Genomic DNA, 72,089 nt, shown 5'->3' with positions numbered 1-72,089 from the left:
ATTTGCTGAATGTTCAGCTGGTGTGTGCCTACCACAAACGCATCCTGCAGGTCTGCACACAGTTTCCAGGGAGTGTGCACGACTCCTACATCCTCAGTCAATCACAGATCCTTAACACCTTCCAGGGTACATGGCTGCAGGGATGTTTCCTCGGGGAGAAGGGCTACCCGCAGAGAATGCGGCCGATAACACCCGTGCAGCGGCCTCAGACTGCAGCAGAGTGAAGGTATAATGAGGCTCATGGTGCAACTTGCAACTTGGTGGAGCAAACCATCGTGATGCTGAAAATGACATTCCGGTGCCTGGACCAGTCTGGTGGAGCTTGCAATATAGTTCAGAGAATGTCGTGCATCATCGTCGTCTGCTGTGCCCTTTACAACCTGGTGCTGCAACAGGGAGAGGAGCTGGCTGTGAAGAAGATGGAAGAGCTGGATGTCTCCTCCAATGAAGAGGACATCAATGGGGATGAGGGTGAGGAAGTCCTCAGAGCAATGATGACAGCAATGAGGCCATATCACTGGCCAGATGAGGCAGGCATGCTTGGAAGGCCCTCATAGTTGCTAGATTTGTGGAAGATGATGACGACATGCAGTGGGGAGACACCATAGATCCTCACATTTCACCTGTGAACGTTTGGCTCCAGTCTGATTTACGGCAGCGCACATGCCCTCTGTGATAAGACTCCTGTCATGGAGACATAGCGGAAGCCCTAATACTCACTCAATGCCAGGAGGATGATGATGTCCTGCAGAGAGGACACTCCATAGATCTTCACACAGCCTCTGTTAATGTCTGACTCCTGTCTGGCCGAGGGCAGCTCGCTTGCGCTCTGTGATCAGAGTCATATCATAGAGATGCAGCCATGACATTCCAAATGCACTTGATCGTTTGTCAGCCTTCAGCACCTGACCCCTTCAGGAGCACAGCATCACTGGTCACAGATGCTGACAGGATAGGGGCCGGCCCTACCCTAAATTGCTGAGAATACACAGAGAGAATGATGGAACTATGTGACGCCTGCCCATGACATTCTGGCAGCAATGACAAGCACCATTGTGGTGCAGGCATCAGTAATGTGTCTAGAGAGTGTGAGGCTGGACGACCACTTTGGTCTGAAGGCTGCACAAAGCACAGGGAAGACACCCAGGACTGAGGCACCTGCCTTTATCTTTTATAGGAGCCAAGATTTCACATCTGAGCGACATGAACACTGCTCATCAGAGCAAAGAGCCATAGGCAAGGAGACATTTTGGAGAGTTTATTGACAATCATGAACATTATGTACAAGTGATTAATACCCTTGCCCAGGCTGCGTAACTACATCTTCTTAACCTTCCTAACCCTGCTGCTACATCTTGGTGCTCCCTGGACATCCATGGCAGAGGTAGAGGCAGCCTGCTGACTGCTCTGCCCTACCTGTGATGACCTTGACAGGCATCCTCTGGAGGGCCAAAACCTGGAGGGCCCCAGCCTGCTTTCGGGGTCCTGCTGTGGGACAGTGGCACCCTCCACAGCCTGTGGAGTTGGAGGTGCTGGGTTCACAGGGATTCGGATGGGCCAGACACTCCTGGGGTCACCTGGGTGGATGGCCCCGGGGTGTGGACCTGCTGATCCTCCTCCCTATGGGTGCCTGAGGGCCCCTGGCTGACTGTTTGAGGAGAAGGGGTAGCTGCAGTGAGATCGAGTTGACCCGCAACCCTGTCATGCACACGCTGTTAGAGCCTAACTATGACGTCAGCGATGGATTTCAGACCACGTAGCAGTGCAGTACCAATGTCCTGGATCAAGGTCTCTTTGGCGGCCGCCATCCTCCCAGTGTTGACCCCGGTGTGTTGGTATGCCAGCACTATCACCTCAACCTGAAGGCAGGCAGACTCCTCCATCTTGCCTTACAATCTGAGGAATGAAGTGGACATCCCTTCCTAATCTTCTCGAGCTTGCCTTTGCAGCTCCAGGAATTAAGGTATGATCGAGTCCAGAAGCTCATCATCTGCCTCGGACTCAGTAGATTTCTGTCCTCAAGCAGTTCTCTGAGTGCCGGAGACCTGGGAAGTCTCTGCCTCCGCCTGCTGTGGATCAGGCAGTGCGATGTGTTCGCCAGATTGTGATCCCAAGGATAAAGCTAGATCCCACCAAGGTGTGTGTCTCTGCGCTGGTGGAGGGTGTGGGTGAGTGCTGTGACAGGGCTTCAATGAAGCTCCAGCTTCACAGGCTGAGGAGGGTGCCATTGCCACCCAGCAGGACCCCGAAAGCAGGTCTTCAAAATGAAGGTGTTTTTAGATTCCTCTTCAGAGGTTTCTTCGGGATTTGATTGGAGGCCCTGGGTCATGGACTCTGTTGGCTGTTTCCCAGATGTGTCTGTGAAAGCAGGGGGAAATAATTAGTGCATGGCAGTGGCCTGTGAAACAAAACAGTCACTCAAAGCATGGTTGTCTGATAGATGTTGCACTGCTGGATTCTCACTTGGTAGAGCACCGCCGACCTCACCGTCAGCACAGGAATTATCCAGATCCTTGCCAGCCAGCTGGATGGCTCTTTATTCAAAGTCCGTGAGGACCTTGATTTCAGGCATTCCTCCACCAGCCTGTGAACTCTCCCTCTTGTGTGCCAGCTTGTACTGCATAAATAGAGATGGAGAGAGTGTGAGCAGAATGCCTGCCAGCCAAATGATAGGTATACCTGGAATGTCTGGATGGTGAGTGGTCCCATGGACGGGGTGAGGACAATGAAGGTTGCGTGTGAGAGAGTGAATGGTGATGTCCCTTCAACTGGCAGCGAGTGAGATCCCTGTGGATGTGTGATGGGTTTGTTAGTGTGTGAGTTGAGAGTGATGAGAAGAGTGACTTACCCTGGCGGAATGGAGATCATTCATCCTTTTTCAGCACTGTGTGTCTGTCCTGTTTTGCAGGGCATTGGACTCTGACCACAGCTGACCAACGCTGCCAACGCCTCCCATGCTGGATTGGTGATGTTGCTTCACCTCGGGAGTTCAGCTCTTTTGTCCATGTTTGAACCAAGGCTGTAATGAGGTCAGGAGCTGAGTGGTCCCGGCAGAATCCAAACTGGGTGTCAATGAGCAAGTTATTGCTAAGCAAGTGCCACTTGATAGCACTGCTGATGACCCCTTCCATTACTTTACTGATGATGGAGAGTGGACTGATGGGGTGATAATTGACTGGGTTGGATTTGTGCTGCTTTGTGTGTACAGGACACACCCTGGGCAATTTTCCACATAGCCAGGTAGATGCTGCACTGGAGCAGTTTGGTTAGGGGCGCGGCAAGTTACGGAACACAAGTCTTCAATGACTATTGCCGAAATATTGCCAGGGCCCATACCCTTTGCAGTCTTTAGCGCCTTCAGCCGTTTCTTGATATCACGTAGAGTGAATCGAATTGGCTGAAGTCTGGCATCTGTAATGCTGGGAACCTTCGGTGGAGGCCGAGATAGATCATCCACTTGGCACTTCTAGCTGAAGTTTGTAGCAAATGCTTCAGCCTTATCTTTTGCACTGATGTGCTGGGCTCCTCCATCATTGAGGACGGGGATATTTCTGGAGCTTCCTCCTCCAGTGAGTTGTTTAATTGTTCACCACTATTCACGACTGGATGTGGCAGGACTGCAGAACTTAGATCTGATCCGTTGGTAATGGGATCGCTTAGCTCTGTCTACCACTTGCTGCTTATGCTGTTTGGCACGCAAGTAGTCCTATGTTGTAGCTTCACACCTCATTTTTAGGTATGCCTGGTGCTACACTCTTCATTGCTCCTCTGGCTTGATGGGTAATGGTAGAGTCAGAGATATACCAGGCCAGGAGGATACAGCTTGTGTTTGAGTACAATTCTGCTGCTGCCTCACATGCCCAGTATTGAGTTGCTAGGTCTGTTCAAAATCGATCCTAATTAGCACAGTGGCAACATCCATCACAGAACATGATGGAGGGTATCCTCAGTGTGAAGGTGGGACTTCAACTGCATCTGCAACAGACAGGTGAGAATAAGGTCACATATGTTTTCCCCTCCTGACTGTATACCACTGTACCACCACCTCTGCTGGGCCTGTCCTGCCAATGGGGCACCTGGTGATGGTGGCATCTTGGACATTCCATGAGGATGACTACATCAGGCAGGCTGTTGCTTGACTAGTCTGTGAGGTAGCTCTCTCAATTTTGGCAGAGGGGGTCACTCAGTTTCATTCCTTTTTTGTGACTTTGTAACAACTGAGTGGCTTGCTAGGCCATTTCAGAGTCAACCTTGGTGTGGTTCTGGAGTCATGTGTCAGTCAGACCAGATGAGGACATTAGTAAGCCAGATGGGTTTTTACAACAATTGACAATGGTTTCATGGTCATCATCAGACTTTTAATTCCAGATTTTTATTGAATTCACATTTCATCATCTTGCCATGGCAGGAATTTGAACCCACATCCCCAGAGTATTACCCTGGGTCTCTGGATTACTAGTCCAACAACAGTACCACTACGCCACCACCTCCCCTTACACTCACTATTTTTGTGGGTGAAGATCCTAGCTACAAAAACACAAGGTGCAAATCACATAAGGTCAAAGTGATATGGGTGACTCTTCTTTGATGAAATTGTTAAGCTCTGTGGCATTTACTGTAATACAGAGCCATTTTATTACAATGTTATTATTTACATGATTCGTTTAGAGACCCAAACCTAGAAATTACCGTCAGAACACAAGACACAAGAATTAAGAGCAGGTGAAAATGCATCTACTCATATAAAAATTCTGTGTGTGTGTGTGTGTGTGTGTGTGTATGCATTTGTTAGTGTGTCTGTATGTGAATGTGTGTGTGTATGTTTGTGAGTGAGTGAGTTCAAGTGAATGTGTGCTTGTGTGTTGGGAGGACAGAGGAGGAGAAGAGACAGAGATGACCCTCTACAAAAAATGATCTTATACATGGTGTACAGTATAGCCACTTCCAACGTTGCCATGACACCACTGGACCTGCCTGCTCATCTTTATAATAGAAGGTACAACCAACCAACTTGTTCACGTTTGCTATCAACTAAAGCAACCAATTATTTTATCAATTTCTCAGAGCTGTCAAACTGAATTTATGTGCAGCAAGGTTCTAATTTGTTCAAATTTTAATTGTACAAAACTATTGAACCTCATGCAGTCTTGAATTTCTTGTCTCTTATGTTTTTGGAATAAGCTGAAATCAGCTGTCATATCTGCTTGCTTGATGGCCATTTCATTTTTTTCTGACTTTGTGAGAACATCAAAGCAGTCATCTGAACAGTACCAGAGTCCTGCAGCTGTAACTTCACTGCATTTGAGGCTCTGTTCTATAGCAAATATTAATGCCAAAGCATTTGAAGTTGATTCAGTCCTGGAGCTATTTTTACTTATAACTTCTGTTGAAGCTGGACAAGATCATTTAACTGTGTCATAGATACTGACAATGTTGGTAGATTTTCTGGCACATCTCCTTCATTATTTTGAAGGAAAACAGCTGAATGACCAGCATTTTTGAAGGTGTGAACAATGTCTGGCATATTTCTTAACTCCAGCAAGAATACCAAGTGAAGAGAAACATCCCAATATTGTACAAAATCCTATTATTCTCACAACTGGAAACCTTTTGTCTAAAACAGTTCAGTGGAGACATACAGGAAAAAAGTTGTAATTTTCTCTTTCCCTACAAAGTGACCAGAAAATTGTGTTAATTTTTCAGTATACTGTGCGTGTGTGTATGTGTTTGTGTGCATGCGTACAAGAATACTTGTCTATATGTTTGGGTTGGGGGTTGAGGGGAATGATGGTGATGAAGTGGTGGGGTGGTGGGGTGGGTATCCCTGTCACTTGAAACCCAGTCAGAAGGTTACCAGAGTTACTGGAGACCGGAAGTTTCCCTGCTGAATTTTAACATAATATGCTTCAGTATGTCTTTCAGTGGTTTAATTAACAGTTCCCAAAAGGTAGATTTTTCAGACTCCAGCCCCAGGCAAACATTCAGTTCCGAGGCACAAAGTTCCTGGCACTCTCCTTGTATAATTGGGATTTTCCTAGAGAGACGCACCAGCAGGGGATATGCGGTGAAAAATGGTGACATGGCTGTACCCAGATCCCCACCTACTGGAGAATCTATGGGGGTTCCCATGGCTGGGCAAAGACAGGAAAGTAGGTTTCATCTTTTAAATGTTTCCCACCCCAAAGACATTTCAAGGCAATTAGAACAATCTCCACCAGCACCCTGAAGGCCCTGATTTTGGAAACCTGAGTATTCTGCTCCCATCCAGTACTAGAGTCCAGGAAAATCTGTCCTCTCACTCTGTTATATCTGAGCCTAATTTGAGCAGCTTGGTATATCAATTAAAGACAGTAATTTTAAATATAAGAAAATATTTAATTATTTACTTAACCCCCTAAGTATAAACACCAATGCATTGTTTGGTGTTCATTGAGCAAGATGTTAGACATTTATCACCCTTATTTATAGTAATGTGCAATTTGATTTACCCTCCTATCAATACTGAAATATTATTTCAAATAATTGTATCTGTATATCTGCTCTCTGGTATTTGATTGCTCTCCATTGACTGACAATATATTTCCAGGAGCCAATAACCTGCTAACTCTTGGTCCAATTCTATATCCAGTCTCACACTTCCAGCCCAACTCTGCAGCCACTGCCATCCCACCGCTGGCCAGCTTTGTTGTTTATGGCCTGACTCTGAAACCACTCTTTCCCCTTCTTGGCTCAATCTTGAAGCCATTCCGACTTCTTCCTCCACTCTGGGTTGACTTTGGAACTGGTTTCTCTGCTCTCTGCCTAACACAGCATCCAGCATTGCCATAATGTAATAATAACAGCTGTAAATCTTTTGCTATTTCTTGTATTTGTTTCAACAACATAAAAATTATCTATAAAAATTTAACAATGTTTCTATTTTTGACATCATAACCTGCTGTCAGCCATGACTCAGCTAATAGCCTGGCCATAACTGATTCAGAAAGTCATCGGGCTAAATTGGATGGCTGCAGCAGGGGCACCGTACCAACCAGAGTTGGTGGCAACCCCACCATGGCCATTTCAGGGAGTCCCGATGGGATTGAACCCTACATGGGCACTTGCCTGCCAGCTGTTGGGTTTCCCTGCCTTTAAAGACAAAGATACCACCTCCAAGACCTGCTAGCCAATCACAGGGCCAGAAGCTCTTTAGATCCAGCAGTGCCACGGGGAGCATTGGCCACTGCTGGGATTGTAGTATGCTCAGGATGAGGAACAGTGATAAAGGCCCCGGAGGTGAGGTGAGTGGGGCGGCCTCATGGGAGCCTGTCAGTTAGGCCCTTGCAAGGCGGGGGAGGGGTTTCAGTGTGGAATGCGGATGGGTCTTCCTGTGGGTGCATCCCTTGCTGCTGGCAGGGCCCTTGGTGGGTGACCAATTAGGGCCTCCCCTCCAGCCTACAGACAGGCTGTAGGGTGTATCTGCCAGCCCATCCACGGGGCATGGCCCCCTCGGCACTGGTATCAGTAGCATTATGTTGAGGCTCTTAACTGGTCCTTGATGGGCCATGTAAGGGCCTTAACTGACCTAGGAGCAGGAAGGCCGATCTCGACCTTCCCCATTCTTAACTTAATCAGAAAGGGAGACAGGAAGGTGATGATTCTTCACTTCAAGCCTTCCCATTCAATCAACTGGGTTTCACCGGCTCTCAGTCTGTTTCCGGGGGGAGCATTATATTCTGCACATGATTTTGAACCTCACTTCAGGGATTTGAACAGAAAGCCCATGCTGACACTCTACTGTACTACTGAAGAAGTGCTGCACTGTTGGAAGTGCCATAGGCACCAAGTCTTCAACTGCCTTCTGGGTGTAAAAGACCCCAGACATTGAAGAAGAGCAGGGGAGTTTTCTTGGTGTCCTGGTTAACATCTATCCTTCAAACAACATTACGAAGAGAAATTATCCGATCATTATCACATTACTGTTTGTGGGAGCTTGCTGTGTACAAATTGGCTTTGCATTTCCTACAAAACAACAGTAACTACATTTCAAAAGCGCTTATTTGGCTGTAAAGTGCTTTGGGATATCCTGATGTTGTGAAAGGTCCAATATAAATGCGAGTTCTTTCATTAAAATATTTTAACAATGTATTATGTAACAAGTTCTTCAGTGGCATACTAAACCAAATTTTCACTTTTTTCTCAGGTATGATTTATTTAACTTCAATTTTTCAAAATGAAGAATTAACTGTCTTTATTGTGTAGCATTTTTGATTACTAATTGTCGTCATCGTGTTGGGTAGAAGCGTGTACAAATCAATTACAGCGAAGTTCTTGATTAATTTGTTTGCTTTTCAGTCATGAACCTTGGTAAGAGTCAATTAGCCATTTGTTTTAGACATATTTAATTACTTATCTAACTACTACTAATTAAAAATCTTCATCTATTCCAATGCGCTTTTTGTCTTTTCTGATACACAAGCAACATTGTATACCACGGCAATCTGGGGAAAACACTTCAATAAGTAAATATAAGGTTTCTTATTTGTCTGTGACATTAATAACAATGCAATATGAGTCTTGAAGTAACATTTCAGAATGATTAAATTGTGCAATATTAACTGTGAAAGGATTGACTGCTAAACCTGGGTAGTGATTTCTATAAATGCATAATCATTTTTGCAGTAATCTAAGGTGCAATACACCTTTACGAGAATGTGAGCAGATTTACCATGTGACTGTACGACCCAATAGCTGTGTAGAGTGGGCTACAATGTTACTGTTAGTCTAGAGTAGGGACTGGTTGGAGAACCACATATCATGTTAGTGCTCTGTTGTCTGTGAAATAAATAGCATGTGCTTCACCACATATTGGTCTCTGCCTCTGCAGTATATTGTTATCAACTGACAGATAAGCGTGCAACCAGTACGCAAGCAAAGCAACTCCACAGTAGAACATAACAACTGGCGACGTGGTAAAACACAACCGGTCGGTGACACCAAGGAAAGCCACCGAAAACTCAGCAGTAATGAATCAGCCGCGCCTTGCAGGCTGATTGTAAGTACAGCCCTCACCATAGTCATCAAAGTTATCTCCATCCAGAATGCCACAATTTGGCACCGAACCGTTTGATCAGACCACCAATGACTGGTCACATGACCTTGAACGCCTCGCGTTTTTCTTTTTGGCCAACGACATATCGGGAGAGGAAAAGAGACATGTGGAAGTAAAACATTCGGCCTGATTCATAGTCTATCAGCACCCAACGCCCCAAATTCCAAGGGCTTTGATGAGTTAGTGAATCTTGTGAAAAGCCACGCACAGCCGAAACCCTCGGTAACAACACAGCTTTTAAAATTCAATTCAAGGTGTCGCGCCGCTGGAGAGACAGTTGCTCGCTGTGTAGCAGCCTTAAAACAACTGACAAAGCACTGTGAGTTCAGGACGTCGATCAATGACATGTTAAGAGACCATTTAGTATGTGGGATTAACAAAGGTGCCATTCAAAAAAGGTTGTTGTCAGAAAAAAACTTACACTTCAGCAAGGCGCTGGAATTGGTGCTCGCAATGGAAAATGCAGTCAGGGATTCAGAAGTAATCAAGGGAGCACAAAATGGCGCCATCCTTCACGTCAGGAGGGAAACACCGGTTAGAAATGGCGTGGGAAACACAGGGCTCCGCGGAAAGGTGGGAAACAGCCACCATTAACAGACCAGCAAAAAGCAATGGTTTAACGGACAAAACCCTCATTAATAATGGCAGAAATAGAGCCAGACAGCCTGCAAACGAACGACAATTTAAAAGAGCTGAGTGTTTCTACTGCCGTTGCAATGGGCATATTATGTGATATTGCAAGGACAGATTGAGACAAAATTTCAAACAAAAAGGCAGAAATCATGAAATTCATATAATGGAGATCCAGAAGTAATAGAGTCAGATATTATTCGTTACTCAAATTAAAACTGGGTAAAACAGAGCCAAACTACATGACAGTAGAAGCCAATGGAAAACCCATCCAAATGGAGGTGGATACAGGGGCATCCATGACAGCAATAGGGGAATACATGTTTAAATACCTACATGGAGGAGGTCACTCACTAACGCTGGAGAATTCATATGCTAAATTAAAGACATATACTGGCGAGTAAGAGGTATATGCAAGGTTCCAGTATAATATAGAGGTCAGTCAGCTAATCTACCCCTGATAGTGGTAGCAGGTAAGGGTCCAACTCTACTTGGTCAGAACTGGCTTAAGGAAATAATGCAGGAGTGGACTAAGACTTTTCAATTCAGAATGAAAGATCTATAAGAATTATTACAGAAATATGCTTCAGTTTTCAGGGACGAGCTCGGGAAGATTCAGGGCTGCAAGCTAAAATCCACGTGGATCCTGGGGCAACCCCCAGATACTTGAAGGCGAGGCCAGCCCCCTATGCATTACGAGAGAAAGTTGATGTTGAATTAGACAGGCTGGAAAGGTTGGGATCTTACAGCCTGCACAATTTTCTGAATGGGCAGCACCCATAGTTCCAGTACTAAAGCCTGACCAGAGTGTGCAAATATGCGGGGACTACAAGTTGACTGTTAACATAGTGACCAGACTTGATAAGCACCTATACCGAAAACTGATGAATTGTACTCCAAGCTGGCAGGGGGAGCCGCATATACGAAACTCTACATGAGCCACGTTTACCAGCAAGTCGAGTTAGAAAAGGCCCCTCGGGATTTTGTGACCATCAACACACGTAGGGGGTTATACCAGTATACCAGGTGACCCTTTGAAGTCTCATCATCTTGTGCCATTTTCCAACGGACTATGGAAAATTTACTTCAAGGCCTGCTCCATGTGATGGTTTATCTCGATGATGTCCTAGTAACAGGACTAACTGATGAAGCACACATGACTAACTTGGAAGAGGTGTTGAAGCGTTTCTCACAAGCCAGAGTACGCATAAAAAGGAAAAAATGTATCTTCCAAGCAAAATAAGTGATTTACCTTGGTCATAGGGTTGACTTGCAGGGCCTTCATCCAGTAGAAGACAAATGAGAGCTATTCGTGAGGCACCAGCCCCGAAAAATGCCACAGAACTCCTTCTTGGAAATGGCTGACTGCTATGGTCATTTTCTGCCAAATTTGTCAACAGTACTGGCTCCATTATACGGGTTACTCAAGAAAAACCACAGGTGGACTTGGCAAGCTCCACAACAACAGGCTTTTACGACAGTAAAGCAGTTGCTACATTCATCGGCCCTGTTGGTACTTTTGCCCCAGAGAAAGAATTGATTTTAACCTGCGATGCATCCCCCTACAGAGTAGGGGCAGAACTCTCCCACCGGATGGCTGATGGCTATGAACGGCCCATTGGCTACGTCTCAAGAACACTCAGTGTGGCAGAATGAAGATACTAACAAATGGAGAAAGAAGGTTTATCCGTTGTATTTGACGTTAAGGAATTCCACCCAAACATCCATGGTCTGCCACTTCACCATCGTATCTAATCACAAGCCTCTACAAAGCGTGTTTGCGGAAGATAAGGCAATACCCCCAATTGCCTCGGCACGTATCCAAAGCTGGGCACTAATTCTAGCTGCTTACAAATATACTTTTATCCACTGGCCGGGAATCCAGATTGCCAATGCTGATGCGCTGAGCCGATTGCCTCTAAAGGACAGCAATGTGAATGTCCCCATCCCTCAAGAACCATAGAATCATAGAACCATAGAACACTACAGCACAGAAAACAGGCCATTCAGCCCTTCTAGTCTATGCCGAAATATTATTCCGCTAATCCCATTGACCTGCACCCAGTCCATAACCCTCCAGACCTCTTCCATCCATGTATCTATCCAATTTATTCTTAAAACTTAAGAGTGAGCCTGCATTTACCACGTCAGATGGCAGCTCGTTCCACACTCTCACCACTCTCTGAGTGAAGAAGTTCCCCCTAATGTTCCCCCTAAACCTTTCCTCTTTCACCCTAAAGCCATGTCCTCTCGTGTTTATCTCTCCTAATCTAAGTGGAAAGAGCCCACTCGCATTTACTCTGTCTATACCCCTCATAATTTTGTAAACTTCTATCAAATCTCCCCTCATCCTTCTACGCTCCAAGGAATAAAGTCCTAACCTGTTTAATCTTTCCCTGTAGCTCAACTCCTTAAGACCCGGCAACATCCTAGTAAATCTTCTCTGCAGTCTTTCAATCTTACTGATATCCTTCCTGTAGTTAGGTGACCAGAACTGCACACAATACTCCAAAGTTGGCCTCACCAATGTCTTATACAACCCTACCATAACATCCCAACTCCTATACTCAATACTTTGATTTATGAAGGCCAGTATGCCTAAAGCTTTCTTTACAACCCTGTCTACCTGTGACGCCACTTTCAGGGAATTATGTATCTGAACTCCCAGATCCCTTTGTTCGTCCGCACTCCTCAGTGCCCTACCATTTACTTTGTATGTCCTACCTTGGTTTGTCCTTCCAAAATGCAACACCTCATACTTTTCTGCATTAAATTCCATCTGCCATTTTCTGGCTCATTTTTCCAGTTGGTCCAGATCCCTCTGCAAGCGTTGAAAGCCTTCCTCACTGTCCACAATGCCTCCAATCTTAGTGTCATCGGCAAACTTGCTGATCCAATTTACCACATTATCATCCAAATCATTGATATAAACAACAATGGTCCCAGCACAGATCCCTGAGGCACACCACTAGTCACAGACCTCCAGTCTGAGAAGCAATCATCCACTACCACTCTCTGTCTTCTCCCACACAGCCAATTTCGAATCCAGTTTACAACCTCTCCATGGATACCAAGCATCTGAACCTTCTGAACTAACCTCCCATGTGGGACCTTGTCAAAGGCCTAACTAAAGTCCATGTAGACAACATCCACAGCCTTTCCTTCATCTACTTTCTTGGTAACCTCCTCGAAAAACTCTACAAGGTTCGTTAAACACGACCTACCATGCACAAAGCCATGCTGACTATCCTTAATCAGCCCTTGGCTGTCCAACTAATTGTTTATCCGATCTCTCAGAACACCTTCCAATAATTTACCTACTACTGACGTCAGGCTCACTGGCCTGTAATTACCTGGTTTATTTTTGGAGCCTTTTTTAAACAACGGAACAACATGAGCTACCCTCCAATCCTCCGGCACCTCACCCGTGGCTAAGGACATTTTAAATATTTCCGCGAGGGCCCCTGCAATTTCTACACTACTCTCCCTCAAGGTCCGAGGGAATATCATGTCAGGCCCGGAGGATTTATCTACCTTTATTCGCTGTAAGGCAGCAAGCACCTCCACCTCTTTAATCTCCATATGTTCCATGACACTACTGCTTGTTTCCCTTCCTTCCTTATACACTATGCCAGTTTCCTGAGTAAATACTGATGCAAAAAAACTGTTTAAGATCTCCCCCATCTCGTGAGGTTCCACACATAGACGACCACTCTGATCTTCAAGGGGACCAATTGTGTCCCTTACTATCCTTTTACTTTTAATATACTTGTAGAAACCCTTTGGGTTTACCTTCACATTATCTGCCAAAGCAACCTCATGTCTTCTTTTTGCCTTCTTGATTTCCTTCTTTAGTATTTTCTTACATTTTCTATACTCTACAAGTACCTCATTTGCTCCATGTTGCCTATACCTGCTATACACCTCTCTCTCCTTCTTAACCAGATTGCCAATATCCCTTGAAAACCAACGTTCCCTATGCCTGTTAACTTTGCCTTTAATCCTTACAGGAACATGCAAACTCTGCACTCTCGAAATTTTGCCTTTGAATGCCTTCCACTTACTGAACACATCCTTGCCAGAAAACAACTTATCCCAATCCACTCTTCCTCGATCCTTTCTCATTTCCACAAAATTGGCCTTTCTCCAATTTAGAATCTCAACTCGAGAACCAGACCTATCCTTATCCATAATTAACTTAAAACTAATGACATTGTGGTCACTGGACCCAAAATGTTTGCCTACACATACTTCTGTCACCTGACCTGTCTGGTTCCCTAATAGGAGATCAAGTATTGCATCCTCTCTCGTTGGTACCTCTATATATTGATTTGGAAAACTTTCCTGAACATATTTGACAAACTCCAAGCCATCCAGCCCTTTTACAGTATGGGAGTCCCAGTCAATATGTGGAAAGTTAAAATCTCCTACTATTACAACTTTCTGTTTCTTACATCGGTCTGCTATCTCTCTACAGATTTGCTCCTCCAATTCTCTCTGACTATCGGGCGGTCTATAATACAACCCTATTAGTGTGGTCACACCTTTCCCGTTCCTCAGCTCCACCCATATGGCCTCTGTAGACGAGCCCTCCGGGCTGTCCTGCTTACGCACAGCTGTGATATTTTCCCTGACTAGTAATGCCACTCCTCCACCTTTCATCCCTCCCCCTCTATCACGTCTGAAACAACAGAACCCCGGAACATTGAGCTGCCAGTCCTGCCCCTCCTGCAACCAAGTCTCACTAATAGCAATAATGTCGTAATCCCACGTGCCAATCCACGCCTTAAGCTCATCTGCCTTTCCGACAATACTCCTTGCATTGAAATAGATGCACCTGAGAACATTTCTATCCCGTACAAACCTTTGATTTCTGTCTATACATGCATTCCACGCTTGACCTTTATCCTCCTCCACCTCACTAACTGCTCTAACACTCTGGTTCCCCTCCCCCTACATATCTAGTTTAAACCCCCCGGAGCAGCACTAGCAAACCTACCCGCAAGGATGTTAGTCCCCCTCCAGTTCAGGTGCAAACCATCCCGTCGGAACAGGTCCCACCTTCCCTGGAACAGAACCCAATTGTCCAGAAGCATGAAGCCCTCCCTCCTGCACCATCTTCTTAGCCACGTATTTAGCTGCATTATCCTCCTATTTCTAGCCTCACTAGCACGTGGCACGGGTATCACTCCTGAGATCGCAACCCTGGAGGTCCTGTCCTTCAACTTTGCACCTAACTCCCTAAACTCTCTTTGCAGGACCTCCTCCTCCTTCCTATCCACGTCATTGGTCCCTACATGGACCACGACATCTGGCTGCTCACCCTGCCTCCTGAGAATACTGAGAACTCGATCCGAGATATCGCAGACCCTGGCACCAGGGAGGCAACAGACCATCCGGGATTCTCGATCTCTCCCACAGAACCTCTTAACTGTCCCCCTAACTATCGAATCCCCTATCACTACCACTCTCCTCTTTTCCCTCCCTCCTTTCTGAGCTGAGGGTCCAGCCTCGGTGCCAGAGACGCGACCACTACAACTTGTCCCTGGTAGGTCGTCCCCACCAACAGTATCCAAAACGATATACCTATTGTTGATGGGAACTGCCACAGGGGTGCTCTGCTCTTTCTGTCTATTCCCCTTCCCTCTCCTGACAGTCACCCAGCTACCTGCCTCCTGACTTTTAGGGGTGACTGTCTCCCTGAAACTCCTGTCTATTACTGCCTCTGTCTCCCGAATGATCCGAAGTTCATCCAGCCCCAGCTCCAGTTCCCTAACTCGGTTTGTCAGGAGCTGCAGCTGGATGCATCTTTTGCAGTGTAGTCACCAGGGACAATTGTGCTGTCCCTGACTTCCCACATGCTGCATTCGGAGCACTCGACTGCCCTAACTACTGCCTCCATTACCTACTCCTAATTTAATCAAAGGAACTTACCCAGCCTTACCCCACTGGGAGCAAGCTCGTCCTCAGCCTCTGCTCGCCGAAGCCTCTCGAGCCAAAGCCTCAAAGCTCCACTCCTTCACTGGGCCACTCACACACTGGCCGCTCCTCTTCAGCTTCCCCTCCTTTTATTTTCAATCTCCGCGCTCTTTTTAAAATGAACTCCCCTCGCTCACCGCGCTCTTTTTAAAATGAACTCCTCTCGCTCACCGCACTCTTTTTAAAATGAACTCCCCTCGCTCACCGCGCTCTTTTTAAAATGAACTCCTCTCGCTCACCGCGCTCTTTTTAAAAAACTTGTCTTGTTATTAAACTTTTTGGATTCATCACCAGTGAATGCCAAACAGATCAGAGAATGGACAGACCATGATCCACGTCTCACGTCAGGGAACAAATCTTGCAGGGATGGTCTAATGAGCCAAAGTCGGAAGAAATTAAGTTCTATTTTAACAGGAGGTATGAGCTCACCTGCCAGGATGGCATCTTACTGTGGGGAGCGAGAGTCATTGTGCCTCCAGAGGAAGACAACCATTATTGACCGATTTACATAACGCTCACCCCGGCATCTCTAGAATGAAAATGTTGGCGCACAGCTACTTATGGTGGCCAGGGATGGACACTGAAGTCGAAAATATGGTCAAGAGCTGCATGCAGTGCCAACATGTGCAGAAATTGCCCCCTTCTGTTCCACTGCATCCCTGGGAATGGCCAGGAAGGCCATGGGTTCGCCTCCACATTAACTATGTGGGGCCTTTTTTGGGCACAATGTTCCTCTTTCTTATAGACGCCCATTCCAAATGGATGGAATTATACAAGATGTGATCACCCACACCTACCGCCACCATAGACAGATTGTGTCAGAGTTTTGTGATACACGGTTTACTAGAGATAATGGTGTCTGATAATGGAACGGCATTCACCAGCGGGGAATTCCAAAGATTTATAAGTCTCAATGGTGTAACACATGTCAAGACCTCGCCATACCACTATGCATCCAATGGGTTGGCTGAGAGGACAGATCAGACCTTCAAGGCCGGAAAGAAAAAACTAGATGGAGACTCTATAGCAACCCAGTCATCACGTTTCCTGCTCAGCTATCGGACTACGCCACACACGACCACTGGTATCGTCCCCGCAGAGTTATTCATGAAGAGACGTCTCAGGACACAGTTGAGTCTCATAAGGCTGAATTTAGGGGGGAGGGCAGAGAGAATTCAGGAGGCCCAGGAAAATGAACACGATTACCACAGTCCATGAAAGAAAGTTCACTGTGGGAAAAGCAGCTTTTGCAAAGAACTTTGGAGATGGGCCCAAATGGCTTTCAGGTGAAGTCAGTGCAGTGACAGGACCCCTGTCCTACCACATATCAGTTGAAGGTTGGATAATCAGGAGACATTAGATCACCTCAGGAAAAGAGAAACAGATCCACAAGAATAGATGCACCAAGCATTTCCATTGGAGTCTATACCACCGGCAGAAGCAACTCCTCTTGTTTTGGAAGTACCTGTAGGATCTGTTGAGCCTGAGGAAGTCAAAGAGGCAAACTTGCAGGTTCCTACTGGGGAGCCTAGTGGACAGATAACTCCTGAGAGGGAGGCCTCAGATAAACCATCCGAAATCGTAGAACTACGGCGGTCGACACATTTGAAAAAGCCTCTAGAGAGACTGAATTTGTAAATAGTTTATTTATGTAAATAGTTAATATATTGTAAAATGTACTTTCAAGTAAAGGGGGAGGGATGTGGCAATCTGAGGTGCAATGCATCTTTAAGAGAATGTGAGCAGATTGATCACGTGACTGTATGACCCAATAGCTGTACAGCGTGGGCTACAATATTAATGTTAGTATAGAGTAAGGTCTTGTTGGAGAAGCACACATCATGTTAGCGCTCTATTGTCTGTGTAAATAAATAGCATGTACTTCACCATATATTGGTCTTTGCATCTGCAGTATATTGTTATCAACTCACCCGCCGACAGATAGGTGTGCAACTGATTCGCAAGCAAAGCGACCCCACAGTAGGACATAATAATTTTAATAAAATAGTTTGTAAGGAATAACACGAGGCAGTGATATATGTTGAGATTCAAATACCATGGAGAATGCACTGCAGGTTATTAGGAAGGCAAATGGAATGTTGTTGGTAATTGCAAAGGGAAAGGAATATAAAAGTAGGGATATTTTGCTACAGTTCTACAGGGTGTTGGTGAGACTACATCTAGAGTACTGGTTCTGGATCCCTTTTTTAAGAATGGATATAAATGCATTGGAAGCAGTTCAGAGAAGGTTCACTCGACTGGTACCTGGGATGGGGGCGTTATCTTACAAGGAAAGCTTAGACAGTTGGGGCCTAAATCCATTGGAGTTTAAAAGGTTAAGAAGTGATCTGATTGAAACATATAGGATCCTGAGTGGACTTGCAAGTTGGATGGGAAGTGGGGTTGTGAGTCAGGTGATTGGTGGTGATGGAGGTGCCCAGCATATGAAAGATTAATAAGGGTGAGAGTGATGGGGCGGTGAGTTTGAGGGGGGCTGAGGGTGATGAAGGGGTGCAATGAGAAGTGGAACAAAGCCCTGGTGGAAAGTTGTGGAAAGTTGTGGTCATGATACAGAGTTACCTTGTGTGTGCAGGAGGCCCTTTTATAGCCCGCCTGTACCTGCTGCATTGTCAGCTGATGGCAGGATCCACCATTGAGTACCTGCCCTCACCACATAATCACACGTGTCTTATGCCTGCCACCAGCCCTTTAAATTTTAATTTGAATTGCGAGTGTAGCGACACCCATTTCCATTTTCGCCGTTGGGACCCGCATGCATCTTATTAAATTCTGCCCCATGCTACTGATTGGACACCATAGTATAACATTAACAAGCAATAAAATCATTTTTTGCTTCATATAAATATTATCATCTGCCTGTGATCAATAATTTCTATATGATAATGATTTCACACTACATGCATTAATAAAACACTAGAAATAATCCTGCAGCTTGTGTTTCAAACTTGGAGTAAATGAATAGAAGCAGCTTTGAAAAGCAAGATATACTTTTCCTCCCCAGGTTGTCTGTTAGAAAACGCAATTCAGAAAGCAAGTGGTAACTATGGTTTTTAATTGACATATTGACTGTGAAGGTAAAATCTGCACGTAATCAGGAAAAGTGTACAAGGTTACTTGGTGCGATTCGGATCTATCAGTTCGCTGGTACAATGTAACACAAACTGGAGCATAGTACAAATGTTAAGGGTTCAAATTGTCTTGTAACCCGCAAGAAATGCCAGCATTTATTGCCCATCCCTAACTGTCCTTGAGAAGGTGGAGGTGAGCTGCCTTCTTGAAACTCTGCAGTCCATGTGGTGTAGGTGTACCCACAGTGCTGTTAGGAAGGGAGTCCCAGGATTTTGATCCAGCGACAGTGAAGGAAAAATGATATATTTCCAAGTCAGGATGGTGAGTGACTTGGAGCGGAACTTCCAGGTGGTGGTGTTCTCATGTATCCGCTGCCCTTGTCCTTCTAGGTGGTAGTGGTCATGCTGTCTAAGGAGCCTTGATGAATTCCTGCAGTGCATCTTGTAGATGGTACACACAGCTGCTACTGTGCGTTGGTGGTGCAGGGAGTGAATGTTTGTGGATGTGGTGCCAGTCAAGTGGGCTGCTTTGTTCTGGACGGTATCCAGTTTCTTCAGTGTTGTAGGAGCTGTACTCATCCAGGCAAGCGGGGAGTATTCCATCACACTCTTGACTTGTGCCTTGTAGATGGTGGACAAGCTTTGGGGAGTCAGGAGGTGAGTTACTTGTTGCAGGATTCCTAGCCTCTGACCTGCTCTTGTAGCCACAGTATTTATATGGTTAGTCCAGTTCAGTTTCTGGTCAATGGTAACCCCCAAAATGTTGATAGTGGGGGATTCAGTGTTGGTAATGCCATTGAACATCAAGGGGCAATGGTTGGATTCTCTCTTGTTGGAGATGGTCATTGCCTGACACTTCTGTGGCGCGAATGTTACTTGTCACTTGTCAGCGCAAGCTCAAGTCCAGGTCTTGCTGTATTTGGACATGGACTGCTTCAGTATCTGGGGAGTCGCGAATGGTGCTGAACATTGCGCAATCATCAGCGAACATCCCCACTTCTGACATTATGATGGAAGGAAGGTCATTGATGAAACAGCTGAAGATGGTTGGGCCTAAGACACTACCCTGAGGAACTCATCCAGTGATGCCCTGGAGCTAAGATGACTGATCTCCAACAACCACAACCATCTTCCTTTGTGTTAGGTATGACTCCAACCAGTGGAGAGTTTTCCCTCAATTCCCATTGACTCCAGTTTTGCCAGGGCTACTTGATGTCACATTCGTCAAATGTGGACATGACGTCAAGGGCAGTCACTCTCACCTCACTTCGGGAGTTCAGCTCTTTTGTTCATGTTTGAACCAAGGCTGTAATGAGGTCAGGAGCTGAGTGACCCTGGCGGAACCCAAACTGGGCATCAGTGAGCAGGTTATTGATAAGCAAGTGCCGCTTGATAGCACTGTTGATGATCCCTTCCATTACTTTACTGATGATCGAGAGTAGACTGATGGGGTGGTAATTGGCAGGGTTGAATTTGTCCTGCTTTTTGTGTACAGGACATACCTGGGCAATTTTCCACATTGCCAGGTAGATGCCAGTGTTGTAGCTGTACTGGAACAGCTTGGCTAGGCAAGTTGTGGAGCACAAGTCTTCAGTACTATTGCCAGAATATTGTCAGGTCCCATAGCCTTTGCAGTATCCAGTGCCTTCTACCATTTTTTGATATCATGTGGAGTGAATCGAATTGGCTGAAGGCTGGTATCTCTGATGCTGGGGATCTCTGGAGGAGGCCGAGATGGATCATCCACTCGGCAATTCTGGCTGAAGATTGTTGCAAATGCTTCAGCCTTATCTTTTGCACTGCTGTGCTAGGCTCCTCCATCATTGAGGATGGGGATATTTGTGGAGCCACCTCCTCCAGTTAGTTGTCCACCACCATTCACGACTGGATGTGGCAGGACTGCAGAGCTTAGATCTGACCCATTGGTTATGGGATCGCTTAGCTCTGTCTATCACTTGCTGTTTGGCATGCAAGTAGTCCTGTGTTATAGCTTCACCAGGTTGACACCTCATTTTTAGGTATGCCTGGTGCTGCTCCTCCTGCACTCTTCATTGAACCAGGGTTGATCCCCTGGCTTGACAATAATGGTAGAGTGGGAGATATGCCAGGCCATGAGGTTACAGATTGTGTTCATGTACAATTCTGCTGTTGCTGATGGCCCACAACACCTCATGGAGGCCCAGTCTTGATTTGCTAGATCTGTTCTAAATCTATCCCATTTAGCACGGTGGTAGTGCCACACAACACGATGGAGGGTATCCTCAATGTGAAGGAGGGACTTCATCTCCACAATGACTGTGCAGTGGTCACTCCCTCCAATACTGTCATGGACAGATGCATCTGTCGTAACTGGATTTGAACCCGGGTCCCCAGAGCATTACCTTGGGTCTCTGGATTACTAGTCCAGCGACAATACCACTACACCATCGCCTCCCCCTAAATATTACAAGTTGGCCAGTTTCTGGAAATTTCCAGTGTGGATTACAATTAAGGCATGCCAAGGAAACTTCCAATGGAATTTCACACCTACTGATGTCAATAATTATTTCAAAGATGTACTGAAACTGTACTGGCCCCCACCATTTGCATTTCTATAAACCTATCTTTCAGGCAGAGACAGAGGCCGGGATTTTCCGCGCCTGATCAGGATGGGCGTGTTCGGTGGCAAGACCGGAAAATCTTGCGAGACAGCTGTCGGCACGTTTCCTGTCAATGTAAATCCAGGAGGCATTTGTCCCCTCCCCTCATCAATTGCAGGCTGTGTTTCCTGCCATTGGACGTCGGGAACTTAATTTGAAAACATTTGCATATCATTATTTTGGCCTCAAACCAGGATCACGTCCCATGTCAAATTTAAATCCCATCTCGGCATGATTTTAGTACAGCGTGATTTACAACTGCCTTTAAAAGGCATGCACCTGGTGACCTGAAACTCAGAGGTGAGTGCACACAACTTAGTGCAGCACTCGCGAGGATCCCAATGCAAGGAAGGGGCTCCGTGGATTCGACGGGGGGTCACAGGCAAGTCTCCACAGTGACTTCTTCGTGGCTCACTTGTGGTGCCAGGGCTAGGGCAACAAGTACCAGGGAGAATGGAACCTCTGGGCTAGGGCAACAGTGCAAGTGGGGTTATGGCAGCACTGAATGAAGGTTGCACACTAACACATGCTGGTGGGGGGGAAGCAGTCAGGCAAATGTAAAAGCATTTCAAAGATGAGCACTCTTCTGCAGCTGAGATTGTCTAACTTGAGCTCAGTTGACATGCTTGGAGTCAGCCTAGTCAAACAATTGTGCCCATTCAAGCAGCTCTAATTCCTGAACGTGCCAAAGGTTGCTCCTCTACCATTAACCCCTCGTACGCAGACTTCAAAATTGAATGAGTGCTGTGATGCTGCAGAACTAGTGGGCGACTGGGCAAGCTTGAGCATCCTCTTGGGAAAGGTAGCCATGGAACTCCGACAGAAGAGTGCACTCCTAATCCCTTGCATTATGTTTAAGTAGACATTGAAAAGTCACCCTCATGGTCCAAGCAAACTGCAAAGCCTTGGAGTGGAGATTAGGGCAATACCTACACATGAGATGAGAGTTCAGGATGCAATTGCATGGCTGAAGCTGTCGCCACTTGGTCATGTCGTGTGGGGCAGTGGTGGGTGGGGTTTTGGTTAACTATCATGCGCACTGAACACTGGGCATCCATGTGGTGGCCTGGACTCTCGGGCATGCAAAAAGAGGCCTTGAGAAGCTGCCAAAGGCGATGACTTGACCAAGAGTGGGCCTTTGAAACAATTGCTGACCCTGGTATCTCTCTCCTTGAGTGTAGAGACCATCAGAAACATGGGGTCTGGTGATCTCACTGTCTGCCTCATTGCAGGAGAGAAGGTGGAGAAGAATGTGACAGAGGCGTCTGGCTTGTCAAAGAGAGGAGGAGAACCCTCAAGACCAAGGGACAGCAGGGCCTCGTTCATAAGCACCTCACTAGACCCAGGGTCTATAGACGGCTCATGTGCTACTTGCAGATGAGCGAGGACCAATATCGCCGATGACTGCGCATGTCAAGGGGACTGGTCAATCACATATGGCACCTTCTGCAGTATTTGGCACCATGGGGACTCAGAAAGTATCCAATTCCAGTGGCAGCGAAGGTGACCGCCATGCTCAATTTCTATGGCAATGGCTCCTTCCAGAGCTCCACTCAGGACCTTTGTGGGATCTCGCAAGCCTCCACCCACAAGTGTATCCAGGATGTCACAGACATCATTTTGGTCTAGGCACACAACTTTGTCAACTTCGACAGAGATCAGGCAAGCCAGGAAGCAAGAGCATTGGGATTTGCTGAGATTCCCGAATTACCACAGGTGCAGGGTGCCATTCACGTGGCTCTTAAATCTCCCTGGCAACAAGCAGTCCAGTATGTGAACCGAAGAAGTTTCCACTCTCTCAATGTTCAGCTGGTCTGCAACCAGAACAAAAGGATCATGTAGGTTTGTGCAAGATACACCGGAAGTGTCCATAACTTGTACATTCTCAGCAGATCTCATATCTCTGACATCTTCCAGGGACAACACAGACTGCAGGGTTGGTTCCTCAGGGACAAGGGCTCCCCACAAAAAGACATGGCTGATGACGCCCATGCAATGGCCTCAGAGGTACAATGAGGCCCATGCTGCAACCCAGAGTTTGGTGGAGCACACCCATAGGGATTCTGACAATGAGGTCCCAATGCCTCGACAAATCTGGCGGAGCACTCCAGTACACTCTCCACAGGGTGTCACGCATCAGCGTGGCCTGCTGTGCACTACACAATCTAGCGATGAGGAGATGGAAGTGGTGTACATCTCCTCCAATCATTGAATTTTAATTTGGCGAAAAAGTAATCTCCTACTGAACTTGTAATTTTGCGTGCTTGCATGTATTGTGAAGGCCAGGACATGGGTTTACCTTTTGAAATATATTTAAACCTTTACCTGGGTGACCTTTAAGTTCAATAAAAACTACTCCCTTTGTGTTTAAATTCAAGAAAACCTGTCGGACTGAGTTCTTTGCAATCAGCACATAAATGCTTAAGTGCAAACATTGAATTAATATCTTCATCCTTATAACCCTGTTACGATAAATTGAGAAGTGGGAAATGAAGACCGAGTCCTGACACATGTCTTCACTGGTCTTAAAGCTCGATGATGGCTCTGATGGAGGTGTTGGTTGCATTTTCTGCTCTTCTGCTGCACACTGGTGATGCCTCACTGGTGTCATCAGCCAGGACCGGAGGGGATAATGCTCATCACCCAGGACCCAACTATCAACCCTGATGGGGCCTCAAAAAACTCTGGGACCTGTGAGTTGGGCAAGACATTTGAGTCATTAGAACTCCCTGGGAAATGGGCACAGACATGCATGATTCTTTGTCTGTCATCGCAGACCAGTTGCACATTGAAAGAGTGAAAGCCCTTGCAATTCACATTTGTTACTGTGCCCTAATGGCCACATGAGTGCAATCGATGACTCCTTGCATGTAGGGAAATGAGCGATGGCCCCAAGGCCCAAAGCCTTGGCTTCCTGGTTGTCCCCATCTGTGGAGAAATTGATGAATTATTTTGCATGATGCAAGAGGGCATTATGCATCTGTGTGTGGCAGCCTGTAATATGCCACACATGTTGCCCATGGAGCCCTGGAAACAGCCGCTTGTGAAAAATTGAGCACCGCAGTCAACTTGAGGGCCACTGGCATGGGATTCCCACCAAATCCAAGTGTCTGCAGGTCTTGTTGCTGTATTCCACATATCACCCTATGTGCCACTGACTTAATCTTGAAGGTAGAACGTAATCTGAAAAAGTTTTAAGATAATGTGTATTCATGGATGCAAATGTATAACAAATAGAAACCTGCTGCTGGATATCGTGAAGCCCAATCCACTGCTGACTTAATCTCTACATCTCGACCCACCGTTGGGAAACTGAGATTTCAATTCCCACCTGAATAAATCCAACCCCGTGACATTTCCTACCTTTACAGTCCCCATTAAATTCCACCCGTGATGTGCAGTACCCTAGTTATGGGGTTGTTTTGCACTCTGATTTTCTCCCTAACCCTTCCTCTATTGAGGTCAGTGATAAGGGATTAATTATGGTTCCACAGGAGCAGAGGTCCTTTGGAATTTTCACCCAGTAGCCATTCTTGATGTGTCAGCCATGAGAGTGAATTCCTGAGGATTTTCAACCATAGAGAGTATCATAGTCAATCATGGACTTTTCTGTAGACATCACTGGACTGTAATAAAAATCATGACCCTTAGATGATTTACTACATCAGGAAGTACAGTTATCATCTGAACTCACTTTTCCAGAACCACTTTATCCAATTTAGGGTCATGGGGAGTTGGAGCCTATCTCAACACACAATGGGTACTAGGCAGGGTACACCCAGGACAGGATACCAGTCTATCTCAGGACACACAATCACAGTAAGGGGCAATTTAACTGTAGCCAATCCACATAACCAGGATGGTGGGGGGAGACCAGAGCACCCAGAGAATCTACAAACTCCACACAGTTAAACACCTGAAGTCAGAACCAACCTGGGTCCCTGGAGCTATGAGACTAACCACTGTGCCACCATGGTGCCCCTATCCTCTGAACTGTTAATTCTAAATTTATAACTGTTACAATGACAATAAGGAGGTCTTGTGGTGCAGTGGATAATGTCCCTGCCTCTGAACCAGAAGCTCTGGGTTCAAGTCCCACTCCAGGCCAAGGAAGGTGCATTCATAATGTGGCCAACAAGTAAATTCTTCTAATATGTGCAAATAGCAGGTCATAAGAATGGGAGAGATTCCTGGTTGGCCATGTGATGGAAAGAAATTGAAGCCTCTACCATTTCTGTCCGTAGCACCAGGCTACAACATGCTTGTAAAAGTGTACACAGTGATTCAGGCTCCTTGGGGGGGGTGGGGGGGTGCAGGTTGGCTCAGTTGACTGGACAGCTAGTCTGGATCAGATTGGTGCCAACAGCATGGAGTTTAAATTCCCTGTTCTAGCTGGGGTGGATTTGGAACCTGCCAGTCACTTTGACAAAAACTGGTCAAACTGAACACAATACTCCATATGTGGCCTAGAAAATTCCAGATGGCAGCTTTTATGAACTTGCAGTCTGAACACCAGAATTTTGTATCTGGAATTCAGGTAAAGGGATCAGCAGCACCTATCTAATTCATAAAGTTTACACCCTGGGCTCTGCTTAAGACCACTCCATAATGACATATTGGGCAGAATTTTCCGTGCCCGCTGGCTTTGGGTGTGTTTGGAGGCATGAGTGGACAATATGGTGAGATGGCTAAAAATTGGTTTCACGATGTTGTGAAACCAGTTTGTAATCGTCCGCTCTGCCCATTGATTGTGGGCCGCGTTTCCCACCGTCGGATGTCAGGAACCTCATTGTAATACATCTGCATATCATTATATGCCCAACCTGCCGGAATCATCCCCACACACTTGATCATCCGAGCATGTCATTGAGAAAATGCGCTGGCGCAGAACATGTCTTGACAAGTGTGATGTGCAGAAGCCGGGACTTACCGTCAGGGCCTTGCTCATATCACAGAAATCTAAGAAGCAGAAGATGCTGGAGCCCGACAGCAATGGGACCCTGGAGGAATGTCCACAGCATGCTGGGTGGGTTCTCATGGACATGTCTCTGCCGCAAAGCAGCCCACAGAAGAAGAGGTGTCGGGGGCGAGGGGAGGTTGAGGTAGGAAGGGGAGGGAACAAAGTTGTTGGGGGAGGTGAGGTTGGGAGGGGGGAATGAAGGTATCACGGGCGAGATTGGGAGGGTGGTAATGAAGGTGTCGGGGGGTGAGGTTGGGGTGGGGGGGAAACAAAGCTGTCAGGGGATGAGGTTGAGAGATGGGTGCAAAGATGTCGGGGGGGGTTTGGGTGGAAGGATTACGGGCAGAGGAAGAGGTAACGGGAAGAAGATGGCAATTGGGGAAGTAGGTGTAAGGGGGGGGTGGAAGGTGTAAGAGAAGGAGTTTCCAGGGGGGAAGGAGTGCAGGGAGGGGAAGGAGTCCAGGGGGAGGAAAGGGTCTGGGAGGAGGAAGGAGTGTGGAGAGGGGAAGGAGTCCAGGGGAGGAGGGAGCCTGGGGGGGAGGAAGGAGTACGAAGAGGGGAAGGAATCCAGGGGAAGGAAGGAGTCCGGGAGGGGTCGGGGGAAGGAAGGAGTGAAAGAGTGAAGAGAGGGGAAGGAGTAAGGGTGGAGGAAGAAGTAAGGCTTGAAGAAGGAGCTCCGGGGAGGAGGTGAGTCTGGAGGTGGGGGGAGGAGTTCCAAGGGGGGAAAGAGTTCCAAGTGGAGAAGGAGTTTTGGGGGGGGAAGGAGTCTGGTTGTGGAGGGGGGATGTCCAGGTGCACGTGCAAGGGAGGGCTCTGATGAGCCCATGACTGCCTCCTGGCCTGGGGAGTGAACTGAGGATGGGTGTGGTACGAGGGAATACTAAGAATGACTGAGGGTAGAGTGAGGCAGTAGGGTTAGGGTGCGACGTTATCGGTAGAAGGGTGCGAGGGTGGTTGGACTCGGAGACAGACATGGACTCTGGAGATGGGAAGGAGGAGGTCGGGGAGGTTAATCTAGGTGGGGGTGGGATTTTCAAGTAGGAAGGGAACGTGCATTTTCACCTGGACATCCCCAAAAGAAAAGGGTTGTGGCTGGTAGGTCATGGAGGGGAGGTGGAAGGTAATGCCAGGGATGTCGACAGTGATGGGGGAAAGGAAATGGGTGAGTGGGGGAGGAGAAAGGACGGGGTACCTGAAGACAAATGTTAGATTTACCATGCTTGCCAAATCGAAAGTGAAGCGAGAATCATGGCGGGCAAGATCAGGCGCTGCATGGCAGTGTGATCAGTGAGTGGGTGGCGATGCAGGTCAGCTCAGGTGGTCAACTGAAAGTGAATCCCAGCTGGCAGTATTGAAAATGCTCAGGCCATTGAGGTGAGTGTGATGCGAGGAGAGTGGGAGAGTGCTTGCACGAGGCTCCGAAAGGCCCTGCCACACACACTTCTCCCTCCAGAATTATTCGTGGCTCGGCTGCGTGCTGCTGAACTGTTAGTGGGGAGGACGCAGTGGACTCATGAAGCCTGTCAATAAAGCTGAATAAAAACGCCATTACAAATTATTCAATGAAAGCGAATATATTTCCAGATTGTAAAGGGTTCACTCATGCAACCAACTGTGATCAGAATTTCTTAACTTTTGAACACCTTAGACTTTTCATTGCGGGAGTGGAGACAGCCTGTGCGATGGTTGGCCCTGTTGCCTCTGATGCCTTCAGCATGGATCCTCTGGAGCGCCGAGGCCTTGGGGGCCCCAACTTGCTTTGGCTGTCCCCCTGTAGACCAGCTGCACCCTCTGCGGTGACAGAGGATGAGGTTGAGGGTCTCACAGGCAAAGGGGACTCAGAGGGAGTTTTTAGCCTCTGAGATTCCTGAGTGGATGATCTAGGGGTGTTCAGCTGCCCCTCCTTCTCCCTTTCATTGTTCGAAGGCCCTGGCCTGACTCCTTTAGGGGAAGGAGCACCTGGGTTGATGTTAAGTTTCCATCTCGCGGCACCACTGCAGAAACTCAGCCATGGCTACCACAATGGAGTGTAGGCCTGCACACATCTCTGTGTTCTGCTGGACCAGGGTCTCCATGGCGTCTGCCATCCTTCCCATGGAGACCTCTATATATGCACATGTGGGCACCACTTCATCAGAGAGCAGGCAGGCGCACTCGTCCAACTCGCATCCCACTCCATTGAGGGCTTTCAACAGCTCTGCATAATGTTCCATTGCCTTCTGCTGACTCTCCATGATGAGTTGGAAGGCTGAATCCAGAGGTTCGTCATCTGACTCGGACCTCACAGATGCTTCTTCCCCAACAATCCTCTGAGTGCTGGGGAGCTCAGCTGAGCCTGCCTCCTCCTGCTGCAGACACGTGTCTGTGCAGTGACCACCAGATTGTGAACCCGAGCCTGCTCCAGATCTAGGTCCCACCGAGGTATGTGTCTCTGCACTGGTGGAGAGTGTGGGTAAGCGCTAAGACCGGTCTTCCAGGCTGCTTATTTCTAGCTCTTCAATGGAGGAAGAGTCCTCTTGGCTGGAGGTGAAGACATTGATGAAGCTGAGGGACTGGCTGAATGAGGGTGTCAGGCGCTTGGCAAAGCTCCCTGTGAACCGAAGTAGAGATAACTAGTGCATGGCAGCAGAGTCAAAAGCAGGAGAGAGAGAGCACTCACATTTGCATTGATAGGCCACGAGGGTGTTCACCACCGAGCTCACCATCGCCATAGGATGTGTTTGTGAGTGTGTGAGTTGAGAGTGATGAGAAGAGTGACTTATCCTGGCAGAATGGGTGAGACCATTCATCCTGTTGTGGCACTGAATGGCTGTCCTCTTTTACAGGACATTGGTGCTGACCACTGCTGCCACCACATCCCATGTTGGATTAGTGATGTTGCTGCCCCTCCTGTGGCCAGAGTCGGGTAGAGGACATCATGGCTTGCCTCTGCTGCGTCCAAAAGATGCTCGAGGGACGCGTAATTAAACCAGAGGGCTGCAGTCTTCTTGCTTTTCAAGGCCATGTCTTCTGTGCAGCAGTCCTGGGCTGGAAGCACTGAGAGGTATGTGTGTGGCTGCACTTTAAATATGGCGCCTGGCGTGAGGAAGTGGCAAGATGATTGAGCGGTGGGCAAATGAGACCCTGCCCGCCATCGAAACACCTTGTTTCCCAGCAATGCATGATTAATGAGGAAGGATTGGGACAAGGTTCTTTTTCCCGTCCGCTACCACACTTAGTGCAAATCGAGGACGATCACTCCTATTATGTTTGTACTATACCCCACTGTTTCCTTCTTGTCTATTCTATGACAAATGTCATTGTTCTGTAAGAATATGTTACAGATAGGATTTATGTTCAAAAACAAAGGTTAAAGAAGATGACTTACTTGGCCCACTTTGGTGCACTATTCACCAGGGTCAAATTAGATCAGATAGCATTCTGCCTCTAGGTTAGAGTGACAGTGGTTCAACCACCACATACAGGCCTTGAACACATAATCTAGGCTGTCCAGAACATTAATGAAGACATGTTCCATTGTTGGGAGTGCTGGCTTTTGGATGAGGCATTAAAGTGATGTTCCATTATTTGATAAAGAACAGGGCTGTTTCCCTGGCCTGCCAAAAACCCCAAAGACAGATTTACTGGTAATTTATCTCACTTCTGTTTGTGGAAATTTACTATGATCAAATTTCCTGCTACATTCGTCAACAGTACAGTGCTTCAAAAAATAATTCAATTTTGGTTACGAATTATTTCCTCTCCTGGGAATGTGGAAGGTAATACATCATTGCAAGTTTTTGACTGTTTATTAACATGGATTTATTTTACATAGTCGAAATTCACTGTACTATGCTAAGAATTTAGATGTAGCTGATATTTGCACAGACACCAAATCCATTAGCTTGCATTTAAAGCCACCATTTCTTGTTCTCTGCATTGTGAAGTTGTGTGCATTAAACCATTTTATTTCACCATTATTGCAATTAGATTAGCATAAAACACTAAGATTAAATTTGTTGAATTTACTTGTCTGAACTAGACCCTCATGCATTATGGGGATATCAGGAACATGGACACAAGAGTCATTAATTAATTCACTCATGCAAATTCCTTCAGTGCCCCAAAAAACTCTGGCCTCAAATTCCTGATACACTCCCAATTTGCAAAGCTTTGTGCTGGTAGTCCAAATTCATCAAATGTTCCCTTCAAGGTAAATTATCTTCCTTAAGACCCTTGGTGTAGAGCTTTGTGTGGGGAATGCAATTAAAAACAGCAAAATAATTTGCACTTACTCCACTAGATGGCAGCCATTTATTAATAATGCTCAAAATAAAACTGGAAAAAATGCAGCTGTCAACAATTCATTGCAACTGCAGTTTACTCTTTCATATCTCTCGCCTCTCTCCACATTTCCACACTTTCCCAATTCTCTGTCATATACTCACTCTGTTCAACTGTCTCACACACAAACTCTGTAGGTGTCCCAAAATTGCAGATATTAAAGGAAACTGGAATTCTATTGCATTTATTCAAGAAAGTATAGGAAATGACACATTACTCAAAATTTATTTAAGTTTTAAACTATCAGACTTAGCACTGTCTTGTTTGAGACAGATACCATAGTAGGGCACCATCTCTCAAATGAGGTTAAATATAGGAAACATCCCATTAAAGGGAAAGGCCCAATCTGACAATGGACAAGTTAGGAATGGGCTTTGGAATGGGATTGATTATAAAACATCAAAATCATCATCTAATGCTTAAAGTGGAATGGAAATGCTGCACAAGGCGTCTGAAATAGAAACAGAAAATTCCAGAAACAGAAAGTAAGATTTTCCATAGTCGCCAATTCTTTGACATGGATGAGTGGAAGATCAGGGTGTGTACGTGGAGTGGGAAGGACATGAGGCCAAATTCCTGCTCTGTGCTCCCACAATGTGTTGTCCATATCAGAAGCACAATCTTATAAAATCATCCCTCCCATATTGATAGGTGAAACATCTCAGAAATCTTTCAGGGAAATCTTGCATGTAAATAAAAACAGTAAATCCTGAAAATATTCAGCAAGTCAGGCAGCATTTGTGGAGAGAGAAAAACAGAGTTAACGTTTCAGGTTCATGACTGTTCAGATTTCTACAATTTGAACTATTTTACTTCTGGTTAATAATGTCGTTGGTCACTTTTTTACTTGGCTAGTGACATCACGACACGCCATGCAAAATGGAGGGTAGCAAAGCTGTAACCTCATCAACATTATTTTGGAACTTCTAATGAGCCTATGTTGCATCGCCAATGAAATCCAGTCCAGTGCAGTCCAATGGAAGCAGGCTCTGAGTCGTTATAAGGCCTATCTCCAGGGTTTTCCATTCCCATTCCAGCCCCTTCCCTGACTGGTTGTGCAAATGCTGGATGAGTGCATTGCATCTCCAGCTGTACACAAGGGAACACTTTCAGTGATGCTGAGGGAGATGGAGTGAGATCTACCATAAGCAGTAAGTTACATAGAACTGAAACAGGTCACTGGATCAAATTGGCCTATGCCAGTGCTTAAATTCCATGCGAATGTCCTCCCACTCATACTTCAGCTAATGCATCAGCACCTTTACATTCCTTTCACCCTCATGTAATTATGTAGCTTCCCCTTAAATGTGTCAACACCATTTACTTCAATTTCTCCATGGGGTGGTGAGTTCCACATTTTCACCAGGGTAAAGAAGTTTCTCTTGAATTCCTTATTAGATTTATATATGATTATCTTGTACATGATTCCTAGTTTGGACTCCCTGACATGAGGCAAAATGTTCCTTTGATCTACCCAATCAAACACCTTAATAACTTTAAAACCCTCTATCCCTCATCACTCAGCCTTCACATTTCTGGAGAAAAGAGCCTCAACCTGTTCGGTCTTTCCTGATAATTGTTCTGGTGTAATCTTTATAAATCTTATGTGCATTTTCTCCAGTCCGTTTACAGGGAGGTAGGGAGTAGCTGTTTTTCAATGCTAATTGGACTCCTAACCACTGTGATCTTGCAAGCTCCAATGGATCATGCAGATTTACTCTTGTCTGTCTGATGCTGCCACAGTGACAGTAAGGCTACCTTGTCATGTAGGCTACCTTCCTTCAAGGGATGTCAGAGAGCTCATGAACTTGGTAATACATATAGGCAATGAGAGAAATATGACATAACTGGTATTTTCAGGGCACTGAGTTAGTCACTGAGTGGTGGCACTGGATTGGGCACTGAGGGGTGACACTGATCACATGGGTGACACCAGATGGCCTGCAATGGTTAAAAAAAAATGCTCACCATCAGCTTCCCAAGGGAAAATTATGAGGGGCAATAAATGCTGGCCTTACCAGCAATGCCCAAATTCCACAAATTAATAGAAAAAAGGAACTTTTTGACTCCTCCAACAGTCTGTCAACATAGGGGGTGCTATTGTAACTGTGAACCTGCATAACAACAAAACTGATGTTGCTAATATTATCAGCAAAAAAAAATCATAGTTTAATGTATTTGTATATTCTTACACTATTTAAAACTTCCCGAGAAAAAGAAAGAAAAAGTGCAAATGCTGGGAATCTTAGCAGAGCAGCCAGCATCTTTGAAGAGAGAACATAGATTGACAGTATATCATGGTGGTTAAATTGCTGGAATCCAGAGACCTGGGCCGGAATATTATGGCCCCATCGCAGCAGGGACGGGGCTTATAAAATGCGGCAAGCCATTCTAAACTCTTTTGACTTCTGCGGGACCGTAAAATCCTATTGGCATAAAATTCACCCCCTCTTGCTCTAATAATACAGAGATATCAGTTCAAATCCCACTATAGCAGCTGGGGAATTTAAATTCAGGTAATTAAATTAATCTGGAGTAAAACAACTAGTATCAGTCAAAGCGACCATGAAACTACCATCGATTGTTGTAAAAACTCATTTGGTTCACTTATGTCCTTTAGGGAAAGAAATCTGCCATCATTACCCAGCCTCACCTGCATGCAAATCCAGACCCACAGCAATCTGGTTGACTCTTAACTGCCCTCTGAAATAGCTGATCAAGACAGAAGTTCCACCGCCAGGCCAACTCCTCTGTGGTGGAATCCGGGGCCGCATTTTGCCCACGGCAGCAGCTATTAATTGATTGCCGCTGGGGCTACCATCCTAAGGAGAGTGGTCCACCCCCAAGAGCTGCCTGTCCAATTAGAGGGCTGGCAGACCAGCAGCCTCAGCAGTGCCACTGCTAGCAATGACAGTGCTGAGGCTGCACCTTGAGCATGAGGGCGTATCAATGGCCATGTGCCCTTAAAATGCGGTCTGGGAGCACCAGGGCTGGTCAAGCAGTCCCTGCCAGGGGAGTGCTGGGGTCACTGAGGACTGGTGGTGCCATTGCCACCTCCATGGGCTAAAGAGGGCCCAAAATGGATGGTCCCCCTGGTGACCACTGGGGAGCTGCCAGAGTTTACCTGGGAGTCTCCTCTTGTGGCGGTGGACCCTCCTAAGCTGAGAAAAATGCCAGCGGAGGTGGAATAATGCACTTAATTGGCCACTAAAGTGACTCAATTGCACTCCAGTGAGCTGTCAGCCACCTGTCCCGCTGATGGCAAAATGGCCCCAATGCCTTCCTGAGCCATTTTTCCAGCCTTTCCACCTCTCTGCCCAAACCAAAAGGGCAGTTAAAATTTAGCACAAGAAAATAACAAGCATATTGTTGGTACAGAAACATAAAAGAGAAGTGTGATGTTATTCATTTTGGCAGGATGAATGAGGAAATACAATATAAACCAAGTGGTACAATTTTAAAGGGGGTGAAGAACAGAGGGACCTAGAGTTGCCTGTACACAAATCTTTGAAGGTGGTAGGGCAACATGGGAGGAGTGCTAAAAAGGCATACTGTACCCTTGGCTTTATAAATAGAGGCAAGGATCTTATTCTAGATCCCAGCTAGAGGCCAATTCTGGGTACCACACATTAACAAGGATTTAAAAATCTCAGAGCGGCTGCAGGGAAATTTTACTAGAAGGACGCTTGTGAAAGACATTGGGCAGAGTTTTACGGCCCCCGTGAGGACAGGGGCTGGCGGGGCTGTAAAATGCAGCAAGCTGTTCAAAAGGCCATTGACTTCTGCAGGACCCATAAAATCCCACTGACGTAAAAGTCCACCCATTCAGGTATGTGGATGAACTGGAGAAACCGTGATTGTGTCCTTAGAGCAGAGAAGGTTAAGCAGAGATTTGTTAGAGGTGTTCAAGATTATGACAGGTTTTGACAAAGTAAGTAGGGAGAAACTTTTTGCAGTGGCAGAAGGGTCAGCAACCAGAGAACACAGGTTGAAGATAATTGGCAGGAGAACCGAAAGTGACTTTTTAAAATTAATTTACAGGATGTGGGCCTCACTGGCTCGGCCAGCATTTATTGCCCATCCCTAATTGCCCTTAAGAAGGTGGTGGTGAGCTGCCTTCTTGAGCCACTACAGTCCCTGTGGTGTAGGTATACCCACAGTGCTGGATTTTGACCCAGCGATGGTGAAGGAACGACGATACATTTCCAAGTCAGGATGGTGAGTGGCTTGGAGGGGTACTTCCAGGTGGTGGTTTTCCCATGTATCCTCTGCCCTTGTCCTTCTAGATGATAGTGGTCGTGGGTTTGGAAGGTGCTGTCTATAAGGAGTCTTGCTGAGTTTCTGCGGTGCATCTTGTAGATGGTACACACTACTGCCACTGTTAGTGAGTGGTGGAGGAAGTGAATGTTTGTGGAAGGGGTGCCAATCAATTGGGCTGCTTAGTCCTGGATGGCATTGAGCTTCTTGAGTGTGTTGGAGCTGCACTCATCCAGGCAAGTGGAGAGTATTCCATCGTACTCCTGACTTATGCCTTGTAGATGGTGGACAGGCTTTGGGAAGTCAGGAGGTGAGTTACTCACCACAGGATTTCTAGCCTCTTATATGTTCTTGTAGCCATGGTATTTATATGACTAGTTGTGGTAACCTGATATGTAATATCCCTTTAAGACAAGTGTTGTAATGTAAGATCACATGATTTTAATACCCAATAGCAGAGCAGTGCGGGCTACCACTGTAGGAGAGTCTTGAGTTAGACACTGAAGAGTGAAGACAGAGTTTTGGGTTATGAGCACACAAGTGTAGCTGCTGAGTTTAGTTTGTAAATAAACAGCATATGTTTATTCTAATGATCTCCTGATGTTCTCTGTCTCTGTACCAACTCGGTCACCCCGAATAAAGTGTGCAATCCAGATCCTTTCGCCCCCAACAAACCAAGGGCACTGGGTCTAACAAATTGGCAATGAGAGTAAAAGCACAATAAAACACGGAAAATATGAGGTAAAAAGCGAGGAAGAGCGAAGGAAATCAGAAGATCCGAAATAGGGCTGTACCTCACACGGTAGTTGTAAGTAAAAGAAAATTTCCTTCTTGATCATTGAAGCAATCCCCTCAAAGCATGCCGTAATTTGGAAGAGTGGAGCCTTTTGACCCAACCTCGGACGACTGGTCTCACTATGTTGAACGCCTTGCGTTCTTCTTCCAGGCAAACAACTTTGCGGGGGAGGAGAAGAGGCATGCAATCCTTCTGTCTAAGTGGGGAGCAAGACATACAGACTAACTCGAAATCTGTTGGTGCCCAGTGCCCCAGACTTGAAAAGTTTTGATGACTTAGTGAGCCTCATAAAGGATCATTACCAGCCCAAGCTGTCAGTGACCATACAACGGTTTAAATTCAACTTAAGAATTAGAGCTGCGGGGGAGACAGTTGCTTGTTATGTGGCAATTCTGAAGCAATTAACTGAATACTGAGAGTTCGGTACTTCTATCAATGATATGCTTAGAGATCATTTGGTGCGTGGTATAAACGAAAATGCGATTCAGAAGAGATTATTGGCTGAATGAAATTTAGATTTTCAGAAGGCATTAGAAATCGCTCTGGCAATGGAAGGTGCAGTGCGAGACTCAGGCGCCATACAAGGAGAGCAAAATGGTGCTGTCCTCCATGTTGGGCAGGAAGCCTCAACCAAAAAGAGTGCAAAAGCGCAGAGCTTTACTCAGAAGCGAGAAGCAGCCACCGTTAGCAGACAAATTAAAAGGGATAACTTAGCAGCAAAACCATGGTACAATAGAAATAGAGATAGAAGAAGACTTTGTACTTTGTAATGAACCACCATTTAAAAAGATCAAATGTTTCTTCTGCCATCGATATGAACACCTCACGAGGCATTGTAAAGATAGAACCACTCCTACCGATACTGTCATGAACAGAGGTATCTGTGGCAGGCAGATTGGTGAGGATGAGGTCAAGTAGCATTTTCCCTCACCACTTGCCGCAAACCCAGTCTAGCAGCTATATCCTTTAGGACCTGTGGGCAGGGAAACCTTCTGCTGATTACCACGCACCACCCTCCCTTAGCTGATGGATCTGTACTCCTTCATGTTGAACACCACTTGGAAGGAAGCATTGTGGTTCCCTATGAATCTGCCCACTTCTTGCCCTTTCCAGTGCTTTTTGCAAGTAAGGCAAGGTAGCCACCATTATCATGTGACCTGTACAAGAATGCTGAGTCACTTTCCATATAAGGCAAGTGGTAATTCCATTACTGTCATCCGAAGTCTCCTTACCCCCTCTAATGATCAAAAGGGTCAAGGTTGTTCACACCTTGCAGTGACTTATTGATTAGTGTCATTGTGTTTGGAGGAAAAACCATCAAGTAAATGAGTTATTGTTTACCCTTTTGGAACACTCATTGAATTTTAAATTAATATGTCTAAGGAATGCATCATTGTCGCCTTGAGAGGTAAGAGAAAGATGATTGAAATCCATAATTGTGTCTGGTAGCCTGGAGCCATTTTGAAAACAGTCTTTAAACTCAGTCCAAGTTTTTTTTAATGTGACCTTCACAAACAGTCTTTCTAAAAATTTGTAATATCATAACTGCATACCATAACAGTAGCTATCTTATAATCAATTAAGACACACTAACAGAAGGAAGTGAAAAGCTGGTAAATCTACTGTTTTATTTTAGGCGGTAAAGGTTTATTGTTCTATGAAGGTTAAAATTAGTATGTCAAGTTATGGTAAGGAGATAAATTAAATGAAATAAATAATTAAGACATCAATTAATTATTTAATTAAAATGCAATAAGGATGGCAGGGCAGGTGATGCGCTGCAGTTGCAGTATGTGGGCGCTTGTGGACACCAGCTTGATCCACAGTAACCACGTGTGCAGTAAGTGTCTACAGCTCAAGGAACTTTAGCTCAAAGTTAATGAGCTGGAGGCTGAGCTACAGTGTTGGTAGTTTTAAAATCAGTAATTTTAGTGTGACTTGACCATTTTGTAGTCTGATTCAATACATTATTTAATATAGTAAACTAACATGGCCAAGAAGCCATTTTGAATTAATCCAGGAGACATTTTAAAAACTAACCAGTGACTGCATTATTGGAAACTAGCCAGGACAAGTAGTGAGCTTCAACTGTGAGACAGTTGAAGGATAAGTAATTAATCAATAGATGTATTGGTAAAGCTGGTAATATAACCTGTAACAGAAAGTATGTAATGTTTTATGTTTCATAATTAACACTTGATTTTAAATATACTAATTGAATATAATGAGAAATGTAAAATTATGGTTCTCAAACCAGTCTGGAAAGGTAAAGTGTGCTAAGCCGAAGACTTCATGACCTTGGGGAGTTACATTAAGATGGGTAAGGAATGAGGCATTATTCAATTATGGAAAATTTCAGTAGCCCTATTGTATTACTGTATAGGAAAGGTGCTCACAGATGTCAGAAACCAATTATAAATCAGCAGATGGTTAAGTTAACCAAATATTGTTCGATGGTTAGGCTAACTCGAGTTAAGGAAATGTGAGCTGAGGGTATAAAAATGAAGGTTTTGGGAAGCCATTTTGTAAGCATGTTATCCCCATGTACTAAATTACCAGAGGGTTATCATCAATCTACACCTTCGACCTGATCACCCAAGGAGGCCTTGAGAAGTCTGTTTAGTTGTTAAGTTAAGCTTTATCCTTTTACTGTTCAATGAAACTTTGGCTGGAAAATGGCGGCAGGCGTCATGGCGGGCGGGAGTGGAAATTGTCGGGAGATTGCAAAAATCGATTTCATGTCATTGTAAAACCAGTTTGCGATCATCCGCCTCCCCATCAATGAGGGGCCGTGTTTCCCGCTGCCGCACATTGGGAATCTAATTTCATTGCTTTAGCATCTCATTATAAGCTCTGCTCGCCGGAATCATCCCTCGACACTGGATCATCCGGGCACATCGGCATGATTGCACACCGACGTGTTTCACAAGTGTACATAAACGACAGGCACCTGGCGAGCTGCACTTCGCTTGGGACTTCATTTGCCTATCTTGCTGGGGCAGCACTTGCAGTCATCAGCGCCAGGCTTCACAGGCAGCAGCATATCTCTTTAAGGGGGGCTCATGGGCTGGTCTCTACCTATCAGACCAGCCTTAAGGCAGGGAAGGCTTTTCAATGGCTGCAGGGCTAGGGCTTGCTTGGGGAATGAAGGGAAGAGGCCTCAGGCAAAGGAAGAGGTGAAAAGAGAGGGCTGTATTGGGGAAGGGGGGTATGCAAGGGTGTGTGGGGGCACATGTTGATCTGTGCAAGTGGCCTCAAGATGGTGGGGGCTGAGGATGCAGTGTCCAGAGGAGATGAGGACAAATGGAGATGTGAGGGTGTGTGTGAGAGAGTGAATGGTGTACCTTGAGCTGGCGGTGAGTCAGATGCCAGTGAATGTGTGGTGGTCCTCTGAGTGTGTGAGTTTAGAATGATGAGATGGTTGCCTTACATTGGCAGCATGGATGAGATCATTCGTCCTCTTTCTGCAATAGATGACCAACCTCTTCTGTGCAGCATTGGCAATGATCACTGCCTCCCAAGCCAGATTGGTGAGATTGCTGGACCTCCTGCAGCCAGAGCGGGGGTGGAGAACATTACGGTGGGTCTCCAGAAGGCATTCTAGTGATGGGTCACTGAACTCTTCTTGGTTTTCAGGGCCATGCTTCACTGGAGTAGTCCTGGATTGCACGCATTGAGAACTGTGTGCACAGTTGCAGTTTATATATGGCACCCCAGTGAGGAAACGGTGAGGTAATGGCATGGCGGATGATTCAGAGGTGGGCCGTCAGCAAGACGGCATGTTTCCTGTGGCTGCATAATTAATGAGGCGGGAAGTGGACGATATGGTGTGAAAACCTGCCATTGCGGCCAGCAGGTAAAACATCCTTTTTCCCGTCCGCTACTACACTTAGTGCAATTCTGGGATGAATCCACCCTTTGTCTTCTTTCTTTTTAACTTGTGACCTTTCTACCTTTTAATTGTCAATTATCTCACTGTGGACGTCAACTCTACTGGAAAAGTGAATTATCCAGCATCAGCTCAGCCTGCCGACTAGGAATGTTGTGAAACGAACCATTGGTGTTCTAAGACAACAGTTCAGCTGCCTGGGCCGTTCGGGGAGAGCCCGAAACCACTCACTAGGGAGTGTTTCCAAATTCATGGGAGTCTGCTGTGGCTACACAATCTGGGTGCAGCAGTTGCTACCAGGAAGATGATGAGGAGGAGTAAGGGGACATCGAGGAGGGAAGGAGGCATCCAGGATACCATTGTTCCAAATGGATTGTCCATCAGTGGCTTGTCAGACTCCAACTCCCGAGAAACATCCCTATATCACCTTGGCCACACATTTCTCCACTTTACTAGCCCTCTCTTGGCCAAAACAATGAAATGAAAGTCACCATAAAAAACTCCATAACAACTATATCCAAAAATACTTCCAGTAATGTATACAAAACTGAACTGTTCACTCTTATGCATTCCCTTAGTGCATTTCTTGCGGGTACCTTTGCTGGTCCTCATGCTCTAATGCAGTGCCACCCCAGTTGCTGCAACATAGCTGGTGGAGGGCTATTGACTTTCACTAGGGGAGATTGCAGAATGACACAAAACTTCAAAGTATTGTGAATTGTGAGGAGGATAGTATTGAACTTCAGAAGGACACAGACAGGTTGGTGGAATGGGTGGACAAGTGGCAGATGAAATTTAATGCAGAGAAGCATGAAATGATGGATTTTTGATAGGAAGAATGGGGAGAGGCAATATAAAATAAAGGATGGTGCAAGAGCAGAGGGATGGTATATGTGCACAACTATCTACATGTATGTTGGGGTATGGAGTACAAAAGCAAGGAGGTTATGTTAAACCTGTATAAAACACTGATTTGGCCTCAACTGCAAATATACAACCATACGAATTTAGAGCAGGAGTAGGCCATTCAGCCTCTCGAGCCTGCTCCGTCATTTGATAAGATTATGATTGATCTGACTGTGGCTTCTACTTTCCTGTCTAGCCCCTATATCCTTTGACTCCTTGTCAGTTAAGAATCTATTGAACTCAGTCTTAAAAATATTCAATGATCCTGCCTCCACTGCTCTCTAGGGAAGAGAATTCCACAAACTAACAAATCTCTGAGAGGAAAAAATTCCCCTCGTCTCCGTCTTAAGTGGGAGAAGTCATAAATTTAACCTGTGGCTGGGATTTTCCAGTCCCACCTATGGCACTCATCCCTGTGTAGCTCCACTCGTTACATCTTGCCAATCCAAAAATGGCCCATTTATCCCTATTCTGTTTCCTGTTATCTAACCAATCCTCTATCCATGCTAATATGTTACCCCTACACCATGAGCTCTTATTTTGTGTAGTAATCTTTGAACTGCACCTTGCAAATGCCTTCTGGAAATTCAAGTACACCACATCCATTGGATTCTCTCCTCAAAGAATGCTAATAGATTAGTCAAAAACAGTTTCCCATTCACAAAACCATGTTAACTCTGCATGATTACATTGTTTTCCAAGGGGAGAATTTTCTCCTCATCGGGCGGGTGGTTCGGGAGCGGGCGCGGGCGGGTGTGTAGCAGATCGCCGCCCGCGATCGGCTGCACCCCACCATTTTGCGTGGGCGGGCCAATTATAGTCTGACCAGCGTGACGCACACCTGGAAGCACTTAGTGCTACCTGTGCGGGCAGGGGGAGGAGGAAGAGTCGGGGCCTGCGCTCTTTCATGCACATGCGCGCGAAAGAGCACAGAAATCTCCCTGAGGCACGGAGCTGCCTCAGGGAGATTAATTTGATTTGGAAAACTTGAAAAAAAGAACTTTAAAAATTCCGAACTGAAGATCGGAATGACGAGCGGTGATGGCAGGACGCATGCCCGACGTCACCATGCGTCACTTCACGTGTCAGCGAGCAGGACCCGACCCCGCACGCCGACCAGAAGATTCAGGCCCAAGTGTTCTGCTAAAACCTCAATAATAGATTCCAGCATTTTTCCTATGACAGATTTTAGGCTAACTGCCTGTAGATTCCTGCTTTCTGTTTCCCTCCTTTCTTGAATAGATAAGCTACATTTGCTGTTTTCCAATCTGATGGGACCTTTCCAGAAACTAGGGTATTTTGGAAAATTAGAACCAATGCATCTGTATCTCAGCAGTCACTTCTTTTAAGGCCCTAGGGTGAAATCCATCAGGACTTGGGAACTTGTCAACCTTTAGTTCTATTCATTCTCTTGCTACCCTTTCCCTGGTGATTGTGAAGAGGGTATTCTCTCCCATCCTGCAACTACCACATAGGCCAGTTGAAGAGGAGAAATTACAATCCCCGACCACATAGCGACCAGAGAGACTCAGGCTTCCTTTACCGGTTTTATTCAAGCATATGCCACAATCATTCCTAAGAATGAAGACCCAGCTCCCTGACTGATTACATTTCATTACTTTTGTACTTTTTCTTATCACAATACATTTGAGTACATTTGAATATATCCAATCGGTAACCTACACATAGGTACCATGTTAAAACTATTCTAGTGAGTACATAAATATGTGATTTTGTTAACCAATTATTCTAAAGGATGTATATATAATTATATTATCCAGTCAAAATTAAAGCACGTACGCAAAGACCTTGGTTCTCATAACTCAAGACTGCTTGTGTTTCATCAAAAGACCTCTCTTGTCTTTGTTTGTCTTCCCGTATCTAAGCTAAATCATCTGCCCTGTCCCTATCTGAGAGAGGAGTACACCTAAACTAACTTTATGTTATGTTTTATCTCCAGTCCAGCTCTCAAGGCTTCACCGCATCCTCTTGAAACTGTGCAAATCACACAAACTCAAAGCTCCTTTGTGTGCAATGTCCATCTGCTTACCCTCAGCTGTCAATATGTTTAACATCCGTGGCTTCTTGGAGATTTGAAGTGTTCTTCAGTAAATTCTTACAGTGTTCTCTTTTAGCATTTTTAATTTTCCCCTAACAATTGTAATTGTTTTAAGTTCCTCCCTTGATTTTCTGGGCTGTTATTTGTGTCTTCTACAGTGAAGACAGACACAAAATACCAGTTCAATGCATCTGCCATTTCCTTATTTCCCATTATTAATTCCCCATTCTCACTCTCTAGAGGACCGACACTCACTTTACTATTTTCACTATTTTCCTTTTTAAATACCTGTGGAAACTCTTACTATTATTTTTCATATTATTAGCTAGCTTTCCCTCATACTCTAATTTCTCCCTCATTATTTTTGTGTTATTCATTCTCTGCTGGATTTTATATTCTGTCCAATCTTCTGACCTGCCACTAAAACTTCACGGAATTATATGCTTTTTCTTTCAATTTGATACTATCTTTAGCTTCCTTAGTTAGCCACAAAGAATGCACCCTTCTCCTAGGGTCCTTCCTTCTCACCACAATGTATCTTTACTAAGCTTTATGAAATATCTCCTTAAATGTCTTCCATTCCACCTCTACTGAACTATCGCTTAATCTAATTTCCTGGTTTACTTTAGCCAGCTCTGTCTTCATACAGTGATAATTGTCATTATTTAACTTTAAAACACTTGTTTTGACCCACTCTTCTCTCCCTCAAACCAAATTCGAAATTCAATCATGTTATGACCACTGCTCCCTATGGGGCTCCTTTACTATGAGGTCACTAATTAACCATGTGCTATTGCACATCACCAGGTCTAGAATATCCTGCTCTCTGCTTGGCTCTAGAACATGCTGCTTAAAGAAACTTTCCTGAAAACACTCTATGAACTCATCTTCCACACTACCTTTGCCAATTTGATTTGTCCAATCTATATGTAGATTCAAATCACTCATGATTAGTGCCATAACTTTCTCACAAGCCCCAATTATTTCTTCCTGTATACCACATCCTACAGTGTAGTTACTGTTAGGGGACCTATAAATGACTCCCACAATTGGCTTCTTACCTTTGCTATTTCTTATCTCAACCCAAACTGGTTCTACATCTTAATCTTTAAAACTAAGGTCATCTCTCACAATTGTACTAATGTCATCCTTAAATTACAGAGCTACTCCACCACCTTTTCCTAGCTTCCTAAATTTCCAAAATGTCATGTAACCTTGAATATTCAGGTCCCGGCCTTTGTCATCTAGCAGCCATGCCTTTGTAATGGTTATTAGGTCATAAATATTTATTTCTATTTGAGCTGACAATCCATCTGTTTTGTTATGAATCCTGCACACATTCAGATACAAAGCCTTTAGTTCTCTCTTTTTACTATATTTGCAACCTAAGGCCTTATCTGTTGGTGCACTCTTAAGCTTGTATGCTCTGCTCCTTCCTGCATGTGCTGATTATCAATATCCTTATTGCTAACTTGCTCTATTGCCTTGTCCGCTCCACTTATCACATCTTCCCTCAGTTGATCCCTCAGGCCCCTCCCCACACCCTCCACTATTTAGTTTAAAGCCCACTCTACCACTTTAGTTATATGAATTGCCAGAAAACTGGTCCCAGCTCGGTTCAAGTGAAGACTGTCCCAATAGTACAGTTCCCACTTTCCCCAGTACTAGTGCCAGTGGCCCATGAAAAAAAACATTCTTCCCACACCAAACTTTGAGCCACTCATTCAACTATCTAATCTTATTTACCCTATGCCAATTTGCCTGTGGCTCAGGTGATAACCCAGAGATTATTACCTATAAGGTTCTGTTTTTTAATTTAGCTCCTAGGTCCTCATGCTCCCTATGCAGAACCTCTTTCATAGCCCTGTTTAAGTGCTGTGACTGTAAAACACATGGACATGTTTTCTTGTAAGTTTTTAAATGAAAAGGAAATAGTGTTTATTGTCCTTAATGCCCTGATAAAAAATAATAAAAACGCTCCAACTCACACCCACACATGCACCCAAGAGACTCACACACACATACACAGAAGTAGGATACTGAGTAGATGAGGAAACTGAGTGCAGACTTGGAGTTTGTTGAGTGGGGTATTTCGGTGAAAGGTGGGGAAGGATGTGTTTATTTCCCTTTTCAATCTTTCTCACCCTGTAGGAATTGGTTTTTATTCTACTACAGGGAAAGGAGCTAACAGTTTGGTGAGCACCTGGTAAGTGGTTAAGGTATATTCTATCCCTAAGGTTTAAAATAGTACGCAAATTGGTGGTAAAGTTAATAAAGCATACAAAAAAGCAACATAAATAAGTGAATAATATAATTAAGCAATTAATTAAAACACATTAAGGATGGCAAATCATGTGATGTGTCAAAGCAGCAGGCACTAAGTGGAATCTCATAGATAACATTGTAATGCAGGGCAAACATGTCTGCAGTAAGTGTTTGCAGCTTGAAGAACTTCAGCTCAGAGTCATTGAGCTGGAGACTGAGCTGCAGACTCTGCGACACATCAGGAAGGGGAAAGTTACCTGGATGCTTTGTGCCAGAAGGCCCTAGGGATAGGGTCTTCTGATTTGGTAAATGGTCAGGGACAGGAGGGTGTGACTATGAGTGAGGCAGGTAAGGGGACCCAGAGGGCAGGAGTGCTGGAGTGTCAGCCTCTGCAATTGTTCAATAGGTTTGAGATTCTCTTAGCTTGCTTGGATGCAGAGTGAATGAGAAAACTGACCATGGCACTGTGGTACAGGATGCTATTCAAATGGGTTGAGCAAAAAAGGAATGTAGTGGTAGTAGGGTACAGTATAGTGAAGGGAATTGACACTGTTCTCTGCATCAAAGAGCAAGAGTCCAGATGGCTGTGTTGCCTGCCCAGTGCCAGGGTTCACGACATCTGCTCAGGGCTGGAAAGGAACTTGCAGTGGAGGGGGAGGATTCAGTTGTCGTGGTCCATGTAGGTATCAATGACAGAGGTAGAACTACGAAAAAGGTTCTGCATAGAGAGTCTGCGGAGCCAGGTACTAAATTGAAAAGCAGAATCTCAAAGGTTATAATCTCTGGATTACCTGAGCAACATGCAAATTGGCATAGGGTACATAAAATTAGAGAATTGAACACATAGTTCAAAGACTGGTGTGGGAGTGGGTTCCGGTTTGTGATGCATTGACATCAATACTGGGAAAAGTGGGGGCTGTACTGTTGGGATGGTCTATATCTGAACTGTGCTAAGACTGGTGTTCTTACGAACAGCATAACTAGGGAAGTAGAGAGGGTTTTAAACTAAATAGTGGGGTCCAGAAGTCAAATGTGGAAAGATGTGGTATATCAAAGAGTAGAGACAACGTAAGAGAGGAAAATAGTCACGTGGGAAATGAGGGTCGGGGAATGGCAGGAAGGGACAAAAAGAAAAAACATAAGAATGCACCAAGAATCAAGACTACATGTTACAAAGATAGCAAAAAGACAAAACTAAAGAGTCTGTATCTGAATCCATGTAATATTCATAACAGAGTAAACAAATTGATAGCGCACATGATCTGATAGCCATTATGGAGACGTGGCTGCAGATGAGATAGATTGGGTCCTGAATGTCCTGGAACCAACCAGAGAGCAGGTTACATTAGATTTGGTATTGTGCAAGGTGGCAGGATTAATTAATGACTTCAGGACAAAGGCACCCCACGGTAGCAGCGACAACAATATGCTTGAATTTTACATCCAGTATGAAAGGGAGAAGAGTGGGTCTAAGACTAGTATTTTAAGGGCAACTATATGGGCATGCAAGCTAAGCTAGCAGAAGTGAACTTGGATACTAGGCTAGGGGATAGATCAATAGAGACGCAGTAGCAGACATTTAAGGGGTTATTTAAGAATACTCAGCAAAAATATATCCCTACTATAAAGAAAAATTCTAAAGGGAGGACCCACCATCTGTGGTTAACTAAAGAAGTTAGGGAAGGCATCAAACTTAAGAAAAAACAATATTACTGTACAAAGATGAGTGGCAGAATATAAAGAACGGCAGAGAATGACTAAAAGATTAATCAGGAGAAATAAATTCAAGTATGGGAGGAAGCTAGCTAGAAATGTAAAAACGGAGAGCAAGAGTTTCTACAGGTATTTGAACAGGAGAGTAAGTAAAGTGAGTGTTGGCCTCTGGAGAGTCACAATGGGGAGTTAATCGTAGATAATAAGGAAATGACGGATGAAATGAACAAATATCTTGCTTCTGTCTTCACTATAGAGGATACGAAAACTTTCTAGTAATAGCTGCAAATCAGGAGGTGGAGGGGGAGAGAGGAACTTGGTGAAATTACAATCACTAGGGAAGCAGTACTCAGCAAACTCATGGAGCTGCGGGCTCAGAAGTCTCCGTGTCCAGATGGACTTCATCCTAGGGTGTTTAAAGAGGTGGCTAATAAGGTAGTAGACACGTTGGTCTAATTTTCCAACACTCCTTAGATTCATGAAAGGTTCCATCACACTGAAAAGTAACAAATATAACCCCTCTATTCAAGACGGGAAGCAGGCAGAAAACAGGAAACTATAGGCCAGTTAGCTTGATGTCTGTCATGAGGAAGGTGTTAGAGTTGATCATTAAAGAGGTTATACCTGGGCACTTAGAAAAACAGAATCAGAAAAATCAGCATGGTTTTGTGAAAGGGGAATCATGTTAAACATGAGTCTAATAAACTCTAATTTATTAGAGTTCTTTGAAGGAATAACATGTGCTGTGAATGAAGGGGAGCCTGCATGTGTACGTACTGTACTCAGATTTCAATAAGGCATTTGATAAGGTGCCACACCAAAGGCTATTATAGAAAATAAAAGCTCACAGTATAGGAGATAACGTATTAGCATGGATAGAAGATTGGCTGGCTTGCAGAAAACAGAGAGTATGCATAAATGGGGTCTTTGTCTGATCGGCAGGATGTGACTAGTGGAGTCCCACAGGGGTCTTTGCTGGGGCCTCAACTTTTTACAATTTACATTAATGACTTAGATAAGAGGAGCAAAGGTATGGTAGCTAAATTTGCAGATGCCACAAAGATAGGTAGGAAAGGTTGTTGTGAAGATGACACAAGGTGTTTGCAGATATAGATAAGTTAAATGAGTGGTCAAAAATCTGGCCGATGGGGTATAATGTAGGAAAATATGAAGTTATTCAATTTGGCAGGAAGAATAAAGAAAGCAGAGTATTACTTAAACGGAGAATGGCTGCAGAATTCCAAGGTGCAGAGGGATCTAGGTGTTCTCATGCATGAGTCACAAAAACGTTAGTATGCAGTATGTAATTGAGAAGGCTAATGGAATGCTATCCTTTATTACAAGAGGAATTGAACATAAAAGTAAGGATGTTATGCTTCAGTTATACAGGGCATTGGTGAGACTGCACCTTGAATACTGTGTGCAGTTTTGGTCCCCTTATTTAAGGAAGGATGTAAATGCATTGGAGGTTCAGAGGAGGTTTGCATTATTGATACCTGGAATGTGTGGGTTTTTTTACGAAGATAGTTGAACAGGCTGGGCTTTATTTCCACTGGAGTTTAGAAGAGCGAGAGGTGACTTGATGAAGTATTTAAGACCCTGAATGGTCTTGACAAGGTGGACGTGGAAAGGATTTTTCCTCTTGTGGTTGCGTCCAAAACTAGGAGGCACTGTTTTCAAATTAGAAGTCTCCCTTATAGGACAGATATGAGGAGAATTTTTTTCTCTCAGGGGGCTGTGCGACTTTGGAACTCTCTGCCTCAGAAGGCGGTGGAAGCGGAGTTACTGAATATTTTTAAGGCAGAGGTACATAGATTCTTTTTAGGCAAGAGAATCAAAGGTTATCGGGGGTAGATGGGAATGTAACTCGAAACGCAAACAGATCAACCATGATCTTATTGAATGGCAGAGCAGGCTTGAGGGGCAAAATAGCCTACTTCTGCTCCTATTTTGTATGTTTGTATGTTCGTATTAAGAGGGAGAGTCGGTTAAATTGTTTAAGAGTGTCTAAAAGAAAGTCAGTCATATATGGATCCTGTAGGTTGATGCATTGGATGGTTTCAAGCCATGTTCTGGCATTTTTCCAGATTCTGTGCAGAGATGATTTAAAGTCTTGATAGAGATCTTTGTCTTTTCCTCTGAATTCAGCGGCTGTTTGGCTTACGTTGAAGACACTGCCTCCGGTGGTTGACAGGTCAGATACAGGCAGGGCACACGCTTGCAGTACAATTAGAGAGCAGGAGCACAAGTTCTCTTCTCACTGTTACCCACTCATTGCCTGTCTGATTCTGACCCTGGAAAAGCAGTTTCGTTTTTAACACAAAGGATTAGCTTGTTATCACATGATGTCCATTCACAAACTAGCCAGTTACTAAATATGGCCATAGCAAACTGGGAAACATTGTTTTAACAGTGATTAGATAAATTAGACAGCAGGGACCCCTTTTAAGCCGGGGTTCATTATCCAAAGTGATTGAGTTTAATGGTGCCAATGACTTAGATAGGAAGCGGGGGTGTGGTCCTGCAGTCAAAACTTAGGGAGCTAGATAGAAAATTAGCAAGCAGGACCTCAAAAGTAGTAATCTCTGGATTACTCCCAGTGCCACGTGCCAATGAGTACAGAAATAGGAGGATAAAGCAGATGAATGCCTGACGGGAAAGATGGTGCAAGAGGGAGGGCTTTAGGTTCCTGGAACACTTGGACAGGCTCTGGGGGAGATTTTTTTGTTTTTATTCATTCACGGGACGTGGGCTTCACTGGCTGGGCCAGCATTTACTGTCCATCCCTAGTTGCCCTTCAGAAGGTGGTGGTGAGCTGCCTTCTTGAACTGCGAATGGCACCTGTACAAGCCAGATGGGTTGCACCTGAACAAAGCCAGGACTGAGTCCCTTGCAGGGCGTTTTGCTAGTGCATTGGGGAGGATTTAAACTATGTCGGCAGGGGTGTGGGAATGAGGAGAGAATATTAGAGAGGAATATCAGGGTGCACAAAATACTGGGAGAGACAGACAGTACTAGGAATAGAGACCAGTGAGTTAATAGGTGGAGTGGGAGTAAAAGAGAAAGTAATGAAGTCTAAATCAGGGTTATACAGCATGTATGTGAATACACAGTGTATAGTAAATAAGATTGGGAGTTACAGGCGCAGATTGCCATGTGGAAATATGATGTTGTGGCGATAACAGAGACCTGGCTCAAGAAAGGGCAAACCTGGGTGTTAAATATTCCTGGGTACAAGGTGTTCAGAAAAGATAAGAAAGGAAGGAAAGGAGGGGTGGCAGTATTGGTTAAGAAGAGCATTGCAGAGCTGGAGAAAGAGGATGTCTCAGAGGGTTCATGGACAGAATCAATTTGGCTAGAGCTAAAGAACAAAAAGTGTGCAATTACATAGCTCATTGTAGTTTGTAGACCACCAACTAGTGGGAAGGATGTAGAGGAACAAATCTGCAGGGAAATTACAGAGAGGTGCAAACATTATAGAGTAGTTATAATGGGGACTTTAATTGCCCGAATATAGACAGGGATAGTGGTAGTGTAAAGGGCAGAGAGTGGAAAGAGTTCGTAGATTGTATTCAGGAGAATTTTCAACAGCAGTATGTGTCCAGTCCAACAAGAAAGGAGGCACTGTTGGACCTGGTTCTTGGGAATGAGGTGGACCAAATAAATCATTGTGTCAGTGGGGCAACTTTTAGGAGACAGTGATCATTGTATTATAAGGTTTAAGATGACAGTAGAAAAGGACAATGGCCAATCCAGAATAAGAATAATTAATTGGGGGAGAGTTGACTTCAATGGAGAAAGAGTGGAGCTGGGCCAGGAAGACTGGAACCAAAGGTTGGTGGGAAAAACTGTAGCTGAACAATGGGCTCCCTTCAAAAAAGAAATGGTTCCGGTACAGTCAAGATATATTCCCTCAAAAGGGAAAGGTATGGCAAATAAATCCAGAGTTCCATGGATGTAAAAAGATAGAAATTAAGATGAGGAAGAAAAAGTGTACTTATGACAGGTGTCAGGTAGAAAATACAATTAAGAACCAAGCTGAACGCAGAAGGTTCAGAGGAGAGGTGAAGAAGCAAATAAGAGAAGCAAAGAGAGATTATGAGGAAAGACTGGCAACCAACATAAAGAGGAAATCCCAAAGTCTTCTATAGGCACTTAAATAGTAAAAGGGTGGCAAAAGGAGGAGTGGGGCTGATTAGGGGCCAAAAAGGGATTTATACATGGAGGCAGGGGGCATGGCTGAGATGTTAAATGAATACTTTGCATCTGTCTTTACCAAGGAAGCAAATGCTACCCAGGCCATGGTGACAGAGGTGGAATCTCTTGTCACTGGAAAAGCTCACAATTGATAAGGAGGGGTATTGGATAAACTGTCAGTACTTAAAGTTAACAAGGCACCGGGAGCAGAAGGCATGCATTCAAGGATATTGAAGAAAATGAGAGTGAAAACTGCAAGGGCACTGGCCATAATCTTTCAGTCTTCCCTAGCCTCAGGGGAGGTGCCAGAGGACTGGAGAATTGCAAACATTACGTCCTTGTTCAAAAAAGGTTGTAAGGATATGCCCAGCAATTACAGACCTATCAATTTAACTTCGGTGGTGAGGAAGCTTCTAGTAACAATTATTCGTGTTATGATCCCAGCTGATGTTACTACTGGGCAAGCCAGATCCCAGGGTGGAACCCAGCTTGATAGATCTCAACTTTTATTTTTTGTTTAGATATGTGGAGAGTGGCTACTAAACAGAGTCACAGGAGTCAGCTGATGAACTTCTAACAAAGGAATAAAACAATTACTGAACTTCTAACAAAAGAATAAAACATTTATTAAACAAGAAAAGATGAATTATATTACAATACTTCTTCACCTACAGCTATACCTTTACAGTATATACAGACTCGCAAGGATAACGCCAAGTTACAAATTCTATCTTATTCTCTAATGTCCCAGTAAGTACACAGTCCATGTAAACCAATAAGGTGGCCTGTGGTCAGACAGGCCACACCCTGAAACCAAGTGACAGATGCCACCCTAAGCAGATGCTACGGATCCCTCATCAACTCCCCCCAGACGCTTGTCACACCGTGAGCCAACCAGCTTTAATGGACGCCATCTTTAACACATGGGTTTCCAATCTCTACTCTCGAAAAACACGCCTTGGAATCTTCTTCTGAACGATGCTTTCTCTCTGATGCCTTTCACAAAGGTCAACCTCCAGCTTTTTGAACTCCCCTTCTGATGTTCCTCTCCCTTGGGACACCACGTGCATTCAAGCTTCCTTCCATGCACTCTTTCTTAAATGCTCAGCCACTAACAGAACACTACTGCAGCACATGCCCTTGTAAAGTGTTACAGACATTTAGCTGTCTCCTTGGATCTTCTGACTTCTCGCAAGCCTATTTTTGCTTTAAGTCTGTGTCCTGCAGCTTTCTCCCTTTAAGCTTGGAACCTTTCTCTGCTCCTCACTCTTAACTTCACTTAACAGGACCTTATCCAGATTTCTGTTCTTTCCCTTTGATGAGAAGGTCTTCTTGGGTCTTTCTCCTGTTCCACTCCGTGGTTTTGGGAACTTACTTCTTTAGTTTTTGGAACCTGCTTCCTGCATTTCCTCTCCTGCATCATGCTTCTCCTGGCAGCTGACTTCCAACTTTAGTTTGTGACTTGCTATCTGTCCCTCTCTTATGCTGCTTCTGTTGGCAGCTGCTTTCAACCTTACAACATAATCCAACTGAACTCAAACTGCTTTCGGTTTCTCTGTCTGTGTGTGGGGCCTCTCTCTCTCTGGACCCCTGTTGCCTGGCAACAGCACAGGTTTTTTTCTACTTTGTTTAACTTCCCTAAACCACTACCCCACTTGATAACACAGCTCTCCACTTCAAGGGTCATAAAACTTATTAGAAATGCAGGTATACAAACAGAGCTTAGACTTGCTGTCTCCACGCTAAAATGAAACTAGATCCCAGGTTTCACCTACAAATTTTAACCCACAAATCCAGGAATGAAAATCAAACTTAAACATTAAAGCTAAAACTCGTTCCTAACACCCACAAGTACAAATATAACTTAATTAAAACTATCTCTAGTCCCTAACGTTTGGCATAGAATTAATAATCACATGGAAAAATTTGAGTTGATTAGGAAGAGCCTGCATGGATTTCTTAAGGGAAAATCATGTTTAACTAACTTGCTGGAGCTTTTTGGAGATATAACAGAGTGGCTTGATGAAGATAATGCTGTTGTTGTGGTGTACATGGACTTCCAAAAGGCTTTGATACAGTGCTACAAAACAAACTTGTGAGAAAAATTATAGCTCATGGAATAAAAGGGACAGTAGCAATGTGTTACAAAATTGGCTGAGTAACAGGAAACAGTGAGTAATGGTTAATGGATTTTTTTGGGCTGGAGGAAGGTTTGTAGTGGAGTTCCCCAGGGTCAATATTGGGACCCTTGCTCTTCCTGATATATATTAATGATCCAGATCTTGGTGTGCAGGGGCTAATTTCAAAGTTTGCGGATGATACAAAACTTGGAAGTATTATAAACTTTGAGGAGGACAGTGTAGAACTTCAGAAGGACATAGACAAGTTGGTGGAGTGGGCAGATCGGTGGCAGCTGAAGTCCAATGCAGAGAAGTGCGAGGTGACTCATTTTGGTAGGAAGAACATGGAGAGACAATATAAAATAAGGGGTACAACTCTAAAAGGTGTGCAGAAGCAGAGGGACCTGGGTGTACGTGTGCATTGTCATTAAAGGTGGCAGGACAGGTGGAGAGAGCAGTTAATAAAGCATACAGTATCCTAGGCTTTATTAATAGTGGCATAGAGTACAAGAGCAAGGAGATTATGCTGAACTTATATCAGACACTAGTTAGACCTCAGCTGGAGTAGTGTGTACAGTTCTGGGCACCACATTTTAGGAAGGAGGTGAACATATTGGAGGAAGTGCAAATGAGGTTTACAAGAATGGTTCCAGGGATGAGAAACTTCAGTTATGAAGATAGATTGCAGAAGTTGGGACTGTTTTCCTTGGAGAGGTGACGGCTAAGAGAAGATTTGATAGAGATATTCAAAATCATGAGGGGGCTGGACAAAGTAGATAGGGAGAAACTGTTCCCATTCGTAAAAAGATTGAGAAAGAGGGGGCACAGATTTAAAGTGGTTTGCAAAAGAAGCAAATGTGATGTGAGAAAAAACTTATTCACACAGAGAGTGATTCGGGTCTGGAATGCACTGCCTAGAAGCGTGGTGGAGGCAGGCTCAATTGAGGCATTCAAGAGAGCATTAAATAATTATTTAAATAGAAACAATGTGCAGGGTTATGAGGAAAAGGCAGGAGAAAAGCGCTAAGTCTTAATGCTCATTTAGAGAGCCGGTGCGGACACAAAGTGCTGAATGGCCTCCTTCTGCACAGCAACAGTTCTGTGATTAGTCCACACATAAGTGAATAAACGGGTTATGTCTGGATGTCTGAGAGTTAGTTCTGGGGATGGGGCATTCACACTTATTTAAACTGATTGTTCTGGTGGACTACTTCCAGACAGATGACTCCTGGTAGGTTCGTAACTTGCAAAGTGAAGTTATGTAAACATTTGGCCTTTTTGAGAACTGCTTTTAAAAAAAATTCTTTCATGAGATATGAGCATTGCTGGCACGGTCAACATTTGTTGCCCATCCCTTAAACTGAGTGGCTTGCTGGGCCATTTCAGAGGACAGTTAAGAGTCAACCACATTGCTGTGGCTGGAGTCACATGTAGGCCTGACCAGGTAAGGATGGCAGAGTTCCTTTTTTAAAGAGCATTAGTGAACCAGTTGAATGTTTACATCAATCAATGATAGTTTCAGGGTCACCCTACTGATACTATCTTTCAATTTCAGATTTTATGAATTAAATTTAAATTCCTGCAGGTCCATGGTGGAATTTGAACTGTGGTCACCATGACTTAGGCTAGCTTTCAAGACCAGATTTTATTAATTAAAGTTCCACTAGCTGCCGTGGTTAGATTTTAACTGTGCCCCCACAGCAGTAGATTAGGTCTGTGGAATACTAGCCAGGTAGCATTACCACCACGCCACCCATCTCCCCTGCAGGAGATGATTTGGTCATAGTGTGAGGTCACTGAACTTTGTCTGGCACTGCAGCAGGTCCTTGGGGCCAGACTCTTAAGAATTGACCTCTGTGACTATCTTCTCCCACTCCTTTCACAGTGTGTGTCTTGGGGCCCTCCCGGCTCCCTGCGGATACTTGTCATCTCATCTCCTTTCAACCTCCTGGAATATGGCCTCCAGTGCCGCATCAGAGAACATTGAAGCCCTCTCACTGTTCTGCAGCTCCAAAGGTAGTCTTATACATTCTCTGTAACTCATTTTGATGCATTTCCACCAGCTGCTGAAGCCTGAATGCAACTCCCCTATAAAAGAGATGAAGGATGCCCTGAAGAAGTGCAGGCTAGCTGCAAGTTGTGCTAGCTGCACACACACCTGGGCTGCTTACTGAGCCTGCAGCCAGTCAGCAGACTATAGTGCTGGGCTACACACTGCAATCATGCTGTTGAGCAGACAGTATGCAGTTTGCCTGTTGCCTTCATTAACTTGGCCAGTTACGGGTTAATCGGCATCACAATCCCCATATCCGAAAGGCAGCACTATCCAATTTGTAGCACAATCTCTATATATGCAGTGTAACTTTAACCTCTGCAGCAAAGATCTTCATAGTTTTAGTGTGAAAATGTATTGTAATAAATTGGGGTACACCACCTTCAACAACTGTCGGAAGAGCTAGCTATTTCCTGCAGTAGCTGGAATTCTCTGAATGGCCTTTGTTGTATCTGTTAAACAGCAGACAAGTAGACTGAATGGATTTGTTACTGAACCGCACAAGTTCAATATAATATTCCACTTCACCCTGCTGTAATTTAGTTCAGCATTTTTCTTTCATTATGAATTGGGTTGATTCATTTATGCAAATTATGGTTATACTCTTTGCATTTAAATCCTTCAAAAAAATAAATTAGATCTCAGTATCAAAAAAGTTGAATAAGGTCAAAGTAGCTTGTTTGATTCAATTAGAATGAATGTTCATCTTTGGAAAAACTAATTTTTTAAAGCAATATCAAGTAGTACATTAACATTTTGAAGCCGGAGGCAATTCTAACAAGCAGAGATCTCTCATGACTTTGATCTAATAGTTGCGAAGAGCAAAAATGGAATTGTGGAATTGATCTGAGGTATTACTGGGGGAACTTACAGATTTTCCACAGCACATTATAAAATCTCTGATTCAGCAAGTGAGGGTTAACTCTGAATTGGAATGCTGGCACAAAACAGGTGGCGGCCCAAGTGGCATGAGAATTGCAGAGTCTGAGGCAATGAGTAAAGGCTCACTGGTGATATATTCCACTGAGACATTTTGGATTGCTGAGTTGCTAGAAGTATTGATTAACCAAGTGTGTGGGTAATAGAAGCATGTTTGTTCAGCAAAGTTATTATTTGTGTGCATAGGGCAAAATCGTCCCAGATTTGCACTAAGTGCTATAGAGGGCGGGAAAAAGAATGTTTTACCTGCCAGCCGCAATGGTGGCTTTTCACACTACCATCCCAATCCCTCCTTATTAATCATGCATTCCTGGGAAACACGCCGTTTCACTGGCAGGTGGCCTCCAATTTGTCCTCCATGCCAGGACCTCAACGCTTTCTCACACTAGGCCCAATATGTAAAATGCTGCTGCGTGCACACCTCTCAGTGGTTCCAACATGGGACTGCTGCACAGAACACATGTCCCTGAAAGGCAAGAAGACTGTAGCCCCCTGATTCAGTGATGCATCTCTGGGACACCTTCTAGACACCATTGGAGGCCAACTACAATGTCCTCCACCCCTGCTCTGGCCGCAGGAGGCCCATCAGTCTCTCCACCCCGGCTTGGGAAGCCGTAGGAGAGGTTGTCGATGCCAATGCTGCACACAAGAGTTCGGCCATCCAGTATAGAAAACGGATGAATGATCTCATCCGTGCCACCAGCATAAGGCAACGATCTCATCACTCTAAACTCACACTCACTAGCCCATCACACATGCAGTGGCAGCTCACACTGCCAGCTCGAAGGACATCACCACTCACTCACACACACATCTTCATATCTCTATCTGGTCCCATCTCCTCTGGAGACTGCCTCCTTAGCCCTCACCCTCTTGAGGCCACTTACGCCAATCAAACTGTGCCCCCACACACACCCTGGGATAAACCCCTTCCCCAGTACAGCCATCACCCTGCAGCCTCTTCCCTTGCCTGAGGCCACTTTTCCCCCTTCCCCAAGCAAGCCCTAGCCCTGCAGCCATTGAAAAGCCACTCCTGCCTTATGGTTGGTCTGATAGGTAGAGACCTGCCCGTGAGTCCCCCTAAAAGTGATGTGGTGCTGCCTGCAAAGCCTGGGGCTGATGACTGCAAGTGCTCCCCTAAGCAAGGTAGGTAAAAAAACCTAGGAGTCCCAAGCGAAGTGCACGTCGCTTATGTTCAGTTGTGAAACACGTTAGCGTGCAATCACACCGGATGATCCAGCATGGGGGCATGTTCCCAGCAAGCTGGGCTTATAATGATATGCAAGTGTATTACAACGAAGTTCCTGATGTACTGCGGGGGTAAACACGGCTCACCATTGACGGGTGAAGTGGACGAATGCAATGTCGTGAAACCAATTTTTGGCTTTCTCCCCAAATTGTCTGCTCATGCCCGCCATGATGCCCAATGCCAGAGGCACGGAAAATGCCACCCAGTGTACCTGAAATTCGGCTTTAGCTGACTAAAAAGGGAAAATGTTCTACTTTGCAACGTGGATGTAATGCAGCCAGATCCAACACATGTGCACACACACATCGAGAGTTAATTTTAAAAAGAATGTTTCTAGTATTATCTGAAGATGCTCATATTTTCATAGCAGAGGTCAATTCATAAAATGTAACGGGTTTCCATCCTTCGCCTGAGGTCTGGTTCTACAATCATGTGGAACCCTGGGGCCAAGAGAGAAGTCAGTGTAGAATTATATGAATCATAATCTTCCTGCATTTGACCTCAGGCAAAATAAATGAAGAATATCTTCACAGCAGCTGGCAAGATTTTATTTTCTGTCTTTCATAGATCTGATCGATCTGTCAGAAAGAAAAATTGCAACAACTCTGGCTAACTGCACTTTTAATGTAAAACATTAACAGATTGGTTTACACACAATTTCTTATTTCTCAAGCATATACTGTCAGTTCTACTACATTAATATGTTGGCCTCATAGTTGGAATGAAAACCCTAAGTCAAGGTATACATGTATTAGACAAAATAATTAACCACTGTATCTTCTTTTGAACTCATCAGATTATAAATGTGCCAAAATCCACAGAACCCACAATCTGACACCTGTTTTAACTGGAACTGGAATCATATTCATAGAAATTCTCAACAGACCTTGCTCTGAACTCACCATGTTGAAGGGAAAATGTAATCCAGACTGAAATGATATGAAAGGTTACAGCTGTGCATGAAGCAGGTGCCAAGGAGCAAGAATAACATGTTAGTAGCCATATGATCCTTTGGATTTGTTAAAGTTCAGTGAGTTTTCCAATAAATTTTAGATTGGGAAATCAACCATACTTCTTAAAATTATTTGCATTGTCAGTTTGCTTTGTTGGCCTCATTACGATTGGGGTCTTTATGTTGCAGCAGTTTCCATCCACCCACCCCTTATTTTACCCCTTTGTAATTTGATGTATTTTGCTTCAAGGACAAGCACCGCATAGGTTGTGTGCTGAGATTTCACATTCTTGAATGTAACTGCTTCATTAACAGTATAACGCTTTAAACCTAGGAAAATACGCTCAGAATTTGGAGTGTAATTACAAAATCTAATTCTTCCATTTTGATAAATATAGTATTTAAGATATTTCATTGGATCATAAGAAATAGGAGCAGGAGTAGGCCATTCCGTCCCTTGAGCCTGCTCTGCCATTTAATAAGATCATGGCTGATCTGATTGTGGTCTTAACACCACTTTCCTGCCTGCCTCCATAATCCTTGATCCCTTGTAGATCAAAAAACTGTCTAACATAACCGTGAATATATTCAATGATCCAGCCTCAACTGCTTTCTGTGGTAGAGAATTCTAAAGATTAACGACACTCAGGGAAGAAATTCCTCTGTCTTTAAATGGAAGACCCCTTATTTTGAAATTGAGACCCCTAATTCTAGATTTCCCCACAAGGGGCAACATTCTCTCAACATCTATCCTTTCAAGCCCACCCAGAAGCTTATATTATTCAATAAGGTCACTTCTCTTTCTTCTAAACTCCGATGAGTATAGGCTCAACTTGCTTAACCTTTCCCAATAAGACAACCCCTTCATCCCAGGAATAAGCCTAAGAGCATTCTTTGAACTGCTTTCAATGCAAGTGTATCCATCTTTAAGTAAAGAGACCAAAACTGTACACAGCACTATAGGTTTAATCTCACCAATGTCCTGTACAGTTGTAGTAAGACTTCCCTACTTTTATACTCCATCCCCTTGCAATAAAGGCCAACATTCAATTTGCCTTCCTAATTACTTGCTGTACCTGAATGCTAACATTCTGAAATTTTTGTATGAGGAGACTACCTCTGTACTGCTGCCTTCTGCAGTCTTTCTCCATTTACATAACATTCTGCTTTTCTATTCTTTTTCACTGTTCTTTTGTGCACTGTTGGAATTCTGCCAAAAATGAATTCATGGCAGAAAAGAGAATCCTTAAGGAACATAGAACCACAGAAACAGGAGGGCCACTCATGGCTGATCTGTGCCTGAACTCCATTTAACTATTTTAGCTCTATATTCCTTAATACCCTTACCTAATAAAATTATATTAATCCCAGCTCAGAAGGAAAAAAACGGTAAAAAGCTGGGAAATAAAAATACTGGTCCGAACTGGTCTTGTTTACCTTAAAATGGATCACCAGTAAAAACTGGGAAATACGATTACTGGTCCGAACTGCTTTTTCTCCCTTCCGGGAGTTTTAAAAGCGCCAACTGTCACTGCATTAAGCTTTATAATCTTCCATTAGCAGAACTGAGTTGCCTGGTGGAGTGTATGCTTTTCTTGGGCCATACTTCAAAGGACATTATAATAAACAGTCTTGTATAAAAAGAAGTTTGGGGTTGGAGGGGATGTGGCTGAGAGCTGCAGACCAGCAGAGCAAACCAGGGGGGTCGGAAGCAAGTGAGTGGCCAAGACAGTCAATTCAAGAGGCAGGGAACAGCACCAAGAAGAGCCAACTGAGCTGGTGGTGAAGGAAGTAGCTGCGATGGCTAGCATGGACAGGCCTCTAGCCTAGGACGGCCAGTGCCAGAATCCACCACAACTGACGCCATAGCGACATTTGAAAATTACAGCATTACACACTATAAGACATAGGGGCAGAAATTAGGCCATTCGGCCCATCGAGTCTGCTCCGCCATTCAATCATGGCTGATAAGTATCTCAACCCCATTCTCCCGCCTTCTCCCCGTAGCCTTTGATCCCCTTACCAATCAAGAACCTATATATCTCAGTCTTACATACACTCAATAACCTGGCCTCCACAGCCTTCTGTGGCAATGAATTCCATAGATTCACCACTCTCTGGCTAAAGAAGTTTCTCCTCATCTCTGTTCTAAAAGGTCTTCCCTTTACTCTGAGGCTGTGCTCTCGAGTCCTAGTCTCTCCTACTAATGGAAACATCTTCCCCACGTCCACCCTATCCAGGCCTTTCAGTATTGTGTAAGTTTCAATCAGATCCCCCCTCATCCTTCTAAATTCCATCAAGTATAGACCCAGAGTCCTCAAACGTTTCTCATATGTTAAGCCTTTCATTCGTGAGATCGTTCTCATGAACCTCCTCTGGACTCTCTCCAGGGACAGAACATCCTTCCTGGGATACGGGGCCCAAAATTGCTCACAATATTCTAAATGTGGTCTGACCAGAGACTTATAAAGCCTCAGCAGCACATCCCTGCTTTTATATTCTAGTCCGCTCGAAATAAATGCCAACATTGCATTTGCCTTCCTAACTACTGACTCAACCTGCAAGTTAACCTTAAGAGAATCCTGGACTAGGACTCCCAAGTCCCTTTGCACTCCAGATTTCTGAATTGTCTCCCCATTTAGAAAATAGTCTATGCCTCTATTCTTCCTACCAAAGTGCATGACCTCACACTTCCCCACATTGTATTCCATCTGCCACTTCTTTGCCCATTCTCCTAACCTGTCCAAATCCTTCTGCAGCCTCCCCACCTGCTCAATACTACCTGTCCCTCTACCTATCTTTGTATCATCTGCAAACTTAGCCAGGATGCCCTCAGTTCCTTCATCTAGATCATTAATGTATAAAGTGAAAAGTTATGGTCCCAACACTGACCCCTGCGGAACTCCAATAGACACCGGTCGCCATCCTGAGAAGGACCCCCTTATCCCCACTCTCTGCCTCCTGCCAGACAGCCAATCTTCTATCCTTGCCAGTACCTTGCCTCTAACACCATGGGCTCTTTTCTTACTGAGCAGCCTCCTGTGCGGCACCTTGTCAAAGGCCTTCTAGAAGTCCAAGTAGATAACATCCATTGGTTCTCCTTTGTCTAATCTACTCGTTACCTCCTCAAAGAATTCTAACAGATTTGTCAGGCATGACCTCCACTTGATGAAACCATGCTGACTTTGCCCTATTTTACCATGTACTTCCAAGTATTTTGAAATCTCATCCTTAATAATGGACTCTAAAATTTTACCAACGACCGAGGTGAGGCTAATTGGCCTGTAATTTCCCGTCTTTTACCTCACTCCCTTCTTAAACAGGGGGGTTACATTAGCGATTTTCCAGTCCTCTGGGACCCTCCCTGACTCCAGCGATTCCTGAAAGATCACCACTAATGCCTCCACTATCTTTTCAGCTATTTCCTTCAGAACTCTGGGGTGTAATCCATCTGGTCCAGGTGATTTATCCACCTTCAGACCTTTCAGTTTTCCTAGCACCTTCTCCTTGGTAATGGCCACCATACTCACCTCTGCCCCCCGACTCTCTTGAACTTTGGGGATGTTACTCGTCTTCCACCGTGAAGACTGACGCAAAGTACCCATTCAGTTCCTCCGCCATTTCTTTGTTCCCCACTACTACTCCTCCAGCGTCATTTTCCAGCTGCCCAATGTCCACTTTTGCCTCTCTCTTACCCTTTATATATCTAAAAAAAACTCTTGCAATCTTCTTTTATATTACTGGTTAGTTTACCCTCATATTTAATCTTCTCCCTCCTTATTTCTTTTTTAGTTGTCCTCTGTTGGTCTTTGTAGGCTTCCCAATCCCCTGGTTTCCCGCTGCTCTTCGACGCATTGTATGCTTTCTCTTTAGCTTTTATGCTGTCCCTGACTTCCCTTGTCAGCCATGGTTGCTTCGTCCTCCCTTTAGTATGCTTCTTCTTCCTAGGGGTGAATTTGTCACACAGGATGACATTATCATGTATGTAGTAACATCATTGCACACACAGTGACATCATGACATTCGGAGATTCAGTGCCATATGAGCGACAACAATGCCGAAGGGGGTGGGGAAAAAATAATGAAAACAAACCTGTCTTTTGGGTCCCTGTTGCATTGACTCTGCTGCAGACAGAGAAAGAAATGAACACAGGCCCCTGCAAGTGCTGGACTAAGGTAAGTGGACAAAGAGTCAAAACACCAGATGTGAGGCCATCCAGTACCAACAGTGGCCAGACCAACTAAAAACCAGACTGTCCAGTATAAAACTAGATATCTGGCTATCCTACTTTGCCAGTGGTAGCTTTGGTACAGAGCAACCCTAAAGCTGCCCTAAGATGGTAGTGTTTCAGTTCCACAAAAAGAAGATAAACGAAGATATAAAAGCAAAATGTAGTCCTTACCAGCCGTCTACTTGTCTTTATCAAACTGGCTGATCATTAATGCTGCGAAATAAAGAAAAAAATGCAACACAGCAGCATCCAGTGGCTAGAACCTGCAACCACATGCAGATTCAAAGGGCTGACTTTTCCAGGCACATTGCAGACAGGCTGGGAATGGGAGGGGTGGCTATATGATGGAGGGAGGGGAACCCAATGTCTTCGTGACACCATGGCATAATGCTATCAGCAGGAGACTTAGCAATGCGTTGGGTGGCAAATTGAACCACTTAATGACCCAATTAAGGTTCACTCCCCACTCCTTTGGACATTTCGTCCGTGGCAGGAGGGCCTACCGCCTGGTGGGGAGGCCACCAGGCAAACCCTGGTGACATCCTAGAGGCTTCCAGTGTGCAGGTTTCCCCTTAATAGAAGTTCCATAGATCAGTGAAGAGCCCCGCCTGGCAGCGCTGGCCATCCCTGCATTCAAAGCCTGCCAGCCTGACCCTGGCTTCTCCAAAGACACTTACATGTCCAAAGTCCAAAGATACTTCAAGGGCATCTTGGCATTGAGGTGCCTGTTCTCCCTGGAACTGCAGCCTCAGCAATGGCCACTGCTAGCAGTAGCATTATTCAGGTTGTTGAGTTGCTGACCCTCTGATTGGGCTGGTAGCTCTTGGCTGTGGGCCACTGTCCTCAGTTGGACAATGGCCCCAGTGGTGGCCTGTTAATTGATTGCCGCTGATAAAATGCTGTCCCAGGGTCTGCTGTGTGCCAGAGCAAGGTCCTAACAGTGGGATATCCTTTCGTTTCATAAAATTTCAACCCAAAGTTCTCAGAGCTCCAATCTTGTATGACATCTTGATATGTTGGATGGAAAGGTCTATCCACATATTTTGAATGTACTAGAAAAAAATATCAGCATTTAAAATTCTAATTGGTTTTTTACACAAACTACAAAGACCATTAGTTTTCAAGATAGCATGTCAACAATCTTTCTTCCCAAGGACAATCCCATAAAGGAACAAGCTGACAAAGGAAATATTCGAAACCCCATCACTTCAAATCTTCAAGACTCATCTTTAGATTATTTCTATTAAAAATTTTCATTATCAGGACTACCATTTCAGTAGGGCATGCCTGTTTTAGCTCGTGCTACCTATATGAATGTTGGTGGAATAAGGATGTTAGTCTGTGACACTGACACAACTAAAGCAGAAGCAGACGCAATGAGTTGCATAGTTTTTACATGTGTAAAATAAGCGAGGAAGGTTTGACCACTTGCTTCAAATTTTTACAAATTTTACAATGTTTACACTAAACTAGGTAGGATGTGAGTTGCAAAAAGGCTTCAAGGGGATGTAGTGGGTGGGCAAAAACATGGCAGATGGAATATAATGTGGAAAAATGTGAAGATATCCACTTTAGTAGGAAAAACAGAAATGTTGAGTATTTCTTAAATGGTGAGAAATTGGGAAGTATTGATGTCCAAAGGGACATCTTTGTTCACGAATCACTGATAGCTAGCGTGCAGGTGTAGCAAGCAATTAGCAAGGCAAAAGTATGATGGCCTTAATTATAAGATTTGGGTATAGGAGTAAAGATGTCTTGCTGCAATTGTACAGAGCCTTGGTAAGACCACACCTGGAGTATTGCATACAGTTTTGATCTCTTTATCTAAGGAAACATATACTTGTCACAGAGGGGGTGCACCGAAGGTTTACCAGACTGATTCCTGGGAGGGCAGGATTGTCCTCCCAGAAAGAGAAAACAGTTTAACCTGCCTGGGTGAAACAGCTGCCAACCATGAATCGGAACCAGTTGAAAACAGTTGATCCTGGCAGCCCAACAGTTGGCTTTCCATGGTTGGAAATAGGTGGTACTGGTTGCTGGCTGGTTAACTATTACCGGTTGGAAACAGTCATCACCAGGTCGGTTTCTCTGATTGAAAAAGAACAGTTGTCATCTGTTGTTTTTTTGCTTATGTCGATTGAGCCCAACTTATGAAAGGTAATTAGCGAACCCACCCTTAAAGGCCTTGCATCAGGCATCTCCTGCAACCTGGAGGTACTTCCCGCTTCTTCCATCTGCTCCTGGGCTGGGTAGCTGATATTGCTGCCTGACTCACATGCATCTTTTGACTTACCTCCATCCAGTCACTAGTTACGGTGGCAAGCTGACTAGCTTGGGACTCTCTTAAGATAAAAGCAAAATATTGTGGATGCTGGAAACCTGAAATAGAGAAAGAGTCATGTGAACTCGAAATGTTAACTCTGTTTCTCTCTCCACAGATGCTGCCAGACCTGCTGAGTTTTTCCAGCATTTTCTGTTTTTATTTGGGACAAGTTCAGCAGACAGAGGCATTTAGAGAATGTGAAGTCACAGCCATCATATGTTTTCATTTTAGTTGTCGAGAACTATTTGCAAATGAGAATCAAGATATCTGGACAACATTATATGGTTATATTTATGTCCTTCAGTGCCCTCTTCATTCTCATCAGATCTGTGCAGGGAACATCATCATCACCACTGCTGTCTGTCTCATCAGCAGTGTTAATAACGGTCGGCACCCTTGACTCTCGTGCTGCTAAATGAATTTTGATCTCTTGATGGGTCCCTATAGCAGAGGGCAAGAACACAACGTAGGGAAATCAAATTAAATTCAGTTTTACAAAATGCATTTTAGATTTGCTCGTCCGCTCGCTTAGGGCATCATATTTCCGGGCAAATAAATAACATACTTCCAAAATAAGAAGAAATGCTGAGATTTTAAAAAACTACCCAGCCCTTTCACGGAAGAATCTATCTTCTCAACATTGAGATTTACCTGCGATCATAAGAATCTAAGCTTTAGAACTCAATCACTCTTTGATCTATTGTTCTCCTTCCCCAAGGATTTGCTCGTCCGGATCCAACACACTATATCTTGCTTCCTACATGCATTGAGGGATTAAAGTTCACGGTTTCCTCTACATTGGAGAGACCAAACGCAGACTGGGAATGCTTTGCGGAACACCTTCGGTCTGTCCGCAAGCATTACCCAGACCTCCCTGTCGCTTGCCATTTCAACACTCCACCCTGCTCTCATGCCCACATGTCTGTCCTTGGCTTGCTGCATTGTTCCAGTGAAACTCAACGCAAACTGGAGGAACAGCACCTCATCTTCCGACTAGGCACTTTACAGCCTTCCGGACTGAATATTGAGTTCAACAATTTTAGATCATGAACTCTCTCCTCCATCCCCACCCCATTTCCGATTTCCCCTCCCCTTTTTTTCCAATAATTTATATAGATTTTTCTTTTCCCACCAACTTCCATTATTTTTAAATGTATTTCCATCCATTGTTTTATCTCTACCTTTTAGCCTTTTTTGATTCCTTCACCCCACCCCACCCCCACTAGGGCTATCTGTCCCTTGCTCGTCCTGCTTTCTACCCTTAATTAGCACATTCCTTAGATAATATCGCCACCTTCAACACCTCTTTGTCCTTTTATCTGTGACATCTTTTGGTTATCTCCACCTATCACTGGCCCTCTATCCAGCTCTACTTGTCCTACCCCACCTTAAACCAGCTTATATTTCACCTCTCTTCTATTTTTACTTAGTTCTGTTGAAGGAGGTCATTCGGACTCGAAACGTTAACTGTGTTCCGCTCCGCAGATGCTGCCAGACCTGCTGAGTTTTTCTAGGTATTTTTGTTTTTGTTTCCCGACATCACCCCACGTCATTTCAATTTTCAGGTCGGCAGGGGCGCAGCCCAATCAGCTGTGCACCCATCGACCTATCAACGGCCTATTGAGGCCATTTAAAAACTAATTGAGATAATTAATGGACCTCCCATCCACGGGCAGGCTGAGGTATGAGGGTTTTTAACACTTTAATAAATATATGCTTTAAAATAGTGGACATGTCCCAACTCATGTGACTGTGTCACATGAGAGGACATGTCAAAGAAATGTTATTTTTGCCCCTACACCGTTTTTAAATTTGGCGCCGATCTCCCTGAGGCGGCATTTAGCCTCAGGGAGATGAGCGTGCTCTTTTGTGCATGCGCACTCTCGGCTGACGGTCCCCCCCCCCCACCAGCACAGGGAGCGCATAGCACTTCCTGGCAGATGTCATGCTGGGTAGGCCCTAATTGGCCCGCCCACGTAAAATGACGGTGCACCCCCAGTCGGGGGCGCCGATCAGAGACATGCCCGGCCAAGCCTGCTCCTGCACTTCCCCCCCGATGGGGGATAATTGTTCCCCTGAAGTTTCGAGCTGCGGGAGTGGGGTCAAGAACAGGTGCCAAAATGTCAGCCAGCCAATGAGGTTCCCTAGATCAGGAACCACTTCCGTTGTGGTTCCTGCCGAGGTAGGGGGGCCTCTGTGGTTGGCATCGTCTTTGTTTCACCGGGAATCACAAGAAAATAAAAAGTCAAACTTTGAACTCAGCCCAGTATGCCACCTGTAGGCTTTGCTCCGGTCCTATCTGTCTCTCACCCCCACCCTGGAGGCCTCCATGTCTCTGTCTGACTTGGCACCACATCCCTGGCTTGTGTCCCAGAAGGAAAAAACAGCAAAAACTGGGAAATAAGAATACTGCTCTGAACTGGTCTTGTATATCTTAAAATGGAACAGCAGTAAAGTTGGGAAATAAGATTACTGGTCTGAACTGTTTATTCCTTCTGCCGACCACCACCCCCACTCCACCCCAACCACCACCCGCCCGCACCCCCCCCAACCACCCAGCCCCCAGCTCTCACCCCACTCCTCTCCCTGGATTCCCCAGCTCTTGGCCTGCTCCCCCTGGTGAACACCCACTTTCTGTCGCCGCTACGCCTCAGGCTTTATTCCAGGGCCAGAATTTTCCCATTGGCATGCGGGGGCGGGCTCCGCATGCCCTCATGTAAAACGACGCATGGTGATGTCAGGCGTGCGTCCCGACATCACCGTGCGCCATTGCAACATTTCGTTGGGTGGGTGCGAGATGATATCCGATGCACACCTGCCATTAATTAACGGGCCACTTAAGGCCCTTGTGGCGTCAATCAACGGCGATTTTTAGCACCCGTGCAATCTTAGGGTCGGCGCACGTGCGCAACGTGCAGGCAAGTAGGAAACATTTGTATAAGCCTCATCCACAGGTGGGATAAGAGGGCTCAGTGGGGCCGCGAGTGTGCTCTGTCAAATATTGATTTTTAAAAGTTACTGATACTTGCCTGTGTGACCTGCAATACTTCAAAATGCATAGCAGCTGCTTGCTCTGGACTCAACCTTCAGGTCAGCTCTCTGTAGTGAGGAATCTTTTTTGGGCCCGCAGGTTTCAGGGAGTATTCCAGTAGTCTGGGAATGGGGGCTGAACTCTCCACTGGAGGCACCTCCTCTGAGGAAGGAGGGCTAGAAGGGAGGAGGAGGCCAGGAGTGGACATTCAACCTCCAGCAGAGCCACCTTTGGGAGGACAGGGACAGGCACAACGGGTGCAGGGCCAAGAGGTTGTCCAAGGCGGAAGGGGCCGCAGAAGACTCCACTATCCTGTTGTCAGGGTCTACAGGCGGCGAAGCAGCTACCTCAATATATCTGAGGTGCAGTGCCGAAGGAGGCTCTGTCTCTCAAGGGAGACGGTCGACTATATCTGTCAGATGATTAGGCCTGAGATCTCCGCTAACTGTGTGGATAGGCACCACAAGCCAGTGGCTCTTAAGGTCACAGCTGCCCTCAATTTCTATGTCTCTCCTTCCAGGGGTCAGTGGGTGATCTTTGCGGTGTCTCCCAATCAGTTGTCCACACTTGTGTCAGGCAGGTTACAGACGCTCTGTTCAAGCGTGCATTGATCTTCATTCACTACCACTGGGACGATGCCAGTCAGACAGAGCGAGCCAGAGGCTTCATGGCCATTGCTGGCTTCCTCTGCTTCCAGAGTGCAATAGACTGTACACATATGTCCATCAAGGCACCAGCAGGTGAGCCGGTGCCTTCGTCAACAAGAAGGGCTTCCACTCCATGAATGTGCAGATGGTGTGATCATAGGATGCTGATTCTACAAGTCTGTGCAAGGTGCCCAGGCAGCTCCCACGACGCCTACATCCTCAGACATTCCCAGGTGCTGGGGCTCTTCAGTGCTCCAGCCTGGCTGAATGGTTGGCTGCTGGGTGACAAGGGCTATCCCCTCAGAAGGTGGCTCATGATGCCTCTCTGCTATCCAAGAACAGAAGCTGAGCAGTGGTACAATAGGAGTCATGCCTTCACAAGGGCTGTGGTGGAGAGGGCCACCGGTCTTCTCAAGATGCGCTTCCGATGCTTGGACCGCTCAGGGGGTGCATTCCAGTACCCCCCAGATCATGTGTTGCTGATAGTGGTTGCACGCTACGCTCTCTACAATCTTGCGCTGGAAAGGGGTGACGCTGTGGACGATGATGGAGTAGACGCAGTTGCTGCAGCTGCGCACAGTCCAGCAGTGAGTCCGAGGATGAGCACGCACAGGAAATGCTGAGGGGGTAGACGCTGACCCGGGCATACTCCAGGAAGGAACACCGGGGAGGCTTTAATCCAATGAGCTTTCAGCTAGCACACCACATACGGACCTCTAGGGTAAGCCTGGGCTCCAGGCTTCATACTCGATACCTAAGTGCAAAATCTGCCTGGGTAGGAACATTAACTAAGGGCCTTGTTAATAAAGCTGATTGTCCCACAAATCACTCATAACATTATTGGGAACCATTCATCTGCAGAAGAAAAGAGGCACCCTTAGCCATGGTCACATGTCTAAATTTAATATTACGCCCAAAGGAACTTAAGAAAACAAAATGACAAAAGTTGTTAAAAATCACACCAACTTATAAAGACCTCATTGCGGGTCAACACAAAAGCACCAGCGATAAACCCATGGTGCCTAAGGTGTCTTATGTCTACATTTTCGGGTGCCACGTCTTGGTGCTGCCCCCTCGCTGGGAGTGGCATCTGAGACAGCCTGCTCACTCTTTTGTCCTGTTGGCCTCGATGACCTTGGCAGCTGTCCTATGGCCCGTGGATCCTGTGCTGGTCCCGCCTGGGAGGGAGCTGCCAGTTCCACGGTTGGCATCTCCCCAGTCGTCCCAGCCTCACCGGATGCAACGGTTATTGGCAGAAGGGCGGAGGAGCTGCCACCCTCACCTGGAGCGCCCTGAGAGGAGCTCGCAGAGACGACATGCAGCTGCTGCACCGACGCAAGGTAGCTTCGGACCTCCCTGCTCGCCATGGATGGATGAGCACCAAGCTGGGAAACTTGGTGCTCAGACCATCTCCCACACTGGCACTGACCAGCTGAGGTCAATGCCAATCTGAGGGCTTGCTGGTCCGAGCGCATCCCCAGGGAGCCGAGCTGGTGTCTCCTCCATTTACTCTGCCACCTCCGCCTCTTCCTTTCCACCAATCTTGTTGTGTTTCTCCATATTCACTAGCTTTCAGTAATGCTGCTTGTGTGAAGTCAGGCAGCAGTGTAGATCGCTGGCTGGCTGCTTTCTCAATGCTGATGTCTTTCTTTAAGAAGCCGGTGTCAGTGTGGAAATAGGCAGATTGACAGAGCTGGAAGGAAAGGCTAAAACAAATCTAGGATTGCCAGCGCATCTTGCACCAAATGTGCACCAGTATTGGGGATCCAGGCAACTGTGATCTCAGCCACATCCCTCCCTATTTCTTGTGTCTCTGTGTACGGTTCAACATGTGGAAACTCTCCATATACTGTCAGTGATGTTGCCTGTGTAATTTGGTTTTGCGCAAAAATAAATTGAGAAATGAAACAATGAACATGCGTGCACCTTGAATGGATTTTCATTTTGGAAATGGGTATTTTTCCAGCCTGTGGAATATATACTTGAGATTTTGCAGATTTACCACCAGTCCCATTCTTATAGACGCAAGGCTGGCAGGCATTCTAATCTGGCAAAATTCTGATACAGTTTTTCCCCATCTCACTGCCATTCTAAGTTGCTGAACTGCTCATTCTACGCTGCTCTTAAAAGCCACTGCTCCTGTAACCCTGCAGTTTCAAGATGCTATGTCAAGCCAGTTGCTGAACTGTAGGGAATATGAAGGTGGAAGCTGGAACACTTCTGCTGAGTAAAGCAGCTCCCTAAAACCACACTCAGGTAGCTGCTCACACAGGCAGACTGACATCAGTCCTCTTTTCCCTTTCTGCACTCCTGAAACACTACAACTTAAATTTGTTCACATTTGCACTGCCCAAAAGCCACATTTAAATCACTGTATACATCCATAGCATTGGAGTGCGAGTGTGCCACTATTAATTAACAGGGGCAAGAATGGGGCTCATGCTCAACTTCAGCCAGTCAGTCCCCAGCTCAAGTTAACTGCTCCCAGTTAGCACAACCAAGTCAGCTGACAAAATCGGGAGCAAAATGATTTGCGGTTGGATTTCCTAGTTGTTCTGATTGACCCTCCACACCCCCCACAACCTGCTCATGCCTGCTAGTATGTACCTGTTATCCCAGTTAGATATAGTTACAGTTTCCGACCTATTTTAACTTATTTTTCCTTCTGGGCTATGAGGATAGATTGAGGAGACTGGGCCTGCATACTCTAGAATTTAAAAAGAGAGGTGATCTCATTGAAACATTCTTACTGGACTCGACAAGATAAATGCAGGAAGACTGTTTCCCCTGGCTGGGGGCTGTCTAGAACCAGGGGACACAGTCTCAAAATAAGGGGTAGGCTATTTAGAACTGCGTTGAAGAGAAATTTCTTCATTCAGAGGATGGTAAATCTTTGTAATTCTTTACCCGAGAGGGCGGTGGAGGCTCAGGCATTGAGCATGTTCAAGACAGAGATCGATAGTATTGTAGTTAGTAAAGAAATCAAGGGGTATGGGGATAGTGTGGGGAAATGGCAGTGAGGTAGAATATCAGCCATGATCTCAATGAATAGGCCTACTCCTGCTCCTATTTCACATGTTCCTAAATTTTTATTACCTATATATTGTCTTCAGTCTATCTAATACTGACATAAAATTAATTGGAGTTACTAATCAAAGGAGTGAGTTAGTACTGACAAGTTATCAAAAATTATTGCAATTTAAAAATCTGATGATGGATGGCAAGAAATAACAAGAAATTCGTTGTGGATGATGCAGTACCTTTATTAGATTATACATAGTATTGACTTTCTAACCTTGGCTGTATCTGTGCCTGTCCTCTGAATACAGTATTTTTGATGATAAATTTAGTCCTTCTTTCTTTAGTATTCTAGAGTTTCAATTAGTTTTGCAAAATCAATTCCTCAAGGTGACTATACCATTTGATCTAAATTTAACAGAAATAACAGCACATTCAATTTGTGATTTCTGAAACAGTCTGTGCTGTGTAGTAAGGCTAAATGATCACAAAAGCACTCCAAAGTGAAATGTTTTACTTACTTAGATTCTGCTGAACCACCTATGTATCTTCCTTTTCTCCGTTGTGAAGTGAGATACTGTTGTACTGTAGCTTGCTGCCTATTTGTAATGGAGTTGATTTGCAGACAACTTTCGAAGTGGAAACATTGGGCACAATTTTGCCCTTGTCGGGCGGGCAGGCGGGCCCAGGAGCCAGTGTGAAATGCACGCTGCAGCATTGCCTGTGTTTGCGG

The sequence above is a fragment of the Cetorhinus maximus genome, chromosome 3 (assembly GCF_964194155.1).
Source record: "Cetorhinus maximus chromosome 3, sCetMax3.hap1.1, whole genome shotgun sequence".
NCBI classification, from domain to species: Eukaryota; Metazoa; Chordata; class Chondrichthyes; order Lamniformes; family Cetorhinidae; genus Cetorhinus; species Cetorhinus maximus.
The sequence above is the reverse complement of the archived record's forward strand: the minus strand, read 5'-3'. Positions refer to the sequence as shown.